Here is a 70906-nt window from a genome sequence, read left to right as displayed (position 1 = left end):
AGCTCTGTGAGCACAAGTGAGGGTAAAGACTGGGGTTGGGGGGGAGAGTAGGAATCTCACCTGGGGACACCAGCAGGTCACACAAACTCTGTCTGGTCAGGAAGGTTCTGGGGCAGTGATCCCAGATTCAAGGGAGGTGGGAGGGGTGAGGCCTGAGTCAGGGAGCATGATAACAGCTGGGGAAGGGCAGCGTTTGGGGTGCATGTTAGAATGGAGATGAGTGAGGGTAGGGGAACAGGAAGCCAGAAATAGCCACAGAGTTGTGAAGACAGGGAAACAGGGATGAGAATGGGATTGGGATTGGGTATTAGGGTTATTGCTGGAGGAGCTAGGTGAACCGTGTGCTGTGATGAGGGTCATGTGTCAGGGGCGGGTCTGGGAAAGGGTCTCGGGCAGACTGGGTCACTGGGGAATACACGGTGATGGGGAGGAGGAGGAAAGAGAAAAAAGACCAAGAAAGCAATCCTAGGTCCCGACAGATGGTCACAGCAAGCTGAGGGTGGGTGTCACTGCCAAGAGAGTTCAGGTCTCTCCCCAAAATAGGGGCTTGGGGAGCGGTGGGGCAAGGCAGAAGTGGATAGGGTGTAGTCCTGGGGAGAGGTCAGGAACTCCTGACCTCCTCGGACGGTTGGAGGCTGCTTGGCCAGCCTCGCCTGCAGGAGGGCTTGGCTCTCGTCCACTGCTGCACCGCCAGCTGTGCGCACTGGAGTTGTGACCCTGTTTTACACACGCCTGTTCCAATCCAATCAATATCGGGAGCGTTGTTCTAAAGCTCGGGCTAAAACATTCCGTTCGCCCAAGCAGAGCGCAGGCCCCGGGGCTGCACCCAGCCGGCGCCGCGCGGCCTCAGGCGGCCGCCCAGCCTGCGGCCCCCGCCCCTCCCGGCAGCAGGGCCAGGCGCGAACCCAGTCTCCGCCCCGTCGGCGGCGGCGCAACCGGCTGCGCGAGGTCCGCGCTGGAGAGGCCGGCACGTTCCTGCCGGCTCAGCGCCAGGAAGTGGCGCTGCGAGCGGACGGAGCCGAGACCTTGACCCTGGCCCGGCCCCTGGGGAGGGCGCTGGGCCGGGCAACGGGTCCCGGCGCACTCTTGGGCTCGCACCTTGGGGAGCCCGGTCGGCTGGCGGGCATGAAGCCAGAGTCAGGAGCAGAGGGCCGCCGCGAAGAGAGCTCGCCGAGGGCACAGGTCCGGGCGCCGGCCCAGGTTACGGGCCTCTGTGGCCAGATCCCGGCTGGCGGGCCCTGGACCCGGGCGGCGTGGGCGAGGACGCACGCGGGAGACTGACAGCAGGCCGGGCGCGCGCGGCAGCTGAGGGCCTGGTCGGCGCTCACTGTCCGGCGCCTGCGACCTGCATGAAACTAAGTGGAGGGTGGGAGGGAATACTTCACGCTGCAAGGGCGGAGGTTTGGCGGGTCCACAGGCGAGGCAGAACTCGAGCCCACTCCAGCCACAGTCTAACCGCACGCGCGGCCGCCCGAAAGCTCCAAGACGCCTTTGTTGTTATCGAAACACAGGTGCTGGAGCACTGACCTGAGCCCTCCGCGTGGAAAGAGGCCGGTTCTTCACTTACTAAGGGCGCGCGCTGACCCCAGGACTGTGCGAGGCACAGGGATAACCCAGATTTGCGTGTTTGCCGCTACCCATCTCCCTGTGCCACCCTTGAAGCAGGACTTAGCAGTTCCTCTCACTCCTCTCAAATCCACTCCACACAAGAGCTTGAGTAAATCTTGTAGATTTTTTTGAAGGCTTAAAGAGGATACCAAGGAAAGAGATTATATACACACAGCACAGGGTGCACCATTTCTTTCCATTAGACATCTTTCCTCATTCGGCTTTTTGACTGTTCCTCTTTATCTGAGAGACCTCCAAATCTTGCCCGACCCCAGTCACTCCCTCCAAGATCTTCCTCTATTCTTCTGCATCTCTCCAGCTTCCTCAAGCAGAGAACAGCAGCTGGGACCTGCCTTCTCAAAACCGTTCATGGGAATACATGCTGTCGCCCACACCTGACAGCCTGCTCAACAAAGACCCTCTCTTCAGGAGTATTTGCCGGCTGCAGAGATCAACAAGTTTTTAATTCTGAAACATGTATTCTCTCATCCAACTGTCCCCCAAATCCATATGTGGTAGGTATAATTCCCACTTTACAGATGAGGAAACAGGTTTAGAGAGGTGGAGTAACTTCCCTAATATCACATGTAATAAGGGCTAAACTGACATTCAACTCTAGGCCATCAAGCTCTTTCTCTTGCCCCAGAGGGGGCAGCCTCACAGAGGGACAGTTTAAATAGTCACATCTGATGTGATGTCTTCTGGCCTATCTAGCTTTTGTCACAGAATTATTGCATGTGTGGTGTCTAGGTCACAAGACTCAGGTCTAAAAATTATGTCAGAAACTTAAATTGATGACTTAACTATCCACATTTATATTTATTAATCAAATACAAATGTAGCTGGGTTACATGGCCCCATTTAATCCTCCCTAAGATGTTGGGACAATGATAAAGTGATTACTCTTCTCCCAGGGTGAATTCCTGCATGGAAAATTGTGACATAGCAAACTTTAAAATGGAAGTCTTTCCCACAATGTCACAAATTTCAGATTAATTATAAATATATACATAAATGCTATACAATACTATGTTTATACTATAAATGCTATATAAATACTTACATGGTGATATCTATGTGTCAGGTACTGCTCCAAACACTACATATTCACTCATTTAATAATTATAACCCTATAAGTACTATTTTTCAAAGATAGTTTTAAGTTGAAGTTTAATTTATATAAAATAAAACAAACACAATTTAAAGTACAATTCTGTGATTTTTCACAAATGTATATAGTCATGTAACCTTCACCTCAGTCAAGATACAGAACATTTCCATCACTCCGGAAAGTTTCCTTTGCCCTTCTCAGTCCATTCCATTTCAAGAAACCCACTGTTCTGATTTCTTATGCCATAGATTAGCTTTGCTTTTTCTGAAACATCATATATGATAAATGGTACCATAGAGTCTGGTTTATTTAGTACAATCCTTTCGAGATTTGCTCATGTTGGAGCATGTACCGGTGGTTTGTTCCTTTTATTGTGGGGTAGTATTCTGTTGTACAATATTCTGTTGTACAAATACAGAACCGTGTGTTTTCAGTTTACTTGCTGATGAGCATTTGAGTTGTTGCTAGGCCTTGGCTGTTGAATTGAGCTGCTATGAACATTTGTAAGCAAGTGTTTCAGTGGACATAGATTTTAGTTTCTCTTGGGTAAATAGGGGTTGACTAGAGTAAGTGCATATTTAACTTTATAGGAAACCAAATAGTTTCCTGAAGGTTGTAAAGTTTGATATTGTTATAAAAAAAGAGGAAATTGAGGCCAAGCCAGATCCATCAGTTGCCCCCAAATAATTTGTCCAAGCATATGTGTTCTAGCGTCTCTCTAGCTGGGAGTGAATTAGGAAATGAGAAAGCTGGGGCTGGGAAAAGAAAAGGCTGTGAGAGGGGAGGGAAGAGGGTGCTAAGCTCAGGGAAGCCAGCCTTTCTTGAGCCGCCCCCCTCTCTCTGTCCTGGGGGAGGGGGCTGTGCGCAGTCAGGGGACAGCGCTGTCCTGGCTGGGCCCTGGGGATTCAGCCTGGTTGCAGACGACCTCTCCTATCCAGGTTCTCAGGGTCCCTGCCCAGCTACTGCTCCCTCGACTACCCAACCAGGAAGCAGCCAGCAGGCGGGCTGGGCGGTAAGCTGCCCCTTACACCAGGGCTCCTGGGAAACACGAGGCTAGAACGCTTTGCCCAGACGATTCTCTGCGGATCCTGCAGGGGGTCCCACTCCCGCGTTCAGAAATGATGGAGGGCGGGTTTCCACCTCTGGGATGGGATCCGGGAGCCCCCTCTTGGCTTTGCCGAGAGTCTTTCAGACTTGGCTGCCCCTGCACCATGACCCCAGCGGTCTGCTCAGGGCGCGCTGGACTCTTACGTTCTTTTTGTCTCTGCCCAACTGATTTTTCAGGAAGCTGCTCACGTGGAGAAGTGAGTTCACATTTGTATCGTAAAGTCAAATATCTCAGCTGAATTATCCTTTGCCTCAAAAGACACCAACTCGCAGATTCTAACAGTAAAGTTGTCGACATTGAAACAGGAGTGAAGGAAATAGATTTTTTTTTAGAGAGATGTAGTAGATTTTTTAATGTTGGTATTTGATACAGATAGCCATTTGAACCAGAGAATAACATCCAACATACAATAGGTAATTGACTAAATAGAAAGCAAGCACATTTTCATCCGTGAGATGGAAAGTTAGTTCCCTTTTTAAACCTGAACATACACCAGATACTCAGGAGGCTCAATTTGCCTCCCCAACTTTTTACGTTACTTATCCTTTCAATCTAATACTTTGATTTACTTGGAAGGAAGAAGTGGAAACACATAAGAAGTGCTGATGATGAAAAGAGACTCCTACTGGGTGCCCAGGTAAGACCATGCTGAGGCTCCAGAGGAGTTGAGGGGTGAGAGGTTCACCGTGGAGCCGAGACTTGGGCCCAAGAACCAATCGGTGAGCCATACAAGACCATCTGTACCTACAGCTATGTCACTACCCATGAAAGTTCACATTTTCCTGAGACCAACATATCCTACCAAAGCTGAAATTAAAGATGCACTGAGATCTTATTACTTTTTAAATTGTAGTTTGTTGAATAGGCAATACATTAATAAGGTTCAAACATCAGTAGATATTTGAAACATTTCACAAAGTCTCCCTCCTATGGCATTTCTGAGCCACCAGTTCTCACCCACTCTCCTCCAGTTATTAGTTTAATTCCAGTTTCTCTATGTGCCAATAAGCATGTAAGAATAATCTCTCTTTCACACAAAATGTAGTATACTGTTCACATTGTTCTACACTTTGCTTTTTCCTCTTAGTATATCTTGAAGATCTTTCATATCAGCTCACAGGAAGAGAGCTTCTTCAATGAAAAAAAATTAAGTATTCAGTCCTCTTATCTATGGACATTTAGGTTGTTTCCATTTTTTGTGTTTTTTTTTCAGTTGCAAACAATAATGCAATCAATAGCCCAGTATACATGTCACTTTGCACATAAGTTCTATCTTTGAGGTAAATTCCTAGAAGTGGAATTGCCAGGTAGAATGGTAAGTCTATTTTCAGCTTTGAGAGATATTGTCACATTGTTCTCTGGAGAGGTTTTCCCACATTACCTTCCTATTTTTCCCCACGCCCTCACTTACAGAGTGTGCTATCAAAGGGTTAGATTTTTGTCAAACTCTTAGTGAAAAATGTTTTCAGTATGGTTTTAATTTACACTTACTTATGAATGAGGTTGAACATCTTTTCATCTATTTAAGGCCCATTGTATTTCTTCACTATATATGGTCTTTTATATCCTTTGCTTATTTTTCTGTTGGATTATTAGTGGTTTGTGGTTTTGGTTTTTGGTTTATTTCTAAGAATTCTTTACATAACACATACATTAGCTTTTAGTTCCAAAGGTTGCAAATATTTCCCCCAATTTTATATTGTCTTTTGACTTTCCTTATAGTAATTTTGCCATGAAGGAGTGTTTTCTTTTCAATGTAGTTAAATAGATTAACCTTTTTTTCTATGTGTGGCTGCTGGGAGTTGGTCATAGGTAAAAAGATATTCCCACTTTAAGGGAGGAGCTTATTAAAACAGCAGAACACACTATATTTTTATAAGACTATTTATGACAAGACATTGATTATATAATGTTAATCCTCTCCCCTACCCCTCATTAGTACATACAATAAATAAATGTGATCAAAAGTGAGTGTTCTCTTAAACAGAAAAATGTCCATATTCACATATTTTTAGATATTTTCATTTATTATGTTCTAATCACATAAAGAACAGAAATCTAATTCCTTGACAAATTGCCAGATTCAGAGCTAACATGGGAAGACCTCAATTTTGGGTATATCTTTATAGAATGTACCCCTTTCATACCAAAAAATAATATATCCATGAAGGGGATTGATGCCTATATGAAATGATAAAAATAAATATTTTAGAATAATACTCAGTAAGGCACAATCATAACATGTAAGACATAATCAGGTAAAACATAATCAAAGTCTGGATCCACCTTAATCCATCAAAAATCAATATATATTTAGCAAGTGCCTGCTGTGACAGGGGACTGCTAAGCACTGTGGGGAATATAAAGAAATTGAGGGGCTATTGTTCATGTTTATCCTTTAACACATAGTCATAAGACAACTTAGGTATTGACCATCTTTTTAAGGTATTTTGCGGGCAAGTCATCCAGAAACTTTGGCCAGGAAAAAGCAAAAATGAATAACAATGTGATTTTTTTGATACCAAAATTAAAAAAAGAAAACTGTTGGCACTTCAATTCTTCTCTACCAGCTTGAAAGATGATAAGGAGGAGACCAGACTAAAGCCTCCCTCAAACTGACTCATCTTGCCTTCTGTCTGCATTTGCCTCCATTATGGAGTGAGTATAGATGTTGGTCATCTTACCAACTCCCTCCTTCATCCCCCATGCCTAACACATTCTATCTTGTGAATACACTTGTGTGACCATTTCCTTTGGTGCAATAATGTCCCTCTAAAATATAAGTGATTACACAGTCTGTTATTCCTATTATTATTATTATTTTTTATTTTGCTTTCATTAATCTATAATTACATGAGGAACATTATGTTTACTAGACTCTCCCCTTCACCAAGTCCCCCCCACAAACCCCATTACAGTCACTGTCCATCAGTGTAGCAAGATGCTGTAAAGTCACTACTTGTCTTCTCTGTGTTGCACATCTCTCCCCGTGCCCCCCCCCAACATTATACATGCTAATCGTAATGCCCCCTTTCTTTCCCTCCCCCCTTATCCGTCCCTTCCCACCCATCCTCCCCAGTGTGTTTCCCTTTGGTAACCATTAGTCCATTCTTGGGTTCTGTGATTCTGCTGCTGTTTTGTTCCTTCAGTTTTTTTCTGTTCTTATACTCCACAGATGAGTGAAGTCATTTAGTACTTGTCTTTCTCTGCTTGGCTTATTTCACTGAGCATAATACCCTCTAGCTCCATCCATGTTGTTGCAAATGGTAGGATTTGTTTTCTTCTTATGGCTGAATAATATTCCATTGTGTATATATACCACATCTTTTTTATCCATTCATCTACTGATGGACACTTAGGTTGCTTCCATTTCTTGGCTATTGTAAACAGTGCTGCGATAAACATAGGGGTGCATCTGTCTGTTTCAAACTGGGCTGCTGTATTCTCAGGGTAAATTCCTAGAAGTGGAATTCCTGGGTGAAATGGTATTTCTATTTTGAGCTTTTTGAGGAACCTCCATACTGCTTTCCACAATGGTTGAACTAATTTACATTCCCACTATTCCTATTATTTTATGCAATGCATTTTAAGTGTTAATTAATAGGTTTGGGGCAGTGATAATGGGTAATGTTGAATGGTGAAATCTGAAAATACATCCAGACATTTTTCATTTATCCTTATGCAAACAATTTCCATATATAAGATAGTAGAGATGGAGAGCTGTCTACTAGACTTCATGTTCCTTTCCACAGTACAGTGCATTTCTAGAAAGGGGCTTTCCAACCAGCAACTGTATTTTCAGCTCTCTTATGTCTAGGTGGAATCATGTGCTAAATTCACCTTGCTGGTATATGAACAGAAGTCACTGTGTACCACTTTTAGGCCAGGTTGAAGATGCGTGGGTACCTTTCAAGTTCTCTCTTTGCTGATTGGCTGCAAAGGATGACAAAGCCCTGGGAGATGGCAGAGCCATGTGATAGAAGGAATCCCCAGAGTGTAAAATCCTCAGAAGGAAGGGAGATACTAAGTAGCATCATTAGCACTGGGCTGTTATGTGAGGGAGAACTAAACTTCTGTTGTGTTAAACCTCTGAAATATTGGGGTTCATGCATTACAACAGCTAGACAATCAGTTGTCTATTTCAGCTATATAGGTTCAGTCCCCTTGTCCTTATGGAGATTATAATTAAGACTGTTATGTCTTTAGCCATGTTCTCATTTAGTGACCTGAATGAACAATAGAAGGTCTTAAATGAAACTTGCAGACAAACAAAGCTGAAAGGGAAAGCATGATGCTCAATGAGAGACCAGGATCCAAAATTATCTAGACCAGAGTCATAGGCCAAACAGGATGAAATTTAGGCATGCATTAAAATGATACGCTTTCATGTCAGTGATTTGAAATAAATTTAATGATTCAGACATTATTATGAATTGGGATAGGTAACATTTTATAAGTAGTGGAAGAAAAAAGGGGGTCATTTTTACTATTTGTAAGGGAAAAGTCTTTTTGTGCTCTTTGAGATGCAGCTTACTCACCAGTTACCTGAATAAAGAGTCTGGGCCAGATGTTTGAAATTGTCATCTCTATACTCAGAGTGGGCTCATTTTTCCAGACACAGAGACTTCCCTCAACTTGGAAAACTTTGTTTCTTTGATAAACAACAGTAAAACACATATCAGAAAGACTGGATTCAGAAGATTAAAACTTACATTTAAACAAATTCATTAAAACTCATATTTATAGAAAAACAGGGACTCATTCTATGTCAGACTCTGTTTAGATGCTGACCTCCATGGTGAACTAGAATATAATTCTGTGTGAAGTTACCATACCAATAATCACTCATCCTTATAGCCCTTTAAAGCAGGATTGTCCAAAAGAAATATAATGAGTCACATATGTAATTTTAATTTTCTAGTATTCTCATTAAAATAAGTAAAAAGAAACAGATGAAATTAATTTTAGTAATATATCTTAAATAACCTGATATTTATTTCAATATATATTTCATTTGAGAAATTATTGAGATATTTTTGCAATTTTTTCATACTAAGTCTTCAAAGCCCAGTGCATATTTTACACTTGCAGCATATCTCAGTTCAGACTAGCCCCATTCTAAGTGATCAGTAGCCACATGTGGCTAGTGGCTGCTGTATTAGCAAAGTTCTGAAGAGTCATCCACATTGTCTCATCTAATCCCTACAGAAACCCTCTACCATAGGTATTATTATTCACATTTTACAGTTTGTAAAGCTTTTACAACAGTGAAGTAATTACTCCAAGATCCATAGACATAATGGAAGAATCAGGGCTTGAACCCAATGCCTGATGGGCAGTACACTGCGCTAAGTGGCAGTACAGTGCGCAAACATATTGCTGTCATCTGCCAACAGCACAGAACTGGCTTTAAATCCTGGCTCCAAAATTTACTCATCTGTATTATCTCAGGCACATTTTTTTTTAGTCTGAGACTTGGTTTCATTATCTGAAAATAAGAACCTAGTTTGAGGGTTAAATGAGATGTGCATGCAAAGTGCTCAGCCCAGCGCCCATCCACGGCAGGTGCTGATGGCAGGCAGCTCACGGTTAGCACCTCGACAACAAGCCCAGGGCTCTTTCCATCTCCCAACTGCTGCTTGCCAGGAGCTTCTCCTTCCTGTCAACGAGCAGTCATTCTTGCTGTGTGACTTTTCCGGAGCCCCAGTGAGCTGGAGGATGGTTTTAACTACGATGCCAGCCTTATCCCTCTATATCACAGCTGCCTTGCTGTCATTTTGGGGTCAAACATATGCTGTCATCTGCCAACAGCACAGGGTGTGATGACTTGACAAACCACGAAGCAAAGGTGAAAATATTCGCAGCCAACCACCCACCCCGCACTGGGAGCCCCTCATGGCCCCGGGATCACAGGGGTACCATCACTTAGTCCTGGGACCACCCACCCTTCTTTAAGCCCTCTACAACCTGCACAGCTGAAGGGATGAGTACAGGTCCTCTGGCAGGAGCAAGGGCATTCTCGCAGCCTCCTCCCTGCCTAGCACTGGCAGCCTCACTCAGCTGCAGTGTGGTAACATGACCCTTTCCCCGGGAGCCAGGTTCAACTGCCCGCAAGTCAGTGGCAGAGTGTTTTTTTTTTACTACCTTGAACGAAATACTTTAATAAAATATGGAGTTGGAGTGTCGAACCCACAAGTAGAAATATTGTGGTGCTCACACATGCAATGCACTCTGGTTAGTGACTGCCCCCAAAAGTGTTTTACTTGCCTTCATACAAAAAAGAGTTTATTGAAGATGGGTTCTCAAAAGCTTAACACACAATGAAGTGAATCATAGTTCATTCACTCATTATTACACGAGTACTTATTGAGGCCCTATCACAGACCAGGTGCCATGCAGGATGTTGGGGACACAATGGTGGGCAAGAAAGACAAAACTGCTGCCTTCAGTGACCTTATCTTGGGGGTGTCGATATAAATCGAATATAGAATTACAAACTGTAGTAAGAGCAACAGCGAGGAGGCAGCAAACCACAGGGAGATCTGATCGTATCTGTGGGTCAGAGGAGGCTGCCCTGAGAAAATAACCACTGAGGTGAGGAGACATTAGGCATGCATCGGAGGGGATGGAGGGTGTCTTGGCAGAGGGGAAAGTGTAGCAAGGATTATGCTAACGTCGTCTCAAGTTGTAGGGTAACAGCCAGCACTCCAGAACCTCTTTTATATGAAGGCCCACTATGTGTCCTGGGGACATGGCAGAGGGACTGGATTCAAGGCTGGGCTCTGGGGGCTTCAAAATCAACTCACATAAATGAGAAAGGTAGGAAAATGTTGTGCCAAACTTCTGAGAGAAGCAAGCTGGGTGGGCAGGTAGAGAGGGTGGGGCTGCATAGACAGCACCCAGAGGCACTGGCTGGTAACCACTCACAAGCCAGACTCTTCAGGATTTGGCCCAGACTCAAGAGAGCTGGGCTTGGCCATGGTGGAGGAACCCCCCACCGAAACTGATGGGGGATAGCAGCTGCAGTTGAATGTCATGAGGGCCAGGGCAGTGGCCCGGATGGTTTTTTGGCAGTCAGTAGCTGAAGCAGTAAGAAAATGGCAGCTACAGAGAGTGGAAGAGATGGGCAAGGCAAGAGCAGGGAGGGCAGCTTTAGCTGGGCATGCGTAGTAGCGTCACCCAGGGGAGGGCAGGCCCAGGCTGCTGGGGTTTCACCCAAGGACTTCAGTGTGCTGAGGGCTTGTCATGAGAGATCACTGAATTTTTTGTGCCCTTGACTGACCAGGTTGTGAAATTGTCAGGTTGTGAAAGCATGATGACAAAACTCAAATAATGTCCAGAACTGAGAGTTATGGATAGGTAGCACAGCTCATAGTCCCTTGAAATAAGTGTCAGTTTCTCAGGGGACATTTTCAGCAGTACTGATGAGCAACAAGCACAATAACCACCTGGCACATTCAGGGTTTAAATAAGATCTGTGACATCGAAAACATCATTGACTGTAGCTCAGACTCTTTGGGTACCCACCATTCCCTGCTTCCTTTGTAGATCCACCCACAGTTGTAACTCGTATCAAAAGAAAAGAGGTGAGAGTAGGGAACCTTTACATTTATGGTCATTTAAGGAAATCTAAATACAAACCCATTAAATATTTATTTAAAGCAAAATTGAAAAGGCACTGTTATTGTCAAATGGTTTAACATTTTCAGGATTTGGAACAGCTAAGATTCCCAAGCCAAGCTGAGGGTACAAAGGTAAGGAGAATTAGACACAGTCCCTAGGCTCATGAGACTCACTGGCTAATGGGGGAGACAGCTATTAATTAAATAATTGCACTAATGGCTATGTAATTACACACAGACAGGAGTGCCATCAAGATGAGGTGCATCTCACTGTAAGAGCTTATGATGGGTCAGTTATCCACTGTAGGGGGTCAGGGAGGCTACGCCCCTGAGGAAGTGACAGTTGGGATCTGAAGGCTGGGAAGGAGTTGACTGAGCTAAGTGGGTGGAGGCAGGGTAGGGAGAGCCTTTCACAGAGGGAACAGCATGCGCAGAGGCCCTGTGTAGGCGGGAAGCCCATGTCACTAAGGAACTGAAAGGCCTGTGTGGTGGGACAGCGTTGTAGGAAATGGAGGTCAGAGAGGAAGACTGGCTGGACCATGCAGGGCTCTGTCTGTGTTGGTGTTGTGGGTCTTCATACAAAGAGCAGAGGGAAGCTATGGAAGAAGATAAGCAGAGTTGGGTTGGAATGGGGGCACTGGTGATTTAGGGAGAAAGAAAGGAGGCTAGGCTATAGCAAAAGTCTAAGCACAAGATAATGTTAGCTATCACCTCATGCATGGAACTAGAAAGGTGGAATAGAGATAGAAGTGGAGGCATTTTGTAGGTACAAGGGACAGGATTAGTGATTGGCTAGAATCTGGACAGGAGGAGAAAAAAATGTTAAACAAAATTCCCAGGTGTGTGGTCCTATGGGCCTGGCTGACTAGTGGTCATGTTCACTGTGACGGGGATGAAGCACACTAAGTCCTTTCTCTCCCCTCCTCTCCCTTCCCCTTCTTTTCTTTCTGTTCCTTTCTCCTCCTTCCCTTTTCTTGTCTCCTTCCTCCTCCCTTTTTTGGGGAAAACCATGAGTTTTAGACTTATTGAGTTGGAAGTAGCTTTGAGACATCCAATTGGGAATGTTAATCAGCAGTTGGATACAAGAGTCTGTAACTTAGAAAGGGAGGTCTAGGCTGGAGATGTGTGTTAAGATCACTGACATATATGGTACTTGAAACATTGGGCATGAATGTATGGCTCCGGAAGCATATAATAAGGGAGAAAAGGACCCAGGAAAGATCTTGATGAGCCTCAAAAGCCAGTGACTGAAAGGAGATGAGCACGCAAAGCAGCAAAAGCAGTAGGGTCAGAGAGTGAGGAGGAACCCAGGAGAGGGATTGTTCAGAAATCTGAGGGAGGAGGCTGTTTCAGAAAGAGAGGGTTGAACTCTGCTGGGGAATCAAGAATGAAGGCTAAAGATGTCCCTGCATCTAGTGAGTTAGAGGTCACTTGATCTTGACCTTGGGGAATGATGCTTCTATGGAGTGATGAGGCCAGAGTTGAGGAACAGATAGGAAGTTAGGAAATGGAGACAATGAGTATAAACAACTCTCTCCAGAAGAAGTTTGGTTATTCTGTTAGAATATGCAATTGTGAGGTTAAAACCTGTGCATTAGGATTCCCTGAAGTAAGTACTATATTTCAATGCAAAGAGAGCCATCATTTGTCAATGGGAAATTCACATACAGTAGTAACAGAACTGGTGCCCCCCTGAATGAATCTGTGGAGCACTGATTCTGGTGGGATTGCTACATATATCATGGCAGCAACAAGACAAATGTTCTTCATTTTGGGTACGCACCTGTAAACCTAAACAGCATGATCTGTATGTGCAGATGGCTAGGTTAACAATTACTGATATGGGCATTTTTAGCCCATTGGTCTACTAGGAATAGGAAGTGACAGGAAAAAGGACTAATCACAGTGATGGATGTGTGCATCGGAATTCCTGACTCACAGCATGTATCAACAGCTAGGTCTCACCACATTACCTGTAACACTTCCGACAGCTCTGAGGCCACCTTAAAACCAAGAGGAAGGGTCTGCTATGGAAACAGGCATGTGGCATTCATTCAACCCTGACAAATGAGAACTAGAAGACACCAGAGATTTGCAGACTGAACATGCACTAACACCCACAGCTTTGATACCCAAAATCAAAGGCAGAGGATTATTTCTGTCATTTTGGATCCCAATACTTCAGACTTTTGACGGGTTGGAAGACATTGATAACACTCATTTAGTGCCGAATAGGAATCAGCATTTTTAAAAAAATCTGTGTGTAGCCCCAAATCTCCTAACTCTAATTTCTGACACCCAGAAGCTCCTTTTTAGAGATGGGTATCCCTCCTTCTTTTTTATCCTTTTTTACCTGGAAAGAAGTGGCTCCTGAAAAGTTGAAATACATGTCAGGAGAATAGAGAGTGTTTGAAACTTTCAAAATGGTGTTCATTAAGGAAAGAATCTCAATGGCACATCACACTGACAGCAGAGATGCCATACACAGAGAGAGTTGGTACTTAGTTTAAAAAACGGCTTTGGGCACACTTGAAACATATTTATTCATAGGCCGTGCATATATTAAAGGGAAGGGTTTCAGAGACAGTTATTTGACAGTACAGTTAGCCATGTGCAGACTGCTGGCACTTGTTTCTCCTCATGCCTGAACTCCTCATTGGGTTTAAGAAAGACACCAAGAGCTGCCAAAATACCTTGTTCACGCCACAAATTCACTTTAATACTGATGTCTCCGTGTCTTCAGAGGAGGAGACTGAGGTGGGTAAGCGGGGCCAGGATGCCAACCTGGGCAGGACGGAGGACCCTGGGGTCTCCAGGTAGAGCAACTTCTTCCCTCCAGCCTGGGCTGACTTTAGAGCGCAGGGAAAGGGCCCTCTGGGAAGAGGGTGGGAACAGTGACAAATTATAATCACAAACCTCCCCCACAGTACAAGTCAGGAATCCCTTAACAGGAGTTAGAAATAAAATGTGAATGCTCACAGCCTGCAAGAGGTAATTCAGAGATTTAAATTCACCCTCAGGCGTAAATGATACTCCCAGAAAACTAGTTAACCTAGAAGGAGAGTTAGGTAAGACTGCTGAGAGCTTTGGGGGTGTCCATGCAAGGCAGACAACGTGCCCTTAAGTGGGGCCGGGGCTGACAGGCAGAGTGGGGGAGAGAGGGACTCTGTGAGGTGGGAGCAGATCCTCTCTGCTCTTGGGAGCCCGGGTGGGTGCTCAGAGCTTTGGAGGGTGGGCATGTCAAAAAAGGGCCCCACTTTTGGTGCCCTCTCTGCCAGCTTCAAGCACTTGCTTTCTTCACGAGATTGCCCCAGCTCCTTTCATAAGTCCTGACTGCTACCATGTTAACCCAGGACCTTAAAACTGGTTGCAAGGTACCTTTCTCAGAGCACGGGCTCAGAAGAATCAGTCCTGCCCACAGCCTTCACTTTCTGAGAGAATCAAGGTGATAGTTAGTGGGGACCAAAACACATTTAGAGAAAGGACCCCATTGATCTCTTCTATCCCTAATTTAATATTATGATTTTAGCATTTGCACATATCTCTTGAATAACAATTGGGATCCTAAAAGTTTCTGTGTCTGTATAGGCCCTGATTTGCTCTTATTGTAAGTTTTCGTTCTTAAAACAACACAAAAAACCCCAGCTTTTTTATGAGAGTCGGTATAACCTAGTGGTCCTGGAGCCAAATGGCCAGAATTTAAATTCTAACTCATGTATTTGCTAGCTGTGTGACCTTGGGGGAAATTACTAAACCTCTCTGTGCCTCACTTTCCTTATCAGTAAATTAGGCATGATAATTATACCTACTTTCTTCAGGTTATTACAAAGGTTAAGTGAGGTTGTATGTGGAAAGCCAGGACAATGCCTGGTATGTCATAGCACCTAATAAATGTCAGCCACTTTTGTTGGCAGTTTAGGGTTTTGCTACCTGTATCCTCCAGCAAGCTAAGCCCCAGTTCAAGATGTTCCTCTGTCCTCCGTACTTCCTACAAATTGGCAACTGGTTATTTTAGGTTCTGTGATCTTAGCAGCTGTTGATGCTCAGTGCCTAGATCCATAAAGGCACTGGGGATTGCAAAATGGTGATATTCTATCATTTATTTTTTATTTATTAATTGGGGTACTTTATTTTTTAAATGCTTCCCTTCGTCTATTTGGTTACCCAGTGATAAAGTTCAGTGTATAGAAAGGCAAGATAAATGCTTGTATCTTTCCTTTTATTTACCAATTTTGAAGATAATGAATACCATTTTCTGGAGATGAGTGTCTTTTAACTAGTGGTAGGAACTCAAATTTGAATGCAGCTAATGGTTTCAATCACTTACAACTATTATCCTTTTTGAAGTTAAAACTTGTCCCATCTTTGGCTGGTGGGGTCTTTTCAAGTTGGCTCCTAAGTCTTTCGACATGACTGCAATAGTCTTTGATCACTTCCTTGCTATTCAGTAAAACAAGATGTCCAGGCTGGTCTTGCACATTTCCTGCCACAGAACTACAAGCAGCCGTTTCTCCAAGAAACTCTGGTTTCTTTTAGTAGAAAATGTTATTTCAAGACTACAGTCTGTATCCTACAGATTCTCATTGCTAACTAGGTTGGTTATTGTTTCTAAGCCTCTTCAGTTGACAGAGCTAGAATGGATAGATCAATGGATAGATAAATCAATAGATAAATACAAAATATCTCATGAATTCCTACTGATACTTCCAATTCAAATCCTAGGCTAAAGCAGGGTTTTTGTGTGTGTGTTTTCTCATCTTAGGGAGTTTTATTAGTCATGTATACTTTAGTATGAATTAGCTAGACTCTTTCCAAACTGACAGGTGGAGAACAAGTTCTCAAACAAGCTTAAGCAGAAGAGGGAAATTTAGAATAAGGATACACAGAGTCCGAGGACAGAAAAGCAGATAGGCTTCTGGAAGGGAGCAGAACCAGGGACAAGAAAGTTGTCAGAAATCAGGGCAGCCATTCTCTATGCAGCAGCTTCTTGCTTGTCTTTATCCAGATCTACTTTTCTACTTCATCATACACATGGCTATCACCAAACACCTCTAGTCAGCGGGATTTTCACGTGTGACAAACATGGCAATCGGGGGTGGAGATTGGACAGAGAGAAGGAAGGCCATTTCTAGGCAAGAGGGGACGAGTGTCCATGTCATGCTGGGTATGAGCACATAAAGGCTGTGAGCACAAGGGGAGGCAGCTGGGGCTTGAAAAGAATGCAGGACTACAGGATGTTCACTTACTCTTTTCTGTATTGTATCTGAATCTCTTTTCTTCCACGCCAAGAAGCCTGGTTCTCATGGACACAGGGCAGGATAAAATTAGAATATCACATAATTAATAATCTACTTTATCCCACATCATACACACAAGAGTCTCAGAGTAACGTTAATCCTACCACCATTGATACAGTTACTGAGAACAGTTTTTCCGCATGTGCCCTCCCTATTCTGCCTCCGTTTTTATAGTTGGCCTATAGCTACATTATATGAACATTTGGCCTTTACATGCTGTACATTCTGTTTAATGCTCACTCAGTCTTAGTTCTATAAGTAGCTATATTTTTAATGCTCACACCAGTCCTAAGGTTGATGTTTTTCTAGTCATTATGATTGTCTTAATTGTGAATTTTTAAGAATATCCATCAAAGTTATATTAGGAGTTATATTAGGGTTCTCTAGAGAAACAGAATCAATAGGGTGGTGTGTGTGTGTGCGCACGTGTGTGTGCGTGTGCGTGCTTGTTTACTATAAGGAATTGCTGCAGGCAACTATGGAAGCTAAGAAGCCCCAAGATATCCAATTGGCAAGCGGGAGGCCCAGGAAAGTTGATGGTGTAGTTTCAGTTCAAGGCTAACAGGTTCCAGTCTCAAAAAGAGGTGATGTTTCAGTTCAAGTTCAAAGGTAGGAAAAGAGCAATGTCCCAGTTCAAGGCAGTCAGGCAGAAGGAATTCCCCCTTCCTCTCAGGAAAGTTAGCCTTTTTTTTTTTCTATTCATGCCTTCAACTGATTTGATGAAGCCTTTCCACACTAGGGAGAGCAATCTGCTTTACTCAATCTACTGATTCAGCTGTTAATCTCATCCTAAAACATCCAGAATACTGTTTGGCACCAAATATGTGGGCATTCTGTGGCCCAGGCAAACTGACACATAAAAATTAACCATCACAAAAGTAGAGAGCTGGAAGACGTTTTGCTGCCCCTAAAATCACCAGGCAGTCATTCATTCTACCTGCTAATTCACACGGGCAGACCTAGAAATGCTGCTGTTTAGTACTTGATATGAATGGCTGCAATTTGTACAGCATTACATGCACTATCTCATCAAAATCTCCAAAAAAAACCCATTCTATAGATCCAGAAATGAGGTTTCGAGAAGTGAGTCAATTTACCCTATGTCATACAGATAAGTAATGAAGTGGGTGTTTGAATACAGGTCGCTGATTTCCAACCCTGTGCTCTTAACTATTAAGCTAGATATCCTGGAAAGAACACAGGCTTACAAGGACAGAAGGTAAAGTTTTCTACTCTGGCATACAATTCACAGACGTCCCAAGTCTCACCATCTCTTTATGTATACTTTGAAAATAAAGGATTTAAAATAGTTAAGTGACAAAACTGGACAGCTACATGTAAGAGAGTGAAACTGGATCATTGTCTAACCCCACACACAAAAGTAAATTCGAAATGGATCAAAGACCTGAATGTAAGTCATGAAACCATAAAACTCTTAGAGAAAAACATAGGCAAAAATCTCTTGGACATAAACATGAGCAACTTCTTCATGAACATATCTCCCCAGGCAAGGGAAACAAAAGCAAAAATGAACAAGTGGGACTATATCAAGCTGAAAAGCTTCTGTACAGCAAAGGACACCATGAATAGAACAAAAAGGTATCCTACAGTATGGGAGAATATATTCATAAATGACACATCTGATAAAGGATTGAAATCCAAAATATATAAAGAGCTCACGTACCTCAACAAAAAAAAAGCAAATAATCCAATTAAAAAATGGGCAGAGGAGCTGAACAAACAGTTCTCCAAAGAAGAAATTCACATGGCCAACAGACACATGACAAGATGTCCACATCGCTAGTCATCAGAGAAATGCAAATTAAAACCACAATGAGATGTCACCTCACACCAGTAAGGATCGCCACCATCCAAAAGACAAACAACAACAAATGTTGGCGAGGTTGTGGAGAAAGGGGAACCCTCCTACACTGCTGGTGGGAATGTAAATTAGTTCAACCATTGTGAAGAGCAGTGCGGAGGTTCCTCAAAAAACTAAAAATAGAAATACAATTTGATCCAGGAATTCCACTTCTAGGAATTTACCCTAAGAATGCAGCAATCAAGTTTGAGAAAGACAGATGCACCCCTATGTTTATCGCAGCACTGTTTACAATAGCCAAGAAATGGAAGCAACCTAAGTGTCTATCAGTAGATGAATAGATAAAGAAGATGTGGTACATATACACAATGGAATATTATTCAGCCATAAGAAGAAAACAAATCCTACCATTTGCAACAACATGGATGGAGCTGGAGGGTATTATGCTCAGTGAAATAAGCCAGGCAGAGAAAGACAAGTACCAAATGATTTCACTCATATGTGCAGTATAAGAACAAAGAAAAAACTGAAGGAACAAAACAGCATCAGACTCACAGAACCCAAGAATGGATTAACAGTTACCAAAGGGAAAGGGACTGGGGAGGATGGGTGGGAAGGGAGGGAGAAGGGGGGGAGGGAAGAAAGGGGGCATTATGATTAGTATGTATAATGTGGGTGGGGGCACGGGGAGGGCTGTGCAACACAGAGAAGACAAGCAGTGATTGTACAGCATCTTACTAGGCTGATGGACAGTGACTGTAATGGGGTGTGTGTGGGAGACTTGGTGATGGGGGGAGTCTAGTAAACATAATGTTCCTCATGTAATTGTAGATTAATGATATAAAAAAGTAGTTAAATGAGAAAAGAATAAACCTGTTCTGACCAATTTTTGGATTTGCTTACTGTAATTTTAAACTTCAGGAAGTTCATTTCTCTGTCTCTAGAGTCAACAAATATTGGTATGTGGATTTTAAAAGCTATGGTATCTAGGATTAAGGGAAGAGGAGGCAACCACTTTTGATAAAATATACATACAAAAGAGTATACATAAAATATATGTAAATCTCAAAGAGTAATAAAATAGTCATGTACCCACCACCCATCTTTCTACTGAATTATACCTACTAATTTCTACTACTGTTAGAAATTAGAAGTAGATGGAAACATTTAGTACATGTGTTTATTTACAGGAGAGAGTCAAATAGCAAAATTGATTTAGGAGCTGGTTTGAACCACCTAGAGACTTTTCTTTCCCAAAGTGGATTCAGACCTGTGCAAAAAGGGATTATGTCACCAAATAGGTTTAGAAGAGTAATGTGTAATGTACTGTTACAACCTTCCATTCAGATCTACAAGACATTAATATATCAGGAAAAAAGTCCTACAGTAATCTTTTAAATTCTATATAACTCTGGATTTCCCCACAATATATTTGACTATCAACACTTTTCACGAGACTTGTTACCACCTAAATGCAACTTGTATTCCTCTAGGGAAATGCCAGCATGGGCCTGGTCTGAGGCAGGCACTCACTAATGAATGGGGCACCAAGGGATGCTTCCCTAAGTGGTGGTGCTAATGACAGCACACTTTGAGTGGAAAACACCTCTAAACTCCTGAGGAAAAGAGAGGTTCAGGAAGGAGAAGAAAGGGAGACAGTCACAGCCACTCTAGTCAAAGGGAGGGGCAGAGGAGAGACCCCACACAAGATGGGCAAATTTACTTTGCTGGACCAAGGAAACATGACCTGCAAGTTTGCAATTCAGGTGGTTGTTTCCAGGATGGAAGGGGTGCCTTGAATTAAGAAAAATAAAGCATGAGATCCTGTCATTTGACTTGTGTTTTAATCAGTAAGAGCCTCTGTCTTAGTTTGGGCTTCTGTAACAGAAAACCAATGGCTTAAACACAAACCTTCATTCTCACAGTCTGGAGTCTGGGAAATCGAAAATCAAGGTACTGGCAGATTTGTTGTCAGCTAAGAACCGTTTTCCTGGCTTCCAGGCAGCTGCCTCCTTGCTGTGCCCACAGTGGAAGAGCTCTGGTCTCTTCCTCTTATAAGGACACTAATCCTGTCCCTGGGGCTCCACCCTCATGACTTCATCTAAACTTAATTACCTCTTCCTAAAGGCCCTACTTCCTAATACCATTACACAGGACATTGGGCTTCAACATATGAATTTTGAGGGGGACACATTCAGTCCACAGTGTCATTAACAATGAGTATATTAACAATTATTGTTAAAAAGTTTGTTGTCCCATTATGCTTAAGAAAACAAGCTGTTCACAGAGAATACAATTAATGATTCTGTAACATCTTACTATGTTGATAGACAGTGACTGTAAGGGAGTGAGGGCTTGATAATATGGATAAATGTTAAACTACTGTTTTGTGTATGTGAAACCATCGTAAGATTGTATATCAATGATACTTTAATAATAAAAAAGAATACAAACTGTTGAGTACAATATGTCAACACAGGGTGAAGCTGTCCCCCAGCCTGCTTGGATACTGCCAGGGCACATGTACCATAACAACTTCATCACCAAACACTCACACCTAACATGATAAGGCAGGGACAATGAAAAGTGACTGCACCTGTGGGGGTTATAGTGTGAAATGATAGGCCACCAAAGACCCAAAGAGAAAAAGAGGACATGTTTTGAGAAAAGCAGACAGCCATTTTAGGGCAAAACACTCCTATAACTATTATCAATTAATGGAATGTTGCAATTTATAATAAAGCCTTCAAGCGTACAGATTAAGAGAGCAATTATTTTCCCCAAAGTGTCAATAATAGTAACTGACAAATCCAATAGCAACAATATTAAATAACAATTAGACCAGGTTTGTATTCCATGAGTTACTTTGGATTTTGTGCCTGTGTGATTTCCCCTTGTTTCATGACAAATTGACTGCCCATGGTCATCACTCTTGATCTTTGTGAAACAAGTGATCAGGAGCCTGATCTTCAGGCCCCCAGGAACCCTCAAATGTCTGAGCAGAGCCCAGATAATAATGTTAAAAGGCAGACACACAGTTCCAGGGGGCTCTCAGCACTCCAAATGCCATCCAGAAATTCTGCAACCACTAGTTAAGAACCCCTAATCTACCAATGGCATTTTTTTGCAGAAACATAAAAAAATCCATCCTAAAATTCATCTGGAATCTCAAAAGACCCTGAATAGCCAAAACAATCTTGAGAAAGAAGACAAAACTGGAGGCCTCACAATGCCTGGTTTCAAAACATATTACAAAGCTACAGTAATCAAAACAGTATATAGTACTAGCATTAAAAACAGACAAATAGAGCAATGGACCAGAATAGAGAGCCCAGAAATAAACACTAAAATATATGCTCAAATGATTTTCAACAATGGAACCAAGATAACACAATGGAGAAAGGATAGACTTTCAACAAATGGTGCTGGGAAAATTATATATCCACATGCAAAAGAATTAGGATGGACTGTTATACCATCTACAAAAATTAACTCAAAATGGATTAAAGACATAAGACCTGCAGCTATATATCTCCTAGAAGAAAACAGGGGGAAACCTTCATGATATTGAATGGGCAATGATATCTTGGATACAACACCAAAAGCACAGGCAAAAAAGCAAAAATAAGCAAATGGAACTGTGTCAAACTTAAAAAAAAATCTGTTTTTAAGCAACAAAGGAAACAACCAAGTAAAAAGGCAGCTTATGGAATGGGAGAAAATATTTGCCAAGCATATATTAGATAAAAGGTTAATATCCAGAATATATAAAGAATTCATACACTTCAACAACAACAAAAAAAACCAATCAACCCAATTCTAAAACGGGAAAAAGACTTGAATAGATATTTATCCAAATAATATATACAAATGACCAACAAGAACATGGAAAGATACTCAACATCACTAAACATGTGAGAAATGCAAATCAAAACCACAATGAGATATCACCTCAATTCCATTAGGATATGGCCATTATCAAAAACAAAATAAACAGAAAATAACAGGTGTGTGTATGTGATGGGGACTTGATAATGGGGGGAATCTAGTAACCACAATGTTGCTCATGTAATTGTATAATAATGATACGAAATAATAATAATAATAATAAAATTAAATCAAAAGAAAGTAAATAATAGGTGTTGATGAGGACATAGAGATACTGAAACCCTTGTGCACTGTGGGTGGGATTGTAAAATGGTACAACTGCTATAGGATACAGTATGGGGGTTCCATACAAAAATAAAAACATAAGTACCATATGATTCAACAATCCTACTTCTAGGTATTCATCCAAAAGAATTTAAAACATAATCTTGAAGAGATATTTACACACCCATGTCCACTGCAGCATTATTCACAATAGCCAAAATGTGAAAGCAATCTTAATGACCATCAGTGAACGGATGGATAAACAAAATTGGTATACGCATACCATGGAATATTATTCAGACCTTAAAAAAAGAAAATGCTGGCATATGCTACAATGTGAATGAAGCTTGAGGACATTATGCTAAGTAAATAAGCCAGCCACAAAAAGACAAATACTGCAAAATTCTATTTCTGTGAGGTATCTAATGTAGTTAAACTCATAGAAACAGAAAGTAGAATGGTGGTTACCTGGGGCTGGGAGGAAGAGAAATGGGAAATGGAAATACTCATTGCTTAATGGATATAGTTTGTCATGGAAGATGAAAAAGTTCTAGAGATCTATTGTAAACAATGTACATATAGTTAACAATACTGTAGTATACACTTAAAAATTGATAAGAGGGTGAATTTCTGTTATGGGTTTTTGTAATCACACACACACACAAAAGAACCCCATTGTCTGGCAACCTCTTCTGATATTCCTTAAGCAGTATCGTCCAGGCAGGCCCTGGGATACATTTTCCAAGTTCCTTCTAGAAAAGGAATATAAAACTGAGCTTTCTGGGCACTTCACGAGGCAGAATGATGGACGAGCAACCATCCCAACCTCAAAGAGTCAGACATGGTGGCACCAGGCGCTCTATTTGCAAGTAAGGATTCAACAGCACAAGTACACACCAGTGGGGTGGAGCAGGTTTGGCCAAGAAGAAACTGTCCCGAAGAAGGGCACAGCTGGGCCAGAGCACTGACCTAGGCCAGCTACTGCTGCACAGGCTGTTGAGGGGCCGAGAAACAGAGTGAGGTCACCAGGATAACCAGAAAAGCTCCAAAGCAGTGGAGGGGCAGCAGGAGCAGCTGGGGCTGTCAGAGGAGAGCCTTTCATTCTGGGAATGACACTGCTGTACTGAGCGGGACTCAGAGTACAACAGGGGCTACCCACCATTCTGAAACACCACACTGGTAAATTGCTTGATATTTGATCCTTGAAAGGGTCAAAGTTAATCACCACTTTTGACTCCTTTGAAACAGACTTTCAAGTCAAACCCTCTGATGGCTTCATAGGTTTTCTAATTATCGAGTCCTGCTACAGGAAAAGAAAAAAATACATATATATATATATATATATATTAAAATATATACATATGTGCATGTGTGTGTTTATAACTGTAGAACCATAGAGAACATGACTTAAATGCTTTCCAGGATAGATTAGGAAAAGAGGAATATCTCACATACACCACATGTTCAGCCTGGCCTGTCTGCTTCCCGTCATGACGGTACAGGCCCCCCACCTCAGGGTCAGTGTTTGCTTACATGACAAGGAAGCCGTATCCTGAGAAAGTCAAATACAGTTGAGAACGCTCACCAGAATAAAACCACCTGTATACTTCTGTCCTCACAAAGTGGGAAAGCAAATTTGGACAAATTAAGGAATCATACACTTAGCATCTCCAAAAAAGAAATGACTAGGTAATTTGCTATTTAATCCTGGATCTGCGAAGCCTTTGAAATCAAGTTACTCTAATGCTTGCGATCCTAACAGTCATTCTGAGACAGGGACCATGGGTTTAGACAGAGTAGGGTGAGGGCCTCTGGAAAAAAACAAAGCAAGATAATCCACTGTGGGATTTGCTTTGGCCTGTTGGGGGGCCCAGCTTGTTTTTCTGAACTCACCCAGGTGCTGCTTTCCTTCTCCAAGCCCTAAACAAATGATTTGCAACCTGGGCAATGTAGCAAGCAAGCCCCAAACAAGTAGTAAAAACAGGAAGGATTCCATCTTAAAAATAAGATTGCAGTCTTAAAACCCAATTAGTTAAAAAGTAAGTTTCTTAACAAACAGACAATAACTCAGCCCACCTTGGGAGCAAAGCAGGCAGCCTTGAGCAATATGCTCCCAGACCAGGAAGCTGCTATCCTGGAAGGAAATCAAAGCAGTAAATTTCTTGTAAATAACCCAGAAGGCTAATAAGAAACTTAGTGTTCTTCAAAGGTAAACATTTTGGGACCACTTAGCAGGTGTACATTCCTAGCCCTTTGTCTCTCAACCGCCTATAAAATCTCTAGACAACTGCACTACCCTGGGGCTCTCTGGGCGTGAGCCAGGAGCCCTCTCCTCTCACTTTATCTCTAAATAAAAGTCTCTGCCTTGCTCTCCTACCTTGAGTGTTTGCGGAGTTCATTCTTCCGCTCCACAAACAATAACCCCAGCATCAATTCTGCAAAGGAAAAGGGCAACTTGAGAAGGAGCCATGTAGTCATCAGTGGGCACCGGGTCACAACACTTCTCACTCTGAGTAGGGTGCCCCTATATCCCTGGTAAAGGGGAAGAAAGTGCCCAGGTCTCTTGGCACTTGTTACTCAAGTAGGTACAAAACATGAAGCTAAAGATACTTAGGCTAATAGCTATTATACTCATGTGAAAACCAAAACAAAATGACAAGTTCGAACAAAATTATAAGTAAAACCAATCCAGATTAAAATCATTAATTTGATGTGAGAAATGACAGCATGTTGCTGCTCCCTGCCCCTCCCCCACCACCCCCGCTCCCGACTATGGTGCTGACAGCTAGAATTCAAGTTCTTTGTGTTCAGCACACTTCATCAGACCACGTTCCCCACCATTGCTCTCTTTCTCTTTTATTTTTGGTTTGGTCACCATTTGCCTATTAGATCTATCCCCTTTCTTTTCTAATCAGAGTGGAGCAGTTCAGGAGGAGCTGTCCGGCACCACCTCTGTTGTAAATGTGAACTTGGAAGCTGAGCTGATGTGCAGTACATGAGTGATGATAAGGTAGTCCTTCAAACCACCAGACTAGTACACAGTAATTTGCTCAGGTTAGCATCGACGTGGAACATTCAAATTAGAAGACTCCCCAGAACACTTCTCTGGATCTTAGTTTGACCAAAACACTTCCACAGCCTGAATCTGACGCTCTTAACCTTTTGCCCGCACTGCAGCTCTCTTTGGCAGTCTAGTGAAGCCTGGAAATAGTTTTGCACAAAAAAATGTGTAGGATTGCAAAGGAAACCAATTATGCTGACACTGAACTATCAAAATACTGAAAAATGAAACTGTGATATTGATTTGTGCTCTTAATGAATATTTGAAGGATCAGTGGCACATCTAGTAACTTGTAATTTCTAAGGAGTGATGAGTATCATCAGTAGTTGGTAATATTGCCAACAACTGTACAGCGATATAAAAGTATCTTTGATTTTGATAGATGACAGTCACTGATTTTACTAATATTTCATATAACTATGAATTTACAATATTTCATAAAATATTTCACACATTTCAGAAGGTTAGTGAAAACCAAGATGCTTTTCCTCAAGTATGCCAACCCCCTGAATTCTGTCCACAGACCCCTAAGTGATCCCAGGGACTCCAGGCAAGGACCATTGGCCTAAATCTTAGCCAAATTAAATGATTAAAGTTATACACATGTAAGATGAATGGATAAAGAAGATGTGGTACATATACACAATGGAATATTATTCAGCCATGAGAAGAAAACAGATCCTACATTTGCAACAACATGGATGAAGCTAGAGGGTATTATGTTCAGTGAAATAAGCCAGGTGAAGAAAGACAAGTACCAAATGATTTCCCTCATTTGTGGAGTATAACAAGGAAGCCAAACAGAAGGAACAAAACAGCAGCAGACTCACAGATTACAAGAAGCAACTAGCAGTTACCGAAGGGGAGGGGTGGGGAGGGAGGGAGAAGGGGATTGAGGGATATTATGATTGGCACATATGGTGTATTAGGGGTCATGGGGAAGACAGTGTAGCACAGAGAAGACAAGTAGTGACTGTGGCATTTTACTACACAGATGGACAGTGACTTCAATGGGGTACTGGGGGGATTTGATAATATGGGTGAATCTAGTAACCACAATAGTTTTCATCTGAAACCTTCATAAGAGTGTGCATCAATGACACCTTAATAAAAAAAAATTATACACATAGAGTCAGGATTAATTGCAGGTCTGGAATGATTAAGGGGCTACCCAGGTACATAAACCATCCCTCTCTCTCCTTTCTCAGAGCAGCATGTCCCGGACCCAAGGCCAGCATTCTTGGCCTTCAGGTCTCAGAACCTCTGTGGCACCATGAGAAGCTTGAGTGTCCTGGCACGTTGAGGTTCTCACCTGGATCTTTTCCCTTCACCTTTTTCTCTTCAAAGATTCCCTTTGGGCGAGGTGTGCCTTGAGCTCTTGGGCACCCCTTCCTCCCCTCCACAGCCTCATACTCTGTAGTGCACTTGCTTGGTTCCCAAGCCAGGAGGAAAAGCCCTAAAAAGACTGCTCATCTGCTCTGAGGAGGAGGGTAACACCCCAGAGCACAAGGACCTCTTTGGTTGTTAGGTAGCTAATGGGTCATGAGGAAGCAGGGCCAGAGACCTCCAGAGCAAGAGACACGCAGCCAGTCACCTGGTTGCCCTCCCTGCCCACCCTCTGGCTGGACAGGCTGAAATGCCCTGGAGTCACTAAGGCAACAGGGCAGAATTCACAATGATGAAGGCACCCGGAAGACTGTTACATCTTTGGTAACGTGTGACCTGTGTTGTGTGAGCAATGTGACGCATTACCTCCTTGGAGGGCTAGAATGAGGCAGAAAAAGTTCAAATTTCTAAAACAGCCTGAAAGAGCTTTTGGGGGTTCCAGCCAGGGCTGACTATGGAGGCTAGAGCTCACAGAGTCTGTGGAGGTGGTCCCCCTCCGGGGGTATACCTCTGCTTTCTGCACCAGGTCCTGTCAAAGTCTGTTGTCCATTCATGGGACTGATAAATGAATCCATTGTAAGAATGGACCTGATAAGACTTCACAGCTGCTTCTGGGGTGTGTGGAGTCTTCACAGATTGAGAATGGAGCTCTCTGCATCCAAACCGGGGTTAGCCTCTCAGTAGCTGTGAGCCAGCCCTCTCTGAGCCTCAGCCTTCATTTCTGTAAAATGGAGTAGTAAAATCCTTCAGAGAGCCACTAGGAAGATCAAATATGCAGGCCAACCTGAATCTAATTATGAGGAAACAATCAGGAAATACACAATTGAGGAATGTTCTGTAAACAACTGATTTGAATACTTCAAAATATCAATGGCATGAAAGCCCAAAAAGAAGCCCCCCCAAAAAAGGTGGGAAATTGTTTTGGATGAAAGGAGACAGAAGTTATGACAACTACAGTGCATGATCCTTTATTGCATTTGAAAAATAAAACATCTACAGACATTATTCAGACAGCTGGGAAAATTTGAATTTGGACTTACAATGTTAATACTGTTGTATTAATGTGAAATGTGTTAGGTTTGATAATGGTATTGGGTTACACTGCAGAATGTTCTTTTCCTTAGAAGAAGCATGCAAAGGTATTTTTGGGGTGAAACATCAAGATGTCTGGAATCTATTCTGAAATGGTTTAACAAAACATCCATGTACGGAGAATAAAACAAATGTGGCAAAATGTGGACTGATGAATCGTAAGTCTATGGGTATTCATTGTACTATTTTTTACCACTTTTATGTAGGTTTGAACGTTTTCAAAATAGGAGAAAAGGTATACAGACATGTCTTTTCACAGGGCCTGGCATAAAGAAGCAGTTAATAAATGATAGCTCCTTACTATGATTATCTGACTTTTGCATCTATGGGGGGAGTGATTAACCACAGCACTGTGGAGTGACACAGGCTGTGGCATGGGATGGTGGCAGGACTCAGGGTGCTGGAGCCTTGCGAGAGCCTCCCCTGCTCTGCCTGGCCCCTCAAGGGGGGCAGACAGTGTTTTGTTCCCTGCCATGGAGAGGTTGCTCTTCCTCTCATACTCTGAGAGGAGTATGTCTGGGCTCACCCAGCCTAGGTCACCCGCTATGTTCAGAGCCTTCAGACTTCTCTTCTGTGGAAAGTCAAGAGATTAGAACTGGAAATGATACTTGTAATCCAGGCTTGATGGAGACAGTCCCCGCCAGGCACACAATTTACAGAGCAGATGGTACCTTTGTGAGAATGAGAAAAAGGCACTCCTTCCTCTGAGACACCCAGCCTGTGTCCAGCACCAACTGCCAGTCGCACACAGCAGCCCTGATGAATCCCTTCTATGTAACATTTCTTGAAGGCCAGGCATGTTCTCTGACTTATTCTGAAACCTCACAAGTCTTCAGGATAGATGTTATTTTGCCCCATTTCACTCGTGGGGAAATAGACTCAGAAAGGTTTAGGGGCCATTTCAACTGGCCCAGCTAGTAAGTGTCCAAGCAGGAGAGCAAGTATTTGAATTTAAGGCTTCCTGACTCCTCAGCTGTCCTCCCACCACTCCCCAGCCTTCTGTGGGGTTTTATGCCATGGAAAAAAAAAACACCTTTCCTCGTGTGGTGTGCAAGGCCCCATAAGGCAGTGAAAGTGGCAGGTGACGAAACAAAGAAGGGATTTGATCAACATCATCCGAGGCTTGTGGCAGAGTCTGGACCGAAAAGCAGGAATTGGGTCACTCTGTGTTCTTAATACCCCCAAGGGACTCCCTCCCTACCTCCTCCAGGAAGCCTAGATGGGTGAGGAACAGATGAACACGGTCCCCATTTACCTCTGCTTTAGGGAAGCTGCTGAACTGCTGGAAGTCCCTCCCTCACAGAGCTCCCAGGGGTGCTCCAGACTCCTGTGCTCCTCTCTTGGTTCCATTTCATGACGTCTGTCTCACCTGGCTATGTTTCTGCCAATGCAGGTGATGCTCCTTCCTTGCTGTATCTCAGCAAGCTGAGGACGCAGCCCTACCTGCTTGCTTCCTTCAACTCCCAAACCTCTGCTACTGCTTCCTTAGTGGAACATCTCTCCTTCCAGCCTCCTCCTTTTAAGAGGCAATGTGCTAACCACCAGATGTCCATTGTGATTCCTGATTTCATTTCCTGCAGAAGTTGCTCTTACTCTTCTTGCTGCCATTTACCCATCCATCCATCCATGTATTACCTCAGTCACCAATCCACCCATCAGTCCATCCATCCAACTACTTCCCCATCCAACCACCCATCCTTCCATTTACACATGTACACACACACACACTCATTCACTCACACTCACATCTATCCATTCATCCATCAATCCACATTATTTATCCATCCAATCATCTGATCTTCCATTTATTCAACCTTTATTGAGCATCTACCATGTACCAAATACAAAAAGGAACAAAGCCTTTGGGAAACTCCCAGCTATAGGGCAGGGACAGATAATACCATGGGTTGAAAGTCCTCCTAGAAGTGTGTAGTAGGCACAATGGGACTTCACAGGAGGGAGGGGCTAGCTGGCCAGTAGCTGAGGAAAGCCTCAGGGAGGGCCAGGCCTCTGAACTACACCTATGAGACTGTCCTTCGTCGTTCTGCCCCTCCTCTGTGCCCATCACTCCCCAGTCTCCCATCTATCCATTTTGTCATCTATGGGTGCTTGGGTGAGGGTAGTCTCAGTGGACAAAAATCAAAGGTTGCTACTTGAAAGTTGCTCAGGCGCCAGCTTTTCCCTCCAGGCTTTCCTGCTTAGTTAGGCCAGCTCTCTCTTTCTTCTAGGGCACTGGCCTGCCACTGTGTCCGCAGCTTCTGTGGGGGAGGCTCTCTAGAGCTTCTCATTGCCGGGTGGGAAGCACGCCTGGTTGCCAGAGGTCAGCTGACCTCCAATTTGGTTTAGCCCCTCAACCAGAAAGCCTTGCCCTTTCTCCCCGCCCTTGCCCAGTCAACCCCACTGTTCTTGGGCCTGCCTCAGGTGCCTCCCTTTGGGCAGCCTGTGGCCCTTTGCAGCAGCACACTCAGGGGCCAGCCCAGTTTCAGCTCCCATGGGCTCTTCTGCTCTGATGGCCCCTCTGGCCACAGAGTTTGGACTCGGGATGCTGTGGCCCCTGGGGCTCTGGCAGGAGTCCCAGGGACAGCTCAGTATTTCCAGGGTTGAGGACAGAAAACCAACCCAGTGGATGCTTGATGACCTCCTGCACCTGGTTCCCTCCATCTGCCAGCAGTCACTGAGGTGGTGGCCCAGCAGGTCTGGAGGCACAGCTGGGCCACCAGAGGCTCCTCCTTCTTGAGCTCCTGAAGCCCCTCATGTCTTCCTGCCCCCCAAACCCCACCTACAGGCTGAGGCTGGCCCAGCTTTCCTGCTGGAGGGTTAAGGGGCCAGGAATAAACTGGCCTAAACTTGGTCCTCCTTGTCCCCGCACAACAGCACAGTCAAGACTGTAATTTTCTTTGTCTCTGTGGGGATGCCTCTGGAGAAGGGTGCAGGCAGTAAGAAGCTGAAAAGCTCGGAAGGGGGATGCTACAGAAGACCTGGTACTCCTGGGCATGCAGGACCCTGGAAGCTCCCTCCAGGAGGACTTCGCTTCCCTCTCACTGCGCCTCGAGTTCACGCCCAGCTGGATGATCACACTGGGGGAAGCCTAGACTGTAGACCCTGGGAGGGCCAGGGCCCCAGCATCCAGACTCAACTGCTGGGTGATTCTGCTCTCAGCCAAAAGGATCTGAGCCTATGAGAGACAGAAGCTAGGCAAAGGTGATCATCAATAGCCATCCAATTAATGACAAAGACATAAACTAAAAATAATCAAAACCTGCAGTGAGTTGGGTAAACTTCAGAGAAAATATCCTGAAAATTACAGTATGGACATTCAGGCATGGTAATGGCACATATCTCCCAATGCCCCAGTGAAGGTCAGGGGCGATAGTCTCACTGTAAGGCCAGGGAATGGCCATGGCAAAGAGTTTAGTTCAGGATCCCCTGGACATCTTGAGGCTCTTGCTAGGCCAACAGCTGTTTTCCGCTTGTTGAAAAGGATTATGTTAACAGAACCTATGGGGACCAATGGCCATATGTCAGAACAGCCAACTGGTTGTGTGTGGCAGTGGGAGGTGTCCTGCTCATGTCACCCTTCAGGAGAAGGTGCTGTGGTGTGAGTGGCTGATAGCCCCCAGGCTGCTGCACCTTTCATCTGCCTTGAGGTGCTTGTCCCCCCATTTCTGCCTGAAGCGGGACTCCTCTGAAAGGCAGTCTTTCCCTGGGACTCCCACTGGCCTTGCTGGGCCTTGGAGCTGCCCTGTAACCTGAGACTCTCCCCGCCCAGTTCTTGCTTCCCCCTCTCCTCTCCCAGGCTCTTCCTGCCTACTGCTGCTCCTTCCCTCTTTATCCTTCACAGCTGTTTTCTCCTATAAATCTCTTGCACACTAATTCTGTCTTGGCATCTGCTTCTCGGAGGACCTGAACTGAAAGTCTAGCATATTCGTGGTCTGACACCAGCACCATTAGAAAGTTGATTCTCAAGGTAGGCAAAACTGGAGAATTTGTAATAGCTGGAGAGGTATGTGGACCGAATCACTTGTAGAGAGTTGGGAAAGGGGGCCGGAAAAGGGCACAAAAATCAGGGAAAATGAACACAGTGCTTATCAGTAAATGCAATGAGCTGGTAATTTACAATGCATGTTCCCTTGTGGAGGAGCAAACCCTAGATGGAGCTCAGTTTTAATCCCAATCCACCATCTCTTTCAGCAAGTCAGTTAGGCTTGATTTCCTCATCTATAAAATTTCCCTTGTCTGTAAAAAGAATAATTTTACTTACCTTGCTGGGTTGTAGGAATGAAGAGGATGTGCCTGTGAAGTCCTGAGCAAGCTGCCTCACCCAGGTGCTCTCACTTAAGCGTAGCTACAGTTAATTATCAGTGTTTTCCTTTAGAAAGACAAAGAATGACTTTTCTCTTGTTTGAAGCCAGGCAGGGGCTCTTCACTGAAACAGCACTGGATCCACCCGGGAGGGTGCCTGCTGGCTTGGACCATTCCTCGCCCCCTGTGAACCGTAAGGGTTTTGTGTTCATCCAGGGGAGGGTCAGCTCCTCCACTCGGGCCTTGTGGCTTCCTGCAGATGGTCTGTGTGGTGGGACCATCCTGAAGGGTCCTGAAAGCACCTCGCATTTTAGATGAGGTGGCTTCAAGGCAGGATGGACCAGACTTGGAGCCTGGAAGCAGAGGCAGGGCCCAGACCTCGAAGGCCACGCCCCTTTGGGCTCCTCCCCTTTCCTTTGTGCGTCTCCCTCAGCTAATGCGAGAAGTTAAACTGCCAGCCTCACCTCCTGTGGCCAGACGACTAGGTTGGAGGGATGGGGCATATTTGGAAGGGCACACCTGTCCTCAGCCCCCCACCCCTAGCAGTGGCGTAGGGCGTGGCCCCGCGTGGGGAGGAGAGCAGAGGTGAAGAGGGGGATTTCCAGGCAGACACAGTGCAGGTGTCCAGCCTGAGAATGCCCCTGCCCCACCCCTGGGGGCCCAGCTCAGGCCTGGTGCCCAGTACAAAAGCAGGCCCCACTAGGGCTAGCTAAACCCCCACAGCTCTCTGCCACCACCTTGGCAGCTTCTTTAAAGTCCATTTTCCTGAAAGGAAGAACAGGTAACAAAAGAAGTTTCACAGGGGCTGGGTCTAGGGGAAAAGAAAAATAACAGTACAGGTGGCAGTTTGTCTCACAGGCCTCTCCCTCTTACCTCAGACCCTCCTCCCCATGCCACTGGTGTCTCGTTCTGGTTGTCAGGATGCTCTGTGGCCTGGCACCCTTTTCTGCCTGGGAGGAGAGTAAGCCAATAAGCTAACCACATCAGGGACTTCATTTCTCTCCCACTCCTCTGGGGCAGACTCTGGTATAAGTCAGCTGGGCTGAATTGAATCCTCTGAAAATGAATGAAAGACCTGAGAAGGGAGAATGTGTGCCAATGCCCTTAAATGCAACCCAACCCACCCTTCATCTACCTTAACTTCCCTTGTCCCTCTTCCCTACCCCCATCTTCCACAGCCTCTGTCTCCTGCAATCTGGGAGGCACATAGACCTTGGTTGGACTTTGGACAGATACTTAGTTTCTCTGTGCCAGTTTCTGGGTCTATAAAACAGGGTAACAGTTCTGGTATTGGGCTGTCCTGAGGTATAAGGGGGATGAGACAGAAATAACAGCTGGACCTGAAGCTGGGAGCAGGGTGGGGTAGGGGTTCCTGAGGGGCCAGGGACTTAGAGAAGGGCTGACCGGTTGGCAGAGGAAGTGAATCCACAGGTCAAAAGGGGGCTCTGCCCAGAGACATCTTCAGTCTCCAGCGCTGGGTGGACACAGTGTTCTGGCTTCTCCCAACCCCACAGGCCTCTGAAGGATCAGGTGTTCAACTAGCATTTCAAACACTGTGGGTTGGGCACTTTTACTCATTTTGTCCTCATTAATCCTCACTGCAATCTACATAAGAAAGGTGTTATTATTCCCATGATACAGCAGAGGGCATGGAGGCTCTGAGAGGCAGTCAGGCAGCTGAAGAGTAGTAGAGCTGGGACTTGATTGGTCTGGGTGACTCCAAGTACAGTGCTCTCTGTCCTGCAGCAAGATGTATACTGTGGTACTGCTGTGATGTCTACCTGCCTACTGTATGCAGCCCTGGGCTAGGTTCTGGGAATGTCAAGTGAACAAGACAGACATGGTTTCAACTTCACACAATTCACATTCTCAGTGGGGGAGACTGATAAGTAACTGGGTAGTTACAACAGAACGTGGTAAGAGCTATCTGAAGTGAAGCCCCAGAGCGAAAGGCACCCTGTAGAGGGGCATATGACTCAGAAAGGGAATCAAGTAAAGGCCTCCTAGCGAGTCATGGCAGAGGTGCATGAGTGCCCACAGACTCCTCCTCACCCAAATTTCTCCTCCAAAGTCAGTCCAATAGCAAGGACAGTTGTAAGTGGCATGTGCAAGGGGGCTTCTCCTGCTTCCCTCCATAAACTTGGCACCATCTCTCATCACTGCCTCAAGTCCCCAAAGTACAGCAGTTCCCACTGGGAGTGCGAAATAGGACTAACAGGGCAGAGTAGCCTAGCATTATTCCATGGGCACAGCTTCCTCTTCTCCATTCCCCAGTGGCCCTGGGATCTTTGGAGAGCAGTGGGGGAATAGTCCCACTGAGGCCTGTCCTCTACTGTCCTGATCATATTCCTCTCACATCACACAACTTCCTTTGGACTTAAGGCAGCAAGAGCCTGCCCTTTGCTCAAACCCCCGCCTTCCTTGTAATTCTCAGTGCCAGCAATAACCTCCCCTTGCTCATACAACAATAATCAAGAAGTATTCCTACTAAGAGGAGGAGGAGCCATGGTCTCATGGCCAGCCCTTCTTCTGGAATACTACCATGTAGGTGTGCTCTAGACCTGGGGCCATCCCTAACAGGGCTTGCCCTTTGCTGGCATCCCAGAAGCTGCATGTGATCCTCTATGGCCTTATGAGGAGCTCCCAAAGGCTCCATAGCAGGGCAGTATCCCCAATGCACCCGCCCAAGCAAGTGTTTTCTCTTCGTCTTACTTTCCCTACCTGTAAGCTTCCTCTCCTGACCTGGGAGGGCAGATATCATGGAGACTTGCTGGAGGCACAGGAGCTCAAAGGGAGAACCAGAGACACTGAGTTTGTATACAAAACAGCTTTATTAAAAATTGAGCTATTAGGAAAACAAAGCCTTTACAAAGGTTCTATCAAAAAGTACAAATTTTAAATAAATGCACCGAAAAAGTGGCACCCAGATACACCAGCCACAGTCACAACCTTAGGGGGAGGAAAGAGGTGCCCAGAGCTCCAAGAACAGGTTGGGCCCAGGGATTTTTGGAGGCCTGCAGCGCTGGGTCCTGGAGCTACCAGGCAAGGACCCAGCTCAGTTTTCCTTTCCTTGGAAAAATGGAAAGAATTTGTAAAGTATAGGAAATTCTGAGTCTGAAGCAGAAAGACACAAAAGTCATTTATAAGGCACAACTGCTGACTCCAGCCCTGAGACACATGAATGGATGAATGGGGCCCCCAGCTCTGGTCCTGCTCCTTAGTTGAAGACACCTCTAGGTTTGGCCACAGGCTAAGCTAAGGTAGCCCTGGTGAACTGCTCAATCCCTGCAGCCAGGGGCCCCTGGAGTCAGTTTTCAGCACAGATGTGTTGCTTCACTGGCAAACTGGTGTCTGGCCCTACCAAGGGCAAGAAGGACCATACTGGCCCACAAGAAATCCCCTCAATGGGGAGTACCAGGCCTCCTGTCCACCCCTGTCCTCTGAGCCACTGTGGACACCTGGAAGGAACTTCCGAGGGCAGCCCCTGCCGCCTAGGCATCTGGAGAAGCCCCAGGCCCCAGAGTCAGGGTTTCTCCAAAGAGCAGGCAGCAGCACAGGAAGCTGGCATTGTCAACAAATGCTGGCCCATACCTATGGTCACTGGTGACAGGCATCCCTGGTGACATTAGGCAGTGGGTAGGCAAAGAGAGAGAAGTCCAGGATATACTTAGGCAGCAGGTCCTGCAGCAGGGCCCGGGGAGCACTGCACAGGTGATAGTGCAGGCTTTCAGGGCTGGCCGGCCGGTACCAGGCCTGGCGAGGTGGGAAGCGGACATGAGCTGGTGCTTGCACCCACTCCAGCACCTGGTTGGCGTCAGCCTCCAGTCTCTCATAGGAGCCTACAAAGTCGTAGTGCACGGCACAAGGCTGGCACAGGTGGTACACGGGCATCCAATGCTCATTCATGCGCTCAGGGTCCTCGTCCACCAGGTATCTCAGGAACTCGGGGAAGGTGACATCATCGCCTGCAGGGCTGGGACCGGCTCCAGCCCTGTACCGCCTCACGATCTCAGCCCCATAGCGCTGTTGGTACTCTCGGATCTCGCCAAACTTGTTACGGTAAGCGGAGAGAAGGCGTTCCAACGGGTCCCGCACAAACAGGAACTTGAAGTAGTGCTGCAGGCGGTAGCGAATCTCCTCAGGCCGCAGGTCTGCCAGGAACACCAGGTCATTGCGGTGGTCCATCTTGAGGCGGACGTCCACGCTGTCCAGGATACCCGCCAGCACTTTCAACACCCGCTTCCAGTTAGAGCAGGCCACCTTGGGTACGTAGCAGTAGAGAAAGCGGTAGCGGTCACTCACAAGGATGTGGCGCAGCAGGGTGCGCCGCTGTCCCACCGGCAAGTCCCAGGGGTCCCGGGGCATGCCTGGTTGTCCACATACTGCCCGCAAAGTCCGGTTCCGGACGTCCTGCCTCACCTGCAGGTCCGAGTCCCCGGCATCCAGGGACAGCCCCCCAGGCCTGGGGACCTTCCCGCGCCAGGCCGCGCCCTCGCGGTTGGCGGGGTGCAAGGGAAGGGGCTTCATCTCTGCCAGAATGCCCCGCTCGATCATGAGCAGCAGCCCGCTGGAGGCCACGATAACAGCGAACATCAGCATGGACGGCAGTAACAGAGGGGGCCCCCCGAGCCCGGCCCGGGCCCTGCCGGGTGGGGCCCGCCGCAGCGCCCGGCCCAGGGGCTCCGCTCCACTGAGGGACGCCAGCGGGGTCAGCGGGCGAGGGAACATGGTGCTCCCGGGCTGGGGGCCTGCGCAGGCCCGGCTGATGCGAGGGCGCCCTGGGAGGCGGGCTCAGGCTGAGGTCCGGGGCAGAACGCTAGGGCCCACAGCGCCGGGTGGGGTGGGAGACACGAGCGCTGGCGGGAGGCCCCACCGCGCGCTCGGGTGGCCGTCTCCGGGTTGCGGCGCCTGAGAGGGAGGCGGACGGGCGCGGCGAGGGACTGAGGCCGGATGTCCCGCCCGGCGGCTCTCCGCCCCCGGCCCCCTGGTGACACAGGCGCGGGGGCGGACCCAGGCGCGGAGAGGAGGGCGGGGAGAGGGGCGGGCACCCCTGCAGAGGGCGAGCTGGGAAGGCGCGTGCAGACCCCCACCCGGGAGAGGGCGCCTGGGCCGCCCTGGGCTTCCCGGCTCCGGGCACAAAAGCTGCCCAGACCTAGAGGACTGAAAAGACCCAGGATGCGGCTCCCTCTCCCGTGCAGCGCGTGCCCTCAGGGAGGTGGACGGAGAGGACCTGCACTGCCGCTCCCCTGCCTGGCCTCGCCTTTAATTCCAACACCAAGGCTGAAAGCACCCGGGGCACTCTCGGGTCTTAAACTTTCCCAAGGCCCATCTTTCTCACTGCAAGCAAAATCCCGTGTCCTGCCCCAACCCACCCTGTTCTGGCCACTCCAGTAAAGAGGTAAATACTGTCAAGCCCTGACCAATGGCTCATCTCCATGGTGACCCTTAGATTTAACAATACCTGGTGTATTACAGTTTATCCACTGGGTAATGCTGAAATGTGAGCATATGGAATCTTCTCCCTCCTTTGCCTTCCCTCCCCCAGAGCCTAAAGGGGTGGGATAACTGGGACACCTCTGAGGGGCCAATGATAGTTGGTTCACTGATGTGGTCAGCACGCATTTTGAAAGATGAGGTGGCTGGGGGCATAGAGCAGCAGCCTCTGTGCCTAGAGTCAAATATGTGCTCTATGACACCAGGCCAGCCATGTAGGCTCAAAAGATACAGGAACACCCCGACGTCAGTGGTCTTTACCTACCTGAAACTGGGCACCTAGCAAAGTATCCAGACATCACCCTGTGACGGGTGGGGAGCCAGTGAGGCTCTCAAGCAGAGTAGTGATGTGATCAGGAGCCTACATTTATTTATTTAGGAAGGTGCCTACTCAATGTTTTGCTTTCTCTCCTTCTGTTGTCATGGTCACCCTGCCAGGTAGGTACTATGGACATTCCCACTACACAGCTGAAGAAAAGAGGCTCTGGGAAGTTGAGACTCTACATTGGTCTCATTCTAACACCTAAATTCCTAAGCATGATCCTTCAGAGATTAGTGGAGCACACAAAATGGTTGGGAGGCAGGAAGCAGCTGACCCCCGGATATGTTGTACTGAAGGAGTAAAGGAATAGAAGATACAGAGGCTTTGAGTTTAGTGGGAGGATGGAACTACTGCTGATTAGAATTCAGAAGAATGAGATTCTGATGGGCAGAAGCTAGAAAGCTCTGCTGACCCCTCAACCCGTAGCTCCATTGAGCACACAGGCTGAGCAAGGGGAGGGAATGGGAAGCCTGGTAGCCTTCCAGCTTCTCAGAGTAGGTTCCCCACATCCCAGTCTGAATGCTGGGGTGCACCTCAGGATGTATCATTCACTCATTTAGAAGTCTGCATCAAGGTTCAGCCTTTACCAAACTGCCCTTTGCTTCCAACAGCACTGAAGGTGGGTTCCTGGTGGTGAGGTATTTTCTACTTAAAATCAAAATTTTAAGTACGTCTTTCATACTAGGAAAACTAACTTTTGAAAAGTTTTGATAATTTGGCCAGATGCTTATTTCTCTGAATAGTCTTCTGTGTTGGCAGTCAGAGTGAAGCAGTTTGAGTTCAGGAATAGCCACTTACTCTGGAGTTGTTCTTGGGCAAGGTACTTGGCTCGTTCCCTATCTGTAAATGAGTCCCATCCACCTCATGGGACTCTTTTGGACAGCACACTGCTGGCAATGCTACTGTCAGTCCATGGTGGTACCCATGCTACTGATAACCTCTATGGAAATGCACCTGCCCAGATGTCTTTACCAAAATGCAGACAAGGGTGGGACAGCCATGTTGTCTCCTAGGAACACCCATGGCCTTGGAGGCACTCCACTTTGAACTTAGTCAGTACTGTCTTTGGGGCTGGGTTGAGCCAAGCAGTAAAAGCCTTTGGCCCCATGATGTGGCCTTCAGTCAGAGTGCCAGTTGCAAGATGCTGAGGCCCCAGCACAGTTTCTGCTGGCTAGTTCCCCAAATGAATGAACGAAGGTGACGAGGCAGTATCTTCACCATGTGCCTACTTTGGGACCAGTTCCCAGGTGAGGGCCGGCAACCCAAGGATTTCAGAGTCCAGGTGGTGGCTCTAGCCACCAGGATGCTAAGAAGTCAACTCCAGGTTACCATTCCCCCCATTGCCTCTCCTCCTCTGCCTTCCCCCTAGTTTTCTGCCCTCATTGCTTATTTGCCTAAGTGAACCCCTGCACTGAGGGCCAAGAGAGACCCCCAAAATATACAGTAGTGAGCCTCTGTGCATACACACCCAGAAGGATGACAAGACACGCAGGAAATGATCCTTTTCTAAATCAATACAATTTCTCAAATTTATTTATTTTTCTTAAAGAAGTACTTCTAATCTCTGTCAAAAGAGAAGCGAGGAAAGGTCCTCCCCTCCCTTGTAAACACTGAAATACAGATCTGAGAAACCAGGGTCGACACACACAAAAAGTGCATTTTACAAAATATCAACTAAAATATATTTTACATGAATTATGCTTCCATTGAAATTCTACCAGCTGCATTTTCAGGTTCGAAAAAATATTTCCACATCTAAGAGATTTCAAAAGCATTTAAATTCTGGGCAGCAGATCCTGCCTCCTGGGAGGAGGAGCCTTGATCTCCTCTCCTGCTGGGTGAGGCTGGGCATCACGACCACTCTGCCAACCTCTTCCTGCCTGCCCCCCCAGACCCATGCCCTCCTCCAAACAGCTTATTCAGTACAAGGGCACCTGAGTCCCTTCCTTTGGGTTTGGGATTGGGCTTGCCATGTGTAAATTCACCTCTGCAGCTCTAGGCCTCCCCCAAGCCCAGTGACCCATCAGGAGCAGCCTGTTTTCTCAGGGTCAGCACAGAACCGGGGTTGCTGGGAGAGCCCTCAGGATTTGCTTCCACTTCCCTCTCCAACTTCTGCCCAACTGTCCCCACCTAGTGCCACCTCCTCAACCTGCTGGGTACTTCTGCCCTTCCCTAGGGGAGGACGACCCAGTGCTGCCCTCTTGGGTCCTGCTCCCTGGGGTATGTCCTGTGGAAATGCTCTTGAGCAGGTTCCCAGACTGCCAGGCCCACGCCACACTGTGCCGCTCCTCCTCTCCTCACCATGCTCCTCTTTGGTACAAATAGGAAAGAGCCAGGCTGCTCCAGCCCCTGACAGAGAGCCTCAGGGCCAGGGCCTAGGCCAAGTAAGGGCTACAGGGGACCGAGTCTCCTCATCTACTCTGGGGAGCAGCATGAGGTGAGACAGAGCCCCTGGGCAACAGGAACAAACTGAAAATGCAAGTCCTTAGCTCCAAGAGAGAGAGAGAGAGCAGCTGCAGCTCAGCAGGTCTGTGGACTGATACAGTGTTGATTCTCGCTGGGATGTAAATTAGTGCAATCTACAAAAGACTAGGGTAAGAGGTGGCAGGGCCAGGGGAGCCACAGCACTCCTTTGGTTTGATTTCAGGTGGGTGTGGCTAGAAGAGTCACGTGTGAAGTTCTGCAAGAGGTTTCCTAGAACCTCCAAATATAAGGCAAGAGGAAAAGTCTTCAATAAATCAGGTAGCAATTTTCCTTGCCCCCTGCCCTCCACCCACTCCCAGCTCCCTTCTGCCTTCCCAGAGATGACAAACCCCGTAACTTCTGAAGAGCCAGACCTGCTAGGTGGCCCTCACCAGGAGGTGGACAGGAAGCTGACTCCCACAGTGGGTCACACCCATGACTGTGAGGGCTGGGTAACTTGTCCCGGCACCAAGGGCTACCGCAGGGGCAAAGGAGGAAAGCCAGGGAAAGGCCCCGAGTCGAGGAAGAGTAAGTCAATGCTCTGGAAGCCAGCCTCTGGCTCTCTATGCCTCAAAGGAACGAGCTCAGAGCTGTGCTAGAATCTGGGAGAGCCTGGTCCCAGGCCAATGGGGAAGCAGTGGGTCACACTGGGTGAGGTAAAGCTGGCTCCCACTCCCCCTTGAAGGGCCCAGGGGAAGCTAAAGAAGGGCCTGTTGGGCCTGGTGCCTGCAGGGCCCCCTCCCACCCGAGCCCCATGCCCCTCAGTCTTGGCCCAGCCCCTGGAAAGACTACTTCTTCAGGAGTCCCCACCCAGGGAAAAACCAAGACATCCCTTGGGCCCAGCTGAGGGCTTTGATGTTTTCCTTACACCCTGGCCTCCCTGACCCTCCCATGGGGCCCAGAACCCAAAGGAATCCCTGCCCTCCCCCCAAAAGAGAACCACAGGCCAGCAACCTAAGGCCCCTGTGGCCCCTTAACCAAGTGCTGTGCTTCAAGTGTGGCCCCTGCCCCAAGCCCCACTTGCCCATGTGGGCAGGTGGCGGCTACTGGGGGTTCTTGAGGATGCGGCCATGGCGGAAGTCATAGACATGACGGCAAAGAAACACCAGCTCAGGGTCCGTGTCCTCGGGCACTGTGCGGTGTGGTGGAGTGGAGTAGTCTGCTGACGGGGGCACCAGTGCTGTCTTTCGGCTGGGGAGGCCCTCGCCTCGGCGCTTGGCCATGGCACAGAATCTGCAGTGACATACCGTTCGCTGTCCTTACCAGAGCTACCTCTGCAGGGAGATGAAGTCCTTCCCCATGCAACCCTGAGAGTGGGGACATACCCTGCCGCCCCAGAGGGGCTGCTGCCTCCACCCATCCTGGGGGCCACACTCTCTCTGGCAACTGCCAGTCCATCTTCTCTGTCACTGTGTGACACACCTGCCACGACCTCCCTCTCAACCACCTGCCAATTCTCGATTATTCTCTGAAAGCAGTGCTATAACCACCCCCAACTCTGCCCCAACCACTCTTCCTCAGAGGGGGAACAATCTCTCTTCTTTCTTCCGCAAAATTCAGATGGTGGAAGCAAGCGGGGAGAAGAAAGTTCTGGGAAGATCAAGCCCAGCCAGTGAACTCCCCTTGGGGATCCCAGAAGCCCCCAAACATCCCTGTGGCACCTGAGGGGAGGTAAGCCAGAGGCGCAGGGCAGCACCCACCTGCAGTACTCAGCAAAGGTCAGCACGTAGCACTTCTCCTCAATGCAGGCCACACTGTTCTGGTCCTGATGTCTGGATGCAAACACTTCATTCTGCAAAGGCTCAAGGGGAGAGAGGAGATGCGTTACCAGAGTGGGAAACACCAACTCCAGGAGCAAGGCAGACATTAACCCCTCTGCTGGCACTCCTGACTTGAAAGAACTAGAAAGCCAGGGAGCATCCCTGAAATTTTGGCCTATCTGCTCCTTACACAGCGCCCCATGGCATTCCACCATGGGGTTGGGAAATGCCAGCAGCTTTTCCTTCTCAGGTGTAGCTAGGTGCCCACCTCAGCCCCTATCATCAGCCTTCCAACCCCACTCCCAGTGCAGGGGAGGAAAGGGGAATCGGTGCACATCTTCTCAGTTAGATGAAAAGTCCCAGCAAGAGAAACAAAGTAAAAGGGAGCCTGGACTAGGGGTGGAGCAACCACACCCAGATGGCACCAGCGCCCTGCTTGGCAGGCAACCAAGAGTGGGAGCAGGCATCTTCTCCCTGTCCTCTCATGCAGCAGACAGTATCAAAGGGGGCTGGATATGCAGCTCCATCTCCCTTTCCTGCAGCCAGGATGATATAGCCAATTGCTTCCACTCTGGCACCCACTGCCCTGGAGAGCTCCCTTTCTGTCCCTCTTTTAAGAAAAAGCTCACTATCCCTTTGAAACATGAATTGGGGCAGTTCTGGGAAAAACCTGGGCCCTTTCCCAGGCTTGCTGGTGTACAAGGTGACGAACGCAGGGACCTGCCTGCCCATGGCTGCCTCCCCCTCATACCATCTCCTTAGTGCCACAACCTCTCCCTTCGCCACCCCTGCCCCCCACCCTGCCTGCAAGGCAGCTCACCTCATGCATGCTGGGACTGCGGCCTCCCTGTAAGTGCTCTGGTCTGTAATACCACAACAGGCTCATCATCAGCTCACCTAGAGCACAAGAGAAGCAGTCGTGGCTTGAGCTGGCAACCCCAGAGTTACTCAGACAGGTAGGCAGGCTGGCCACCTGCCGTGGAGGCTCATCCATCTGCAATACCTGGGCCAATCCTGCAGGTTCCAGTTACCCTTGTCCCCTGCCTCAGGCAAAGCCTGGCAATTCAGTGGCCTGGAAGGCTGTTAGGCGCAGAGGAACAAGGGGGTAAAGGTGCTGACAGGTGAGGTAGGGGGACAGATGCCCAGGTGCTGGTCACTGGAAAAGTAAATGAGCTGATCCCAACCCAAGGCACAAGGCCATTTGCAGCCCTCAGCAGCAGACAGACATTGGCTGAATGGAAGGCAGATTCTGTGCCAAGAACACGGGAAGACTAGTGACAGGTCAAATCCTAGGCAAGGGAGTACCTGATTCAGGGTTCTCCCAGAGGGCAGAGATCTTGGCCACATAAGGTGTGGATGTCTTTCGGGGACCTGACTTAAGAAGGACAGTGTCCCGGACTCGGATCGTCTCTCCATGCCGCTCCACCGCCTGGTAGCTCTTTCGGATGGCTGGTTCCGGTTCATCCTGAGCAACAGACCAGTGACATGAACAGGCTGTGGGGCTACACTCACAGTGAGAAGGGGGGGGGAAGGAGGGAATGAATGACCTCCTCTCTACCCTTTCCTCAGGCCAGTCAAACCACTGAGGATGGGATACTGCAAAAGTGGTTTGCACACCAGCCCCTATGCCCTAAGCCTGGCTTTCAGGGGCACATGGGGATGGGAAATTCCAGCAGTTGAAGAAAGGAGAAAATGGAAATAGGGGTGGGAAAGTGGCCTGAAGCTTCAGGGCTGCACTGTGACCACCACACCCCTGAGAGCCAGCTCTCTTGCTCCAAGTCCCCAGCACTGGACAGGTCCCAAGCTTCCTTGGGGTAAGTCTGGTTTTTGACCCTTAGAACACAACTGTAAGTAGCATGGCCATGGGTAAATTACTTAATCTAGTGCTATACCTCAGTTTCCTTACCTTTGATATGAGGACAATAGTAGGAACATAAGGTACATATCTCATAGGGTAGTCATGAGGATTAAAGTGGATAATGTGTGCAAAGTGCATAGCTTAGTTCTGGCACCTAGGAAGTGCTCAATAAAGTTTAGTCGATACTCTTTTCATCATCCCAGACATTTCTGTATCCCTAATATTCTCTGCCAGTGCCAACGTCCCCTATATGTACATATCCAAAGAGCCTCCATGAAAACCCTCCACTTACAATCCAGGAGAGAAGGAAGAGTGTGAGCAGGGATAAGAGGTCAAAATACTTCAGATGGCTTCCCTGAGAGTCGGTGACAGAGATGGCAGCCACCAACCGTGACTTGACTATGCATCCCAACCTCCCTAAGGCACTCAGGACAGGCTCAGTACAGGGTTGGGCAGCAGGCTGGGCTGGCATGACAGGTTCCTGGGGTACAAGTGAGTTGGAGCCCCTGCTCGCATCCCAGAGCAGCTAGAGCTGGGAGCAGCAGCTACCTCACTGAAGGTCCTATGTCGTGTGTCCCCATCAGCCAAGAGCTGGCACTCACCAAGACATAGACGGCCTTCTCACAGGCAGCCCCAACAGGCACCCAGCCATTAGTGCGGCGGCGGCGGCGGCGGCGGGGGCGTGGACGCTGGACACGAGGCTGCTTGGGATGGCTGGGCCTGCAGGCAGCCTTGCTTCGGGCTGTGTGCCTACAGCTGGAGCCCGTGCGCAGACCTGACTTGGAACCACTAGGAGGCTTGGCACTCTGAGGGCATGCGCGGGCTACTGTCTGGGGCTCTGACGTGGGTGTCTGAAGATGGGGGACAGGCTCTGCTGCAGGTGGCACGCTGGGCACAGGGCATCCCAGGAATGGGTGGGCAGGTGAGGCTGGATGGCCAGCTTCTGGGAGAGGAAATTCCAGCTGACCAAGGGACCTGCAGCCTTCTGGGAAAAGGAGAGAGGAGGATCAGGCAGGTAAGAACAGGCAGTTAACCCCCACCGATCCTTCTGTTTTCAGAGTCTGTTCCTCTCTTAATTCTACATGTGAACTCAAAGATCACTGAGGTGGTGGGTAGAGTCAGGGGACTTTAGAGTGAGGGTGTTTCTTGATTTTGGACATCCACCCACAGACATCTCCATCTCCTTTCTAGCCTGAAATAAAAAATGGAAAGTAATGGGAACAGGGTCTCTGGCTCTGACTTAACATTCTCTAAGGCTACCCCTCAGGGCTCTTGAGCAGGGGATCTGAGTCCAATAGCCTGGCTCCTCCATCACCATGATGCTACCTAACTGCCTGGCCAAGAAAGATCCCTAGACAGCGGGAACACAGCAGGGCTGCTGAGAGCTAAACATGGGCCCCTTTCCTGGTAATGCTCCAAGGCTCAGGGCACAAAACTAGGATTGTTCTCCTTTCTCAGTCTCCCACCTCCCACACAGTAGCTAGACAAGGAGCCCTATCCCAACTCATGGCCCACCCTCCTGCGACACCGTGTCTCGGAGACTCCCTGGTACACCCACCCCAGGAAAACTCACCTGCTGCAAAAGGCATTTTACAGGGGCAGCCACCACAAGTAGTGCTAATGTGGGTAAGAGACGGGGACAACATTTCACAGATGCTGTAGCCATTCACTTCAGTGTCCTCACTAGAGCAGTAGCGAGAGCCCCAGGGAGGGTGCTGGAAAGGGGTGCCTGCAGGCACTGAGCTTGGGGCCAAGAGGAGCCCCTCATTAGGTGCAGCCACTGGGGACAGCTTGCCCTCAGGAAGCATGGGGCAGGAAGAGTAGCCCCCACATTGCAGCCCATCTTGGCTGCAGTACAGGTAGAAGCTGCCTAGTGCAGTGAGCTCAGGCTGACCACACAGGCCACTGTAGTGGGCAGGGTTGCCAGGCATTGGCAGGGGGGAGAGCTGGGGGGCAGGGAAAGAGGGCTGGTGCAGTTCCTGCTTGGGGGCAGGTGACTCCTCGCCTGGGCGTCCAGGCTCCGGCTTCAGGGCTGCCTGCCCACCCATCAGCAGGGGAAGGTGGGGGCGCAGCCCCAAGGGGCTCTCTACAGCTTTGCTCAGGGGCTGGTAAGATGGCTGGCTGGATGGCCCACGAGGGGTAGCAGGTGGCCATGGCTCCTCAGGGCACCTTTGCCAGGCAGGTGGGCCTGCTGCCTCTCCAGAGCCGGCCCCCTGCCGGGCCTTGGGATAGTTCTTGCTGTTGACCTTGGCCCACTTTGGCCTCAGGGCCTTTGGTGCTGGTGGCTCAGTGGAGCGCCCATCTGCTTCTGGGTGGCCACGAGGTGGCCGCAGGGGTAGCTCACGCTCCTGGCTCAGCTTTAGGAAGGCGGCTGCATTCAGGCTAGCCAGCCTCTTGGGAGCTGGGTCACCATCTTGGCGGGCACCTTCATCTGGTGCTAACTCTGGGGACAAGTCCCGACTTCCTCCGCCAAGTACCCCCAGCCGGGGCCGTTTCTTGGAGGAGGACCAGGCCCCCGAGGCCCGGTCACGGTCCCGGCTGCGGTGGGGGTCTCCCCCTCGACTGCGCCGGGTGCCTGCCAGGCTGCTGGCTTCTTCTCGCTCCAGCAGCAGGTTATTGAGGGCCTCGGCATTGAGGGAAGCCAAGCGCCTCTTACGGGGTTGTGTGAGGCCCGTGTCTTCACTGGCTGGAGCTGGGCTGGGCGGCTTGGGCAGGTCAGGGGGCAGCTCATCAGCCTCATCTGCACTCCGTGGACCAGCCACATTCTCCAGGCGGGTTAGCAGCACTTTGCAGGCCTTGGGCTTCTCAGGAACTAATGGACGCTTCCGCAGTGGGTAGTTCTTGCGGCGCCCGGTGAGGTGCCCTGGGCTCTCAGGCATGCCTGGCTCTACGCTCTCCGTCCCCTGCTCCACACTGCTGCCTTCCATCTGCAGGGGCTCCCGGTGGCCACTGGGGCCCGAACTCAGCATGGGAAGGGACTTCCTCCGAGTGTGTGTCATGGAGTATGTCCAATCTGGAGCACAGAAGGCAGGCAATGAGAAGCCTGCCCTGGCCTGCCTTTCTCCCCTACTGCAGCCCCTCCGGCAACCCTTCCCCCACAGTGACTGGCCTACCCTCACCCTATCTCCAGTCTGGATTTTCCCAGGACCGCTTTTCCAGGATGCAAAGTTCCAGTGGGGTCAGACTACCAGCTGCTGTGCAAGGACTGGCTGCCCCATTCTCGTTGCAGCCTAGGAGAGTGGGGCCCCTGAAAAGAGCAATGCAGACTCAAGGGTCAGAATAGAGAAGGAGCCAGGGCAAAGCTCTCACCATCAGGCTGTGATAGGGGCTTGGGTGATGGGAGCCCATCCATTCCTTCAAAAGCATGACCTGTTCCCTCTCCCATCCTGGGGTTTCTGAGATGGGCGGGCCACAGGACAAAAGGGAGGCAGATAGTGGGGCGCTGATATGAGGAACCTGCCTGTGGGCTTGGAAGGAGGCAAAGCTCAGCCTGTGAGGAGGACAGCCATAACCTGGGTCTTGCTGGAAAAAAAAACCCCAAGGGGTGAAGGCCTGGCTTTGAGGAGCCGGTGGTCATGGGAGGTCTCTGCAGCCCAGCCAGTGCCAATGCCTGTGGAAGGGTTGGCAGGAAGGTGAGGCCGGCATTCCCGGGTGGAAGACTCAGGGAGTACATATTAGACCTGTGCAGCTTTAGATCTCCACCAACCATCAGGAGTTAGAAAAGAACGGATCAGAGAGAAGAACTAACTCAGGGAACAAACCAGTTAGTTAGTCCTGACTTGTCAGGCCTGCCCTATTCTTCAGGTATCCCTCCTAGTAGGTAAAACTCCAGGCAGGGAGCAGGATGGGGGGTAGCTATAGAAAGCCCCGAGAGAGAAAACACCTCTGACCAGACATCATCCCCTAATTTTCCTGGAAAATTTTCTTCCACCCACAACATACTTAAGATAGCACGGGCCCCATCCTGAATGAAAGGGGTCAGAGCTGGCTGTACACTGAAAGCTGGCATGGCCAAGAACTGGGAGAGGGGGTATGTCAGTGGTCAGAAGAGTGCCAAGTAAGGTGCCGGGCATGGCTCTGCCCTCCCTGGTGCCCTGTGACCCCTACCCCACCTAGCAGGCCCAGGCTGTTCAGCTTCATTTCCCCACTGCTACTGTTATTCACACCCACTCACCAGAGGAGCTGGGTGGAATCCCACAGTCCCCAAGGAGCCAGGATTTAACCCTGAAAGTCCCACACCTGAGAACCCTCAGGAATTCCCGAGCCCCTCCCAGCTAGGTCCTGTGGCCTTGGGCAAGTGGCTGGGGTCAATGCCTGCTTTCTCTCCTGGGACAGGCTGTACTCATTGAGATAGAGTGTTCTGAAAACCAGGCTGAAAGCATCGTGGGTGTCCAACACCACCAAGGAAGGACTGGGTAAACTGGAAAAGAGAGGCAAGGTGCCAGGCATTGCTCTGGCCACGCGAAGGGACCTGCCACTGCCCAGAGACATACCCAAGCAAGACACAGAGTCACAGAAGGCAAATCCATTCATTCCTGAAGCACAGGGAGAACCCCTAAAATACCCAGGCATCTACTAGGCTCCCTAAGACACTCCTGCTTCTCATTCATCCCCATTTGCTCAGCTGCTTACTCGCAATGCTTCCTTCCACTCTTAAAAGCATCCTGGCTGCTTACAGCCTACAGGCCCTTTGCTCAAATGCAGGCCGCCCCGTGCCTGAGAGAAACATGTCTCCATTTCCTAGGAAAGCGCAGGCCCAGCCCTCCCCCACCCACGAAGGGCCTGGAGAAGAAGATATGTGAACAAACAGACCACACAGCTGAGCAGGGGCTGATGCCCCTCAACAGGCCCCAAGTTACCAGAGGAGCCAGGCGTGGGAATGGCTGGAGGTCAAGGCTGAGGTCACCTGGGCTTGTGGCCTTTAAGAATCTAGACACTGAGTACAGAGCAAGGAGGGGGCAGATGGGAAAGAGAGTGGTGAGCAAAGGGAGGTGCTTTCCAGCCTGGCCAGTGAATGAGTTTTAGCTGAGGGGTGACTGGCCTGTGCAGCTTCTTCCCCTCCACCCCATCCCCCACCAGGTAGCTGGTGGACTGGTCCTGGGATTCTGGGACATTCTCCGTGACTTAATCTTCCCCTCTCAACACACAGAAGGTCCTAAGCAGGGAGAGGTTGGGAGGGGAGCCTTCCCTTTCAGAAGCCTGTCCACAGAACCTGGGAATACGTTTCTTGTAGAGTATGGCACCCTTTCACCTCCCATTCAACACTCTGATCCCTCAGGGATACCCAGTGTACCTGTGCTGAAGATCCCGGGGAGTCTAAATCATAGGGTACGAATCACATTTCCAAACCAAGCCTAAGAGCCTCCTGCTAGCCTCCCTTGTATCTGCCAAATTCTGTCACCTGCCAAACAACTCCTAGAGTTCAAGTGGTGCCTGAGGCGGCAATGTCACTCAATGCTTGGGTCCCCACAGCCTGCCCCACTGCACACCAATCTGAGGAAAGCGAGTATTATGAGTCACACTTTGAAGGGACACGTGAGAACTCAGCTTCAGCTTTGCGCCCTGGGGTGGGGCTGGGTGCAGGGCACTCCCAGCCTGCCAGACCCCTGAAACCTGCAGGGCGTGGCCCAGCTCCATGGGAGAAGAAGAGTCTGGGGAAGCAGTAGGCTTGGTTCCCATTCCAGCTCTGCCAACCCTCCTGCTCCCCTGTCCCTCCCACTTACACTCTAGCTCTATCAGGAACTTCCTACCACCGCCAAGGGACAAGGGTACCTGGGCTCTCTCAGCATTACCCTCCTCCTCTCTGGGAAGCCCTGTCCTCCCAAGCACAGGCAGTCCAGTCCCCCTTGGGAGAAGGTTCCTAGGAGGGACTCCCCAGGGCCTTAAACGTGTCAGGCAAGTTCTCACTGAAGAAAAGCAGCCTCACCGTCTCCAGCCTGAACTGCAAACGACCAGCCAGTAGTCCTCCAAGCCAAAAAGACCCAGCGAACCACAGTCTGAATCCAAAATCACAAGTGCACTCTAAGAACAGCGAGAGGGCCAGCTCAGCTCGGGGCACACTGGGGCTCCAAATCCAGGGGGAGATCAGGCCCAGCTGAAGTGCCAGGTCTGGGGCTTAATGCTGCCCCAGCCCTGCACAGGGCTGGGAGAAGTCTGTGGAGACCAAAGCACAAAGGCAGGGGGGACTTTTGCCCTCAAGCTGCAGCAGCTCCACACACTACTCCACGGCAGCACAAGTGGAGCACACTCAAGGTGCTATGTCCAAGAGAGGGTCATAGCCTGGAGGAGTGTGGGCTGTGGGCACCACTGAGGGGAAAATGAGGGTGGGGAGCCTGGACAGGCAGGGCAAGCCCAGGTCCCTCCCACAAAGCAGAGGCTGCAGTATGGCAGGAAGAGGTCCTTGGCTTTGGTCACAGATCTCCCCTTACTTCCGCTCAGCTCTTCACTGCAGCCCCACACTCATCCTTAAAGGTTCAGGACCCATGACTCTGCCCCTCTGCCCATCCCAAGACCTCTCTTACCTACTGCTTTTTTTTTTTTTTTTTTTGCTTTTCAGGCTTTTTGGTTTATTTGTAATAGAAGGGAAATACTAAGGGTGGTGGTAGTGGGATATTCAGACCAGGTGATCACCTGGGTGAGGGTCAGGAGGGCCCTGACCCAAGCCACCTCCCTCTATACCTAAAGCCACACAACTGGCACTGGATTAAGCACTGCCCTCCTTGGCAATCTCCAGAAATAACCGTCCCCTCCCCCAAAAGAGTAACACTTTTTCATGAGCACTGAGTTTCTTATATTTTCTATCAGAGAAGAACAGCAGCAAGAGCACAAAGGCAGGCTCCTGTTAATTTAAATTGAGATATGTAACTTCATGCAATAGCAGAGATGAAGCTGCTGAAATTCTTATGGTAAAGCCAGGTAAAGATGTGGCTGAATCCAGCACAGCTGGTTAAGTAGAAGAACCACAGCTCTGAGTTAGGCTGGCCTGGACTTAAACACCAGCTCTCTTCCTTAAAAGCAACTTACTTACACTTCTCTGAACTTTAGGTTCCTCGTCTGAAGAACCCTAAATGTGGCAAGGCTAACACCAGTCACTGTGCAAAGCCTCGCAGAGCTGCAACAGGGAAGGCCAACATTCCTGCCCCTTCTAGACCCACAGAGAGCAAGCAGCCTATTCTCAGCCTGGGTGGTTCCCCACAGCAGGAGGCCAGGGCCAGTGCCACTGTGACAAGTCTGAACACCTGGCCTGCACCTGAACTCTGCTCTGCTACCACTCCAAGTGTCAACCCAAGGGAAAGATGGCAAGGCTGCTCCTTTCTCATGCGGGACCCAACTGTGGGGTAAATTGCAGGGGCATCCATTCACAGCACAGAAAGAGAGTGGGGGCAGAAAGCATATCCCAACAGACTCTGAATGACAGTTCTGGGCCCCCAGAAAACATCAACTCCATGGTGAAAGGTGAAATCCTCAGATGCTAAAGGCCCAGGGGATGGGGTCACAGGGCATTGTGTTCTGCCTGCTCCAGCCATCTGACTGCTGCTTCAGTGTAGGCATACACAGAGAGCAAAACTGTTGGCTCTGGCAGCACTGAGCTCAAGCCCAGGGGTGCTGTCCCTGATGCCCTAATTCAGCCTCACTTGCTGGGGGCACTCAATTCACTCTGCAATCAGGCTGGGATCCTACAAACACCTGGGCAGGAAGCAGTGCTCAGCCAAAGGGAACTGGCCTGACCTGTCTGGACACATCTTGTTTTATAGACTGCCCTCAGGTCTGGAGGCCATCTGATGGGTGGGTCTGCCCCCAGGAGGCACCAAGACTATCTGTGGCCTGTGAGATCACCTGCTCCCCACACTTCACACTGCAGCTCCCAGGAGCCTAGGGAGGCAGCAGCAGCGATGCAGGGAAGGTCCATACCCACCTCACAGAGGGTCTTGTATACTGGCCAAGCCAACCCAGCAGCCAGGACCCATCTTTGGCTACTCCTGTCCACTCTGACCATCCCAGTAGGGCAGCCCAGACATAAACACCCAGAGCTGCACCCAAGTGTCCAGAACCCCCACTTAACTTGTGACTAGAGATGCAAAGCCAGACATTTCCCTCCTCTAACTGTAAAGGAACACAAATCTCAGTGGGGAGGGAAGGGAATCCCAATTTTATATTGGAATTGCCATTAATACAGGAATACAGTAACAGTAAAGCTGGTGGAATCTCTTCTCCTCACTGGAAACTGCCAGTATCCTAGTCTTGAGGCAAGCCTCTTCCTACAGGTAGGCGACTGACAGTGAGAGACAGTATAACCCTCAGATCCAAAAGACCCTGGGCTAGGAGACTGGGCAGAGAGCATCATATTTTACCTATTTATTACTACAACCTGACAAATTAGAAGGTAATCACGTGCAATACAAAACTAACTTTTGAGGGTGTCCTTATAAGCTCACATCCCTACTGTTAGGCCACCTGCCTTCTCCTAGCTCTTTCCCAGTGCACAGCTCCTGTGTGCACAAGGTAGACCCGTAACTACAGGTGCCGGTCTGGCTCAGCCAGAGCACCCGCTGCTCATTCCCAAGCACACAATACTTCTTGTGACTTGCTGATCCCTTGCCATGGCTCAACCCAGTGGAGGGGACACCCACGGAGGCTGGAAGCCACTTTGTACTGCTGCTAATCCTAAATCAATGGCTTGAACTTCTCTGAGACCTGGTTTCCTTATCTACGTTACAGAGTTGTTATGAGGATCAAGTTAGATGACAATGAGTGTTGGGTGCCTAGCAGAGGGCTTTATATACAGTGGTGCTCAATACAAGGTCATTCTTTCCCCCTACCTGTCAAATCCTAGGCTAAGTGAGTACTAAGAAAATGCAAAAAAAAAAAAAAAAAAGACTAAGAAACTGGACTTGGCCTGGTAGGAAAACACAGGACACAACAGCTTTACAAAGGCTATGACACAGTGCTCAGAACTGGTGGAGAGCACTCTGGCTTCAGAGAGGGCACATCTGAGCCTGGTCTTCATTCAGACACTTACTGAGGCCTACTTCACGCAGGTGAACCGAGGGAACAAAGGCCGAGGTGGAGTGGGCAGCAGTCTGAGAAACTGGCTTCTTAAACATTTGGAGGTAGGAAGGGACAACATATATACAAGAGCTTAAGTTTTGAGGCAGGAGACAAATGTAACTCTTTCCAGGCTCACCCCTATTAGCTCCATGTAGGCACTGCACCACGCTGGGGGACAAGGGTGCTTTGGGATAGACTCCCTCAGATCCTGCCCCCTCCACAGTGCCCAGGCTGGGCCAGAAACAAATCCATTCCTGGAGCAGGACCGATTTGCTCCAGGACAGCTAACAGTGTGGAAGGAATAAAACAGGACTAGGGGCAGGACACCCAAAGCTCAGCCGAACGCCCTTCAAAGAACCAGGAGCAAAGCCCAGGCTCCCGATGTGCCACTCTTCACAACACTCAACAACTCACCAGCCTGGTCCAGGCACAAGCCCAGGAGTGGCAATGGATATGTGCTGGTTCAGCCACCAGGACACTCCAAGAACCAACAACTTAGATTTCTAAGATGGTTTGCAAGACTAGAGGTGCTCTCTCTTTTCCTGAACAGAAGAAACTGGCCAGCCAGGCCAAGATGGGAGCTCTGCCCTCAGCCTCCCCAGGAGAGTGCTAACTTCCTGAATGAGCCAGCGTTTAGGGACAAGATCCAACACCAGGCCTTCCCAACACTCTGCCAGCACAAGCAAGAACAAAGCAGACTCTACTAGTTATGGGTACCCAACCCAAGTATCTCACACCTTAGTGATCAGCACCACCCCCATGAGGAGGCAAGCTTTGTGGGGACAGGTGGGTTCTGCCTTCCTTACCATTAAATCCTGTCCACTTAATAAGAGCTTGTTGAATTAGCAGCTATCTGGCTGCGCACCTGCCCTACACTATTAACATTTCTACCTTAGACTGATGGCACCACGTGGTGCCTAGGAAAAGAAATTTTTAGCCCCAAACTTTCCCCCACCCCCAAAGGAGCCCACTGCGCCTCTTCAATGTAATGCACAGTTCAACAGGGCTGCTTTAGGAAAGCTCTCATACTCACACAGCACAACCCTTTCACTACTATCGCTTTCTTCTCCCAATTTGCCCAACTATCTCAGGAAAATACTCCTCTCATTCCACTCACTCCAAACCATTTAAGCAAGCAAGGGTGGTACTAGAAGCACACTTGAGTGATCAAGACACATAGATACAAAGGTGAACTCAGCAACACAGAACCAGAGTTAGCATTATCAGTCCCCGAATCCCCTAAGTGTGCCATGCAAGGAGTACTTGATCCACCGCAGAGGCCTTTAGTCTAACAGGGTGGCTAATGTTTGTCAAGCGCTCACTATACGCCTGGCACCACCCTAAGCATATCACATTTGTTTTCACTTATTCTAACCACCTCATGAGGTAGTTATCATCGCATCCAAACAAGGAGAAAACAAACGTACAGAGAGGAAAAAGAACTTGCCCACACTCCCACACTATCAAGTGTAGAGGCAGGATGTCTGGGGTCAATTCCAAAGCCCACACCCCCACCGCAACACAGCACAACTGCAGGGTCACAGATCAACATTCAGTTCACTCGTTTTTCTGTGTTGCTTTAATTATTGGCATCAACACATTATTCGTTTTTCCTGATTTTTCACCACAAAGGGAATTGAAGATGTACTCCATTAAATGGCATCTGTGAGCTGGCCAGGGAACATGATATTATAAATTGTTTCTATGGAAAAGTCTGCTCAAAGTTCCCAATAAACTCCTACATGCACTTTGGAAACGAACCCATTTTATACACTAGAAAGTGGTAAGGGCTTCAAAGATATGCTGTCTTGATTTTACAGGAAATCCAGAAAAGAAGTCCATAGATTTGCCCCATCCATGAAAAACATCCCTTAAATCAGATGAAATCTAACTGTAACGAAGGCTGAAATTTGGTTATCACACTCCAAACCATCTTAATATTCTAAGACATATTAACTAATTGCCCCTTACTACCTCCCTTTGGGCTGAATAAATCCAAGTCCTTACAATTTTCTCTGAAGATCATCTCTTATAGGCATTTCATCAATTTTATAATTCTTCTACATTCTGTCCAAACTGTGTGAACCCTTCCAGGTACACAATAGGGGACACCCCTCACTTCTGAGGTGGTCCTGCTGACCCTGACTATAGTGGGAATGTGCCTCCATCTTTCCCCTAGCATCAAGCAGCAACCTAATACCTGTCCTGTGATATTGTCTTGCTAATGGGTTTCAGCCTTGGGCAAGTTCACTATGGATTCAGTGTGACCAAAGAAACGACAGTAAAACGTTCTTGGGATGAAAGGGTTTATACCCAACTTTATTTCCATGGTGGCATGTCAATCACTAAAATCCCATTCACTCAGAGCGAGTCTGCATGCAACAAGCCGGTCTCTGCCTCTGGGCCTCTTGGCCCACACAGCCGTCCTCTGGGCCTGTCCTCAGTGCTGCCACCACTCCAGCCTCTTCTCTGCTCTCCTGCAGCCTTGCAGCCCTGCCACCATGTCGCCCAGAGCACTGGGCGGAGCCTTTATATAGAGTCAATAACAACACATTGCCCACACATGTGTAGTGAGCCAGCCAATCAGGGCCAGGTGAGAATCCTGGCCATAGGAACCTTCATTTCATCCACAGTTATCTACTAAGATCCTCTAAAAATGAATAATTCAACTCTTTAGTAAGACACCTGGTCAGATGAGAATGTGATCAACAAACTGAATTTTCCCCAGACATTTTAGACAATGTTTTGTCTAAAACATTTTAGGAGCAGTTGGAGGACCTGTGTGGGGGCCACCCCTTCTCCTCTGCAGGCAGGACACTGGAAGGGCTGCATCCAGGGAGGATGTGGGGCCCAAACAGGCCCCAGGAGATGGAATGGAAGTAAGAGCAGCCAACACCACTCCAGGTGAGATCCTAGGATCAAGCAAGGCAGAAATACACCAGATCCCGTTCTCCTTAGCCAAGGACAGGAGGTCAGAGCACCTCACCCCCACCCCAAAACCCGCTAGAAAAGAAACTGACATGAGAAAAAAGATGTAGACCCCAGGTTCTGACTGGCACTGACACTGTTAACCAAGAAAAGTTACCTATCCTTTTTTTATTCAGGTAACTTGTCATGGTGTCTCAGAAAAAAGTTCCCATTTCAAATCTCAGAAAGACTGAAAGACAAACCCATTATTTTATCCCTGATGTGTCAGCCCTGCAGAGGATCCCAAGGACAATATTGTTGGGGTGGGGGGGGTGAGTGCAGCATCAAGAACGCTGAGATGAATAACTACCATCCTCACAGGTGTTTTCCACTGGGAAAAAAAGAATCTGGATGAAATCCTTCCCAGGACACAATACAGTCCTGCGTGTCACTTTGCCCTGAGGCCTGCTCACCAAACTCTGACCCTCAGCTTCTATACCAAGTTGCCTAGGGCAGGGTGCCAAGACCCCAGGGCCTGCTGATGCTCACCAGCTCTGCAAAGCCAGCTCAATGGAGCTGAGGGCACTTGCCGGGTGTCTGGCCCCAAGCAGGCTGTCTGCAGCCTAACAGCCGCTGATCTTCCTCCTCCTCCCTGTTAGCCGTTTACTGCTCATTAGTGGCGGTACCAGGAGGTGGGCAGGGGAAACATAAAGGAGCTGAAATTCAAACCAGTCCGTTTTACTCCACTTAGGTGCCTCCCATAAAACTAGGCAGGATTTCATCATCCAAGACCTCTCTGGCCCATGCTCCAGGGAGGCTGAAGCAACCCAAAGGGTGAAGAGATGCAGAATCACAGGACCCCAGGCATCAGCAGCTTATGCTTCCAATCATCACAAGCTCCTGACTATGTATTTAAGAGTTAACAGACCATGGGCTAGCCCATCAAGTCAAGGCTAGGGATGTGTAGAGCAGGAATGCTACGGCTGCCCTCAGTATCGAAGCACACTCTCCTTGTCCCTCCAAAGTCCCCAGCACAATGGCAAATTCACAAAGGAAGTGAATCTTGCCAGACTGTGCTAGCAAATCCCCATAAACACTTGGGCCAGGGTAGTACTGCTTATGTAAAATGCTTCTCCATTGAGAGATGCTGCTTTATTTACATTCTTCACAACCCATTCATAAAAAGAAGGCCTTTTAATGTTGGGACTGTTCGTATAGTGCTCCATAAATCTGGCAGCTTCGGCTGGCAGCCTGAGTTCAACAGACTACTTCTCAACTCCAGACTTTTTTACCCCTCAAGATTTTTTTTTTTCCTCTTTAATGACTCACCTTGTGACAGGGTGCTGGGGCCAGATGTTGCAGGAGAGAGGCCAAGAGGAATAAGAACAGATAAGATTAAAACAGGCAAGTCCTTCTGAATGCTGGGACAAAGAGGTGAGGAGGAATGAAAATAAATAAATCGAAAATCCCGATAGAACACCCATGTGAAGTATGTATGGTGGGAGGCTGAAATCCTTCCAGGTTTACGGAAACTTTCTTTATGGATGTCAAACTGCCCCCCTACTTACACCTCTACATACCAGAGACGATGTGAAGAGGATTTTTTTTTTTAATACAGAAGGAAAAGATAGAAGAGGGCACTTCCTGGTTTTTAATTTGAATTGTGGATGAGTAATTTTCTCTGCTTCTTCACAGAAGTGTTCCAGAGGCTGCTGAATCCAAGGGTGGCACAATTTGCTCTGGGTGAAGAAATTCAGGTGAACCCCAGAAAGAGAGAAAGGACTGTGTTATAGGACACACAGCAAAAACAGCCTAAGCAGCTGAGCGTGAGCCCAGGAGATGCACTCTGAGGTAGCTCATCTCCTGCTAAGGTACAAGCAAGGAGTAGTAGTGGGAATTTTTTTTAATTGACGGGGGAGCGGTTGCGTTGCCATGGCAACTGTGAGGGGTGGCGTTCCCGCTTGGAAGGGAAATGCTGGTCCATTAATCATCAAACTGGGGCACAAAAGGGAGGTTTGGGGAAAGGGGGATACATGCAGAATTTATTTTTTCACTGTCTAGACTCAAACCAGTCATCAGTCCTCTTTCCCATTTCCCCTATGGTCCAGGGTTGATGGTAAACAAAACACAAGTTTGGAGAGAGCTGGAATCAGAGCTTTCCTTCCTGATAGGTCCAGGATGGGGTTGACTGCGCCTCCCATGTCAGAGATGCCCCTGTAAAACACCTCTTTCAACAGGAGTCCCAAAAGTTCCACCAACAGGCCAGACCTAGAAATCTTTTTTCTTTTCAGTTCTCATTGCCATGTTTTCTCCCTCATTTACACCCAGGATTGAGAAGAGATAAAACATATGGATTCATTTAGCATGGACAGCAAGGAAAATTGCATAAGAGCAGCAAAACCAAGTGGAGAGAATGGCCTGGTTGGGTAGAAAGAAAACAAGATTACAGCTCTTTTCCGATCATGTCTATAGAGCGTCATGTGAGCAATCCACAGGATAGACTTCACTAGCCAGAGAATCACAAACAGCTACACTTCACTTGTTCCCCATGCTAAAGCACCCCAAACATGCCCATCAATATGCCTTTCACAGAAAAGGCTGGAAATCACCAAGGACTGCATACTGAGTGTTTCTGGGGAAGCAGAGAGAAAGCTTTCCTCTCTGTTCCCACCCAACTAAGTAGCCAACTGCATTTATTCATTCAACAAAAAACAAGGTGCACAGTACTATACCAGAAATCCTCAAAAATTCACACACACACACACAGGTTTACTTTCACACACACACATACACACACACAGGTTTACTTTCACACACACACATACACACACACAGATTTACTTTAACACACACACACACACACACACACACAGGTTTACTTTAACACTCACACTGTCCCTGCCCGAAAGAATTCCAATTTGCAAAACCATTCATAAACTCCAGGGTCAAAATCTCAGGATGAAGAGTTGAGGTGAGAGAATAGGAAGGTGAGGGACTCCACGCTGGAGACAACTGGCAAAAGCAGCAAGAGCAAAGATTCAGGGAGATAAATGCATAAAATGTGGCTAGGGAAGAGACTCCAGCAAATTGTCTAGGGTCAGAGTGTAGGAGAAGAGGAGCCACTACAAGTCTGTGCATACCAGAGTGACATGGGGGAAGGAGTGCTTAGAAGAATGATCTAGTCACTGCATAATGACTGGATCAGAAGGACCAGAGAAAGCAGGAAGGAAAGGGAGACCATGACAACAACATAGGCCCGACATGGAGATGGCAGGGCAACAGAAAGAAAAGGAGGGAAATACAAAAAAATAAAAATAGAAAGGAAAACCTCTTCACTTGCTGAACTCTCCAGAGAAAACTCTCTAACACTTAATCTGACTGATATAAGTCTCCCACCACTAGGTAAGAGCCTGCCACAGAGGGAAAGGTTGTTTTGGCAATTCCCTTTTATATTCTAGTGGCCAGACCAGTTCACCCCCTTCTGACTGCCACCAAAAGAAATTACATACTGTGTACCCTCCAGAGAAGACACAAAGGCCTTGAGATCCTTCGTCATTCTCTGGATCTTAGACATACAATTAAACTCTCTCAGAACGAACTTCAGTCTCCTGCATGAGGTAATACCTGCCTTCCCCACAAGCCTCAGCTTCACCCAGGCTGGGGTCTAGATCCTCCTGGGGAGGTGGATGGAGGGTGGCCATGAATTAACTCCATGCCCATACTAAGCAAGGCTGACAGGGCAACTTCCCCAGGGTGAGATTATAGCTAACCACAGCTGGGAGGAGCTTGTAACCAACACCTACCTAAGGTGGGACTTGAACCCAGATTCTCAGCAAAAAGTCCACATTCTAAACACAGCCTGAGTCTGTTTTTGTGGTCCCAGCTCTTCCTCTAGGTATGGGGTCACATAAGGGTGGGGGGGACAGAAGTTCTGAGTGGGTTTTTACAAATGGGAAAACAACACCCAGCTAAGAGCTGGTCACTGGTGGGGTTAGAGGTGCTCAAAGTTTAAACCACTGGTTCCTAAGTGTCCTCCAGCTGGCCAAGGACAGTTGTGTCCCTCCAGGGCATATGGTCCCTATAGGGCCCTTTTCTCCTTTTTTTAGAAGGGGGTGAAAAGGGTTAAGAGGAAAGTCTCTAAGGTAACACAAAGAAAAAGGACTGGAAATCTTTTTCATTTAATCATTAAATTTCTGCCTAGATTTATCAGCTCAGCTTCTCATTTCCCTATGCAGGTACCTTCTTTGGCTAAATAAAAGTGCTGAAGGCAGTTGTGGACGGACTGTTGGAGCACATTGCCAGTTATCTCCTATCCAACTGGTCTTCTGCCCTCTTAAGATTGTGGACAATGGGCCACCAGGAGAAGTCCCAGGTGAGATTAAACCTCTGCCTGTGTGCATTCTTTGCTCATTCCTGACAGGCTCTAGAGCAGTTGATGGAACTGCCACCTCGGTGAGTCCAGCAACCCCGCTGCCACACCGCCCAGCCCATCGTGTGCATACACACATCTCTCTTCCCCTCTGCCCTGGCCGGATCGACCCCTTTTTTCCAGAATGGCAAGACGACAGGCGTCCGTAGCTGTAAGCAAGTGCCGCAGCTTCTCCCGGCGGGCACCCCGGCTCCCGCAATCCCCGGGGCAGAGTCCGGCCCTGCCGTACGCCCCTCCGGATGGGTGGCTCATACCCGATCCCCTCCCCGACGCCACCACCTGCGCCCGCTCCGGCGCCGCCTTTGTCCAGCGCTTCACCGCCAAGCGGGCCCCTCGGGCCAGACCTGACCCGGCCCCCAGCCCCGGAGAAGAGGCGACAAGGCAGGCAGGGGAGGACCAGGCCGGGCCGTGAGCATGGGATCCCGCTGTCACTTGGAGGCGGTCTGACAACTTCGTTCCCCCCGCCCCACCTCAGACTCGGCCGCCGCTCCGCACGGTCCCCGCCGGGCCTCCCGCGGCCCACACTCGCTTCTCGAACCGGTTCCCTTCCGTCTTCGGCGCCTCCCTTCCTCCCAACCCGATCCGGTCAGGTCTACGCTGCCCTCAGCCCCGGCGCGGCCCCCATCCCCTGCCCCCCCATCCAGCAATAACCGGTCACCTCCCAGCGAGGGAGGGCACCCCCCACCACCACCAAGAGCGGGCGATCCCGCGGCTCCGCCCCCCGGCCGCGGCCCCTAGCCTCGGGGACCGCGATGGGGGAGGGGGCACGCCGGAGGTGGGGGTGGCGGGGGCCTCGCCGGCCGCGCACTCACTCGGAGGCAAGCCGGCTCAGCCTCGGCGAGGGAACGACCGGCGTCCTCCCGCCCTACGCGGCCCGGGACGCCCGTGCCGCCCGTGCCGCCGCCGCCCGGCCGAGCTGCCACCCTGCAGCCGCCACCCACCCCGCCCCTGGTTTGCGAGGCGGGCGGCCCCCGGGGGCTGTCACCTCGAGGCGCGCCGCCCTCCTCGATGGCGGGACCATGGTGCTGGACCCGGGAGAGGGAGGCGGCGCAAACGAGCGGGCGGCCGCACCTGCTTCGCGTCGTCCGTCCGTCGGTCCCTTCCCGGGCTGGCGGGGGCGGCGGCGCAGCGCGCTTGGTGGGGCGCGCTGACGGGCAGCCGGTGCTCTCCTCTTCACTCGTCTGCCTGCCTCGCTCGCTCCCTCCCGCCCTCTCGCCCCTTCCCCCATCCCCGACCCCGACCCCAAGCTCACCGGGACAGCGGCGCGGACGGCGCGGCTCTGGGCGCCCGCAGGCCCCGGCCGGGCTGGAATCCGGCGGCTGGAACCCCCCGGGGGCGCTCAATTCCCGGGCTCCACGCTGCTGCGTCAGCGCCTCCTCCTGGGGGCCGGGGCCGGGCGGGCGGAGCGGGGGCCGCAGCCGGGCGGGGCCGTCGGGGGGGGGCGGGCGCTCCTGGCCGGGGCGGGCGGACGGTGGGAGCCGGACGGGCGGGGCAGGCAGCCGGACTGGCGGGCGGCGGGGGCCGGGCTCCGGGATCCGCTACGCCGCTCGCGGTTCCCCCACAAACTCCCCGAGAGCGGAGCCTCCGCCGCCCTCCTTCCTGCTTCCTCGTCCCCAGCCAATCAGCAGCGCGCCCCTCGGCCAGCTCCGCCAATCAGCCGTCCCGCCCTGCGCTGGCCCCGCCAGCCAATCCGGCCTTCGGCTCCCCCCTCCCTGTCTCCGGCCAATCAGAACTGTGGGTCGGTCGTCCCAACGCAGGGGGCAGCACGAGGCGGCCGGGGGAGGCGGTGCGGGGAGTGGTGGGGCCTGGGGGGAGGGGTACGGTGCGGAGGGTGGTAGCGGGGGCTGATTTTCTTTGCCAGCTTCTTGGGTTTGCTCTTCGTCTACAGACCCTGAGCCCGTATCCCATGGTGACCCGACTCGGGAGCCCCAATCCCCCAGCTGCTACTCCTCCCACCCCCCGAAAAAAATTATCCGCCCTTGCCCGGGCCGTCACCCTTCTACATCGCTTTCCCATTCTCCTCAGCACCCACAGGAGAAAACTGCGGACCGAGAAACACCCCACCCTCTTCAGCGGCTGTGCCCCCCAGGGTAAACCTTCGGTAAGACCAGCCGAAAATCAAGCGAGGATAAACCCCCCTTTCCTGCTGAAAGGGCCCCAGACTCCAGCGAAAGGGCCCCGACTGCTGAGAAGCCCCTCCCGCCCTTGCCTCATCTTTCCGACTTCCCTGCTTGCCACGTCTCCTTTCCTTTCTAGCAAGGTCGGTCCTGGCTTGGTAACCCCTCACCCGCATCTCTTTCCTCCTCCTACCCCTCACCTTACCGCCTCCGACTCCCGTTCCTAAGGCACCCTTCTCAGGAGCAGTGTATGGAGCCCTCATCCGTTTCCAGCTGACAGCAGAACCTGGTCTGTGAGTCCTTGACACCCACACACCCTCTTCCACCACGGAGGGGAACATCAGAGCTCTCCGGGTGAGGGAGAAGGGGGCGGGCAGCCTGACAGACGGGCCTGGACTCCCTCCCTCGCGTCCCCAAGCTAGGACGGGACCAAGCGTGGACACTTACCTGTTTACCCCTAGTCACCGAATGCTGTGGCTCCATCTCATACCCACAGACGTGCCTTTCCGAAATCCAGCATGCTGGCGGGGTCAGCGGGGTGGGTGGGCACAGCAGGCTGAGGTCATACGGAGGTGTGGGAGGTTCCAGTGAGGTGCTGGAAGGGACTGTGCCTTGGGCACCTTGCATTGCCAGAGTTTCACTTATACGGGGCTTCACTTCAAAAGCTCTTGGCTGTGCACATAGTAGGTTCTTGAGAAATGCTGAGTCCACCCCAGAACAAAGCCTCATTCCTAATTCAGGCGGGGGAGGGGAGCTTTAGGAGGTAAAAAGAACAGCAGCAGAAAGGACAGTGTCAAGTCACCAGATTGCTGGGAGGTGCCCAGGGAGGGGCTGGGCGACGGAACGCCTCCTGTATAGAGAAGCACCCCCAATGCTGGGGCTGCCAAGGCAGAGAGGAGAAACCCCGCCCTGGAATGTGACTGAGGGGTTCTTCCTGCACCACACACGCTGTCTCACCTTTCTTAGACCTTGAAACTCCAGCACTCACGAAGACAGCCTTTAAGATAATCAGGGCTGCTAGCCCCTATGCTGGAAGTAAACCCTAAAAGACGGTTTCCAATATGCCTCTAGATCTATAAAGGGGCCCAGTGTCAGTTGTGTTGGGGGACATGTTTAAAGGAGGGAACCACCCAGCAGAGGAAGTATGTGAATGGAAGCTAAAAGCTAAGACTATGACATGGAAACTTATCAAAGGACCAGGTTCTCCTAGGACAAGTGCCCCTTCTTTTCCCACTCCCGACCCAAGGGAAAGCAAAATCTCCAAACCTATAAAAGTAGAACACTAAAGGATTTCTCCCCTCTGAGCCTCCCAAAACAAAGATTCTTAGCAGTATGCCCTTTACCACCAGGCCAGCCTTCCCCCTTATAAAATGCTCCCTGTCCCTGTCCCAGGCTGTCCCATGGGCAGATGTCCCCCACTTCTCATCAGAGACTGGTGGTAGAGGGTAACAGCAGCAGTGGCTTTTGGAGCTAAGCCATGCCATCCAGGCAGCCTGGAGCCAAGGCTGAAGAGGGGACAGAGCTTCTGTCAGCAGCCCAGCCTGGGCTGACCTTGGCTTCATGCCCGCTAATGGGCAGGTATTGAGGCCAAAAGGGTCAGAAGAGAAATGTACCTAGTCACAGGAAAGGAGACCCAAGTGGTAGGAAGCCTGTGGTTTCAGGGTGAAGTTGAAGGACTGAACTTTTCCCCAGCATCCAGGAGCAAAGATCCAAGGGCCCTGGGATGGGGTGGGGGAAGAGTTGTCTTTGTTTGGGGCCCTGGTGGGAGGGAAACAAGGGAGAGGAGGCAGAGTGGTCATGAGAACCCATTCCAGCCTACCCAGCCTGGCCAGTTGCTGGAGGAATTCTACTTTCAGAGCCTCCTGCAAGTGGATAGCTGTCTCCTTTGCCCCTGGAGGCTCTGAGGGGGCTACGGTTTGAAAATACAGCCTGGCTAAAAGCACTTGGTGCTCCTGTGCCAGCTCACTGGTCTACCCCTGTTCCCTGCTCTGGTCAAAAAGCCAGCAAAGAAGAGGCCAGGGGCTGCACACTCCACTAGTCCCCCAAGGGGCCTTTTGGCCTCTCCTCTCCCACTTCCCAGGACCTTTTCACCTGGGCTTTCCTTCCCAATCCAGAGCCTTTCCACACCTGGAAAGGTCTCCACTTCTTCCTTCAGCTCCTTTAACCTTTCCTGAGTGAGTGCTGCCCCCACCCCACATAACCAAGGTAGTTGTGCTAATGCCTGGAGCCCAGTCACCTTTCCTTACCCCTGCACACCTAGCAGCCCAGAAGCCCCTTACTGAAAAGGGCTTGTCGCTCAGTCTGGAGATCAGGGAATGAATCTATCAAATCACCCCCTCCCTGCCTCCAGGCTGGGGTCTCCCTCTACTCAGGCGCCTCCAGACCCATAGGAAGGGTTAACTTTCTTGGAGCTGGAGAAGAGAGAGGGAGATGCAGAGGAAAACATCCAGGGCTGAGGGAAAACACTCTGCACACCCCTCCCCCACCACGTACGACCAGACAGACAGCCGGGACAGACTGGCTGCCCCGTCATCTCCAGTCCAGCAGCCAGGCACCTCCCTCACACCAGCCGCAGTCCCTGCAGACCGCCCAGCCTCAGTTCCAGCCACCTGGCACCGGGCAGGGCACCCCAGTGGCACAGCGCAGTCCTTGAATTGATGGAAGTAACTACTTTCCCCTTCCTCCCTTCTACACCCTGGTTCCATCTTTCCTGGGAGTGGGGCAGCTGCTCCCCGCCCGGCTAGAGTGCCTGTACTCTAAGTTCCAAGAACACTTACTGAGCCACCTGGCCTCTCAGCCCACCGGACAAACTTAGAAGGCACATGTCCTTGGGGAAGGGACACCAGGGCACCAACTAATAAGGCTGCAGCACTTGCCCCCTCCCCCATCATAGGAAGCCCCTAGGGGTGGGGGCAGAAAGAAAGCCTGGACTTTTTATAGTCCTTTTATCTGACCCACTACTTCTTAAAGGGGTCGGAACCCCCTCCTTAAAGGGATCTCCAGAAATTACACCAAGCAAATGCGAGTGCAGAAGTGTCTGTTTGGTCTTTACCTGCTGGGGCCCCTTTCCCTAGGGATGGGGGAGGCAGAAGTGCTCTCTGAACTGGAAGGGAAAGGACCCCTCCTGCCACCAAGGACCCAGCTGTTGAGTGCCTTGCAGAGAACACGACCTCTCCTCTCCTGTCACCCACTGCTACAAGCCTAGAGAGGAGGTCAAGGTGAGATGGGGCCTGTGCGGGCCCAGTCTCTGCATACGAAGAAACAAGGGGGTCTACACGCACTCACACTTTGGGGAACACACGTCCATGGCGTTGTGTCCAAAACCCCCATCTGTCCAGTGCTAGCCTCCAGATTGCTGGCAGGGGAAGTCTTTGCAGGCTGCCTCTCCTCGAAAAGCTGTTTCTGCATTCTTCTCTCCCAACTCTCCACTCCTACCCTCTTTGGGGCCTCTGGCCTTCCCCTTGGGGTGCCCTCTATTCCCCTTATCCAAGTCGCCTCCACCACAGCCCCAACAACTGCAGAGTACACCCCATTTCAGGCTTTTTCCTGTGGTAGTCGGCTTGTCCCTGGGGTCCATCCCACCCCTCTGCGCCCTCCCCCCAACCAGCCAAGGGGGTGGGGGATGGGCACACCTCGGTTCCCGGGAGCCCAGCAGAGCTGCATCCTCTCCCTCTTGCTTAGTCGGCACCTAGTCTCACCTTGCCCTTGGGGCTGCAGGGTTCCAGGAATGGTAGCCGCGAATGGGGTAGGGGGATGTCCGGGGGCACTCCCGACTTAGAGTGGGGCAGAGTCGGAAACATGCACTCAATGAAGCCGCCCCTTCTGCCCCTCCTCCTTTCGCCCACGGAGGGTCGAGGCTGCCGAGGGAGGGCTTCCCGGGCGCTCGGGAACTCGCCGAGGCCCCCACCCCTGCCACTCCCTAGAGAAGAGGCTCCCCCGAGGACTGGAGCTCCGAGCCCTACCCCCTCCACCCCCTCCGGCAGCTGCAGCAGCCTCCGGCTGAGGTCAGGCCCCACCTCCTTTCTCCGGAGGGAAAGCGCGAGCGTTGTTTGTTGTCGGGGTGTGAGAAGGAGAAGGTTCGAGATCACCTGGCCCGGTGGGCACGGGCTCCAAGGGCGGGGCGCGGGCCGGTGGGCTGGCTCGGCGGGAGCCTACCGCAGAGGGTGTCCACCAGCCTCACCCCGCCCCCACCCCCGCGGGCTCTAGAGAAGCAGCCCTAGCTGCTGCCCAGGGTCTTCCAGCACCCACCCATCCTTTGTGGAGTGGCCAGAATATCCCGGGCAAAAGGGCTGGCCCTTGAGTTCCACGAGGAACCGAATTGTTCTGCTCTCAAGAAGCTTCCAGTCGGGAGCTGGGATATGTTGGGAGTAGAGGGACAAACAGACAGAAAACAGCGTGATAAACATAATTTTGCGACAGCAATATGCAATGGCTGCTGAGGAAGCAAAGGTAAAGGTGCCAAGGCAAGGTCTGCCCTGGTGTGGGTCTGGAGTGAGGTACGAGAACGTTCGAGAAAGAGCTAAAACGTGAGCAGTCTTTATGAAGGAAAAGGCATTCTTCACGCAGTCCGGCCATCGGTTAGAAAGAGTTGAGGACGCCCCAGGCGGGGGTCCGCTTCAGCAAAGGCGCAGAGCTGTGAAACGGGCTGAGGCGGCAGAGGGGGCTAGGGCCACCCAGGCTTGGCAAGCCCTGCCAAGGAGCTTCATCCTAAAGACATTGGGGGACACGAGGATTTTAAGGGAAGGAAGGACCTGGCAGATCTGTGCCTGACAGAACTGGGGAGGTAATTTTGCAGAACACTGAGGTGTTCATGCAGGGAGAGTGTTGCACCTCAGTTTCCACCCAGCGCTGGCTTCCCTGAGGGATGTCTCCGCTCTCCCTCCCAGGTGGGGGTTCGATGGCAAGGGTCCATCCATAGGGAAGAGACCTCTCTCAGCGCTGCTTCCTCAGGTAAGCAGGTGCTCTACCTTCTCTCTCCCTGAGGAAGGGATGGGGAGGGCCCAGTGCCTCCATTTCCTCCCTTTCCCCTTCTCGGCAGTCCTGCCCTCCCAGAATCAATGCCTTTCCTGGAACAGCAACAAGAAAGAAGTCATGGGGACCAGTTTTGCCCTCCAGGTGCTCTTTCCCCACCCAGTTTGGGATTAGAATCCTCAGGTAGTGGACAGAGCTGATAAAATGAGTTGTAGGCAAAGGTCCCTTACTGGGGCCCTGAGGCTGGTGTCAGAATGAGCGCTTAACGGTTCAGAAGCTGGTTTTGCTTTCAGTGCAATCCCAGGAGGTAGGCACAATTACTATTGCCATTTCAGATTAGAAAACCAAGGTTTAGAGCAGTTAATGCTTGTCCCAAGTCACATAAGAAGGCTTATAACTGACTGTCTGGCTCAGGTCAGGGACGGGAGTCCTGGTCACAGCACCCAACACTGCTTTCTGTGAGCCTGGACAGCCATGCCCTGCTTACCTGCCCGTACTGACCACGACCACAGTCAGGATTGCCAGGTCGAGTAAGATAACATGTTGGGGATGTCAGCAAAGCCTCATACTACAGTCCTGCCCTTTCCAGCAAGCCCTTTCCCATGACATCTGGAAGCAAACTCTCTGGGGCTTTTCTTTGGGGTCTTCAGTATAGGTTGTACCCATTCATGTTTGTTCCTGGAGCTTGCTGGACTCTGCCTCCAGAATCCTCATCCTCAGAGTGTCAGGCCTTACTTTCTAGAAAGGTTTTCCAAAGCTCCAATCCACCTTGCTCCCTGATGCTCTGAATTCCCAGGGGCTCCATACTGTTTTCCTGACCATCTGCTGCTTTATCTGGATCTCTGTGCTAAGACTATAGCCCCCTGGAGAGCAGGACTATGACTTCAACTTCCTCTTTATGGCTCCCTGTGTGTGTAGCACATCTCTGGACCAAAGGAAGGACAGCATTATAGGACCATTCTAGGAACCTCAGAACCTGGACACATAGCCCTCTATCTTTCCCCCTCCCAGAGACCTACTCAGGGGTCCCAAACTGACATCCTTTCAGCAGAATTCAGAAGGCAGACAAGTTCTATTTGACAAGTTCTTGTCTCACAGGGCTTTCAAAAAAGATGAAAATTAGGAGCCAATGCTGAAATTTTTGGAGATTTGAAATAAAAACCCAACTTCCAGTTCCTTAAAAAATCAGATCTGGCTACCTTGGCTCACATTTCCACTTGTAACAATAGGCTGGTGCCAAGTAGGAAACACCATCTTTAAGGGGCAGGCATGCTCCTATTTGCCATGGCTTACCTTGCCCTCTTAGGGCATTTATGAGGCCTGCCTGATCCATGAAGGTTTTCAGGTTTGTGATCCTTGTATTGTGGCCACAATGACATGGATGAGTGTCATGGTCCAGGCCCTTGGAATGTCTGCCCTGCTTGGACCTACTTGGAAAGCCTTGTTACATTCTCACAGGCCATCTCTGTTAGCACCTTCATTACTGCCCCAGGTTCCAATGTTTACTGAGCACCTTCCAAGATCCATCAACCTGGGTTGAAGATGAAGGGGAAATTAAACATAGTCCAGAGTCCATGGGCTCCTCTAGGTGACTACTCCCAAGAATATGGCATAATGCCTGGCAAATAGAGGTGCCTAATAATGTTTGATAAACTGAAGAGTAAATGACTGGTAAATAACTGAATAAACAAATTAATGGAGAAGGGAGGACCATTCCAAGAAGCATGAAATGTCTGTGATAATCTGGGTGTGGTTCACTTGGGACCTTAGCTTTTCCTTAGAGTCACTGCTGTCATGACGTTTGCTTAGATATCAAGGGAAAGTATATTAAGGGGGACCCATCCCTGAGGAACCCTGGAGGCTGTGGGCTAGAAGTATGGGGGTGTACCTACTGTAGTTCCTTGAACCCAGATCTCCAGACTCTTGGGATGATGAGGAAACCCAGATCTGGAATGGGCAGGATCTTGAGAGACTCCAAGCTGTGGTTATCTTACAGAAGGCATGGATAGGCATTCAGTACAGTTTATTTAATCCCCAACAACCCTATGAGGTAAATATTATCTCAAATTTACAACCGAATAAAGAAACTGAAACCTAGAGAGTCTAAGTAACTGCTCAAGATCACACAGGCTTGGAGTGGCTCCAAACCTTTGCTTTTTCTAGTAGGGTAGTTAGCATAAAGGTTAAATAGAGGTCTAACCCTTTGTAGGTTCTAAAACCTTTACTCTTACATTTCCATAGTGTAGTAGTTAAGGATACAAACTCTTTAGCCAGACTTCCTGAGTAGGAATCCTGGCTCTACAGTTTCTTAAAACATGAAAAGTACTTAGAATAGTGCCTGACCCATAGCAAATGCAAAACATTAGCAATTATGAATGTACTTCATCATGCCCCCATCCAGACATTCCTGCAGTTTGCCCTATTTCAGAGTTTGAATCTAGTCCTGCAACCTGTTTGCACACCGGTCTCCCATGTGGAGCCCGTAATATGTGGTGCCCATGTCTGTATTCTGTCCACTCAGCTGCAGTGTGCCCACACTGGCCTTGTCAGGCTGGATGCCCTCCTTTGCTGGGTCTGGAGTAGCAGCCAGCCTCTTTACCTGTGTCTTTCCCATTCCTTCCTACCAACACCAGGGCTGTCTTTATGACCAGAACCAACTTCCTCTGCATTTGGAAAGATTTCTGGTAGCATCCCCAATTGCATTCCCCAAGGTGAGGTGGCTCCATCTCCTACAGGCTGTCAGCCATAGCCACCGACCTCTAAATTTAGTCTTCTGAAACCAAAAGCAGAGGGTAAGAGTCACCTGTGGCTCTTTTGCCATCTTCCCACAACCTCAATGAACCCACAAGAGCCAGGACCAGCTCCTTCCAGCAGAGACAGCCCCGGAGAGGTTGCCAAGCTGCAGTCTGGGCCACCAGTACTGTGCTAACTGGCCACACACAGCATGCAGGCTCAGCACTGCTCAGGCATCAGTGGG

At 49.4% G+C, this 70906-nt stretch overlaps 2 protein-coding genes across 7 annotated transcripts; both read right to left on the bottom strand.

Moving 5' to 3' along the window:
- Positions 1–35373: 35373 nt before the first annotated feature.
- Positions 35374–37558, bottom strand: CHST14 (carbohydrate sulfotransferase 14). Its single transcript, XM_017667703.3, has one exon. The coding sequence runs from the start codon at positions 37287–37289 to the stop codon at positions 36159–36161; it is 1131 nt and encodes a 376-aa protein (XP_017523192.2). The 5' UTR covers positions 37290–37558; the 3' UTR covers positions 35374–36158.
- Positions 37559–39875: 2317 nt separating this feature from the next.
- On the bottom strand, positions 39876–63429 carry BAHD1 (bromo adjacent homology domain containing 1). 6 transcript variants are annotated; one of them, XM_037018892.2, is made up of 8 exons: positions 62094–62442; positions 47577–47704; positions 46031–47470; positions 45060–45442; positions 43905–44064; positions 43420–43496; positions 42540–42640; positions 39876–42072 (listed from the first exon to the last, which is right to left on the bottom strand). In XM_037018892.2, the coding sequence occupies exons 3-8, from the start codon at positions 47454–47456 to the stop codon at positions 41883–41885; spliced, it is 2337 nt and encodes a 778-aa protein (XP_036874787.1). In that variant the 5' UTR covers positions 47457–47470; positions 47577–47704; positions 62094–62442; the 3' UTR covers positions 39876–41882. The 6 variants fall into 6 exon arrangements, with proteins under 6 accessions (XP_036874787.1, XP_073067744.1, XP_073067742.1 ...); XM_073211643.1 differs by lacking the exons at positions 47577–47704; positions 62094–62442 and adding an exon at positions 63406–63429; XM_073211641.1 differs by lacking the exons at positions 47577–47704; positions 62094–62442 and adding an exon at positions 63164–63283 and having other exon boundaries at positions 45060–45439.
- Positions 63430–70906: the final 7477 nt, after the last annotated feature.

This window comes from Manis javanica, chromosome 8, assembly GCF_040802235.1.
Source record: "Manis javanica isolate MJ-LG chromosome 8, MJ_LKY, whole genome shotgun sequence".
In the NCBI taxonomy this organism is placed as follows: Eukaryota; Metazoa; Chordata; class Mammalia; order Pholidota; family Manidae; genus Manis; species Manis javanica.
This window is presented reverse-complemented; position numbering and strand designations above follow the sequence as displayed.

What these genes read in the sequence shown, in the direction of transcription:
- CHST14 (XM_017667703.3), bottom strand. Translation starts at nt 37,289, where the DNA reads ATGTTCCCTCGCCCGCTGACCCCGCTGGCGTCCCTCAGTGGAGCGGAG.
- BAHD1 (XM_073211640.1), bottom strand. Translation starts at nt 63,221, where the DNA reads ATGAGGGCTCCATACACTGCTCCTGAGAAGGGTGCCTTAGGAACGGGA. An exon ending in AGAAGGCCGTCTATGTCTTG is followed by an intron (nt 44,065 to 45,059) that starts GTGAGTGCCAGC and finishes TCTGTTGCTCAG; the next exon opens with GATGAACCGGAACCAGCCAT. An exon ending in CTGGGAGAACCCTGAATCAG is followed by an intron (nt 43,497 to 43,904) that starts GTACTCCCTTGC and finishes CTTGTGCTCTAG; the next exon opens with GTGAGCTGATGATGAGCCTG.